This window comes from Mesocricetus auratus, unplaced genomic scaffold (assembly GCF_017639785.1).
Source record: "Mesocricetus auratus isolate SY011 unplaced genomic scaffold, BCM_Maur_2.0 Super-Scaffold_100676, whole genome shotgun sequence".
NCBI lineage: Eukaryota > Metazoa > Chordata > Mammalia > Rodentia > Cricetidae > Mesocricetus > Mesocricetus auratus.
The window spans coordinates 101,435,166-101,496,113 of NW_024429266.1; the positions used below are offsets into that span (position 1 = coordinate 101,435,166).

General features: G+C 40.4%; 3 protein-coding genes across 4 annotated transcripts; 1 reads left to right on the top strand and 2 right to left on the bottom strand.

Moving 5' to 3' along the window:
* Positions 1 to 9,171: 9,171 nt before the first annotated feature.
* On the top strand, positions 9,172 to 10,140 carry LOC101823146 (olfactory receptor 7A10-like). Its single transcript, XM_005083362.3, has one exon. It carries the CDS (start codon positions 9,181 to 9,183, stop codon positions 10,138 to 10,140), a length of 960 nt encoding a protein of 319 aa, XP_005083419.1. The 5' UTR covers positions 9,172 to 9,180.
* A 5,193-nt stretch (positions 10,141 to 15,333) lies between these two features.
* Positions 15,334 to 22,596, bottom strand: LOC101823682 (olfactory receptor 1073). Of its 2 annotated transcripts, XM_040738787.1 has the most exons (3): positions 21,008 to 22,596; positions 20,098 to 20,197; positions 15,334 to 18,737 (listed from the first exon to the last, which is right to left on the bottom strand). In XM_040738787.1, exons 2-3 carry the CDS (start codon positions 20,100 to 20,102, stop codon positions 17,783 to 17,785), a joined length of 960 nt encoding a protein of 319 aa, XP_040594721.1. In that variant the 5' UTR covers positions 20,103 to 20,197; positions 21,008 to 22,596; the 3' UTR covers positions 15,334 to 17,782. The 2 variants fall into 2 exon arrangements, with proteins under 2 accessions (XP_040594721.1, XP_005083489.2); XM_005083432.4 differs by having other exon boundaries at positions 20,098 to 22,595.
* Positions 22,597 to 37,389: 14,793 nt separating this feature from the next.
* Positions 37,390 to 59,886, bottom strand: LOC101822880 (zinc finger protein 883). Its single transcript, XM_013123070.3, has 6 exons — positions 59,677 to 59,886; positions 56,797 to 56,923; positions 55,463 to 55,555; positions 49,509 to 49,601; positions 41,154 to 41,248; positions 37,390 to 40,583 (listed from the first exon to the last, which is right to left on the bottom strand). The coding sequence occupies exons 1-6, from the start codon at positions 59,677 to 59,679 to the stop codon at positions 39,015 to 39,017; spliced, it is 1,980 nt and encodes a 659-aa protein (XP_012978524.1). The 5' UTR covers positions 59,680 to 59,886; the 3' UTR covers positions 37,390 to 39,014.
* Positions 59,887 to 60,948: the final 1,062 nt, after the last annotated feature.

The window sequence follows — 60,948 nt, forward strand, 5'->3', positions numbered from 1 at the left end:
ATCTTAAATCAAGATGAAGTAAGCTAGTTTGAGTTTAAAGCAAGAGTGTTCATGGGGAAGGATCAATGATTAGTCACCTGGGTTTTAACCTACTCTTTTGAGAACAGTCAGTCTTTAGGAACAATTTTCTTTCTGTGCAGAGCAATGTCCCATGGGAAATCATGTGCTTAGGGGCTGGAATAACAGGAGGAAAATATTCTCAAAGGAGAAGCTGCTGTCATCTTTGAGTGTCTCCCCAGTGTAGTCCTCCTGATCTGCAAACTTGAGCTACACATTAATTTTCTCATTTTGAAGTCCTACTTCTGGCTGGGGATTAATGCCTCTGTTTTTCTGCTTCACGTGCCAAGCACAGCTTCAGTTCTCCATCATCAGCCATTCAGAGGGGATTTGGGGCTTTGATGCACAGATCTGCCTTTCAGAGGTCGATCCAGGTGAGTCCTGGAGCTCTGCTGGTGTTGCAGCAAGAGTTCAGAAAACAAAAGAACAGAAAGTGTACTTGAGAGAAAAGTTAGCCTGGCCAAGACTGGGAGATGTAAGGGAGGCTTTCTGGGTTTGTCCTGGCATTCATTGATTCATGAAGCTGGAAAATAACCCACTGAACTTGGTAATTGGGGGAAGAGTTAACCCTTAAGTGATACTTTGAAGGGATAATCATAAAATGATGGTTTTATGAACTCATCAAAAAGTTCCATATAAATGAGGACTTATGTTCTGTACCCTGGAAACTATGGAATGTACAGACAGAGCATCACATGTTAAGTTACATACATCAAAACAATTGCATGTCTTTTCATTTTATGCTGAATATAATTTTGTATTGATCAGACTCAAATGAATGACATTTGCACAAATCCTACCATGCATTCACACACTTCTGTGCAAACAAAAGGTAATTGTAGCACCCTAAACCTCTGCTAATTTGTATCCAGAAGTAAGCATGGCATTAGTGCTTGCTTCCATGGTGTCTTCAGGGTTTAAGTAGACAAAGGATGTTTGTCAGTGTAATAGAACAGATTTGCCCTAGTGTTATCATGGAAAAATTTGTGCAGTAATACTGGAGATGCCTTGGTTAATGACTAAATTTGTTCCTTGACAATTTCATACATGTGTGTATTACACTCTTTACTCTCCCTCACCCTTTCCTGTCTGCCTCCTCTGATAACCTCTGACCTTCTTACTAAAAGTCACTTACACATACTTAAGTCATGTTGTTTTGTTCTGTTACTGAATGAGTATAATCATGGCTGTGTGCATGGTCATGATTTTGGAACTATCTGTTGTAGCCTGGTGACTTCATCAGAACTTATGCAACTAAATACAACCCTACCACAAAATCCACACACTTTGCTAAGAAGCAGTAGAGCTCTGTGACCCCTTTCTACTGGTGAATACTTTTGCATATTAATGATCACCGGAATAAAGACTTAAGAGTACACATGAAATTTATCTAAGAAGAGTAAAAAAACCCAAACCCTAGTATTAAGAAAGTAAAGCTAATACATTAGAAAATTGAGATATCAATTCATTGGTCCACCATATCAAACTGGTAGGTCACACAAACATGGTATAGACAAAGTGAAAATAAGTCTTTTGTTGTTTCATAGGTAAACACCATGATCCCATCATTCTTTGCATGTTTCTTTTATTTATGCAAATATTAATTGGTTTATTCATGTGAAAACCCAAGTGCCATCACAAGCGTGTGTGTGTTTGTGTGTGTGTGTGTATGTGTGTGTGTGTGTGTGTGTGTGTGTGTGTGTGTATTCAACTTGCAGGAATGGCATCTGTCCTTCCATCATGTCGCTCCCCGATAGTCAACCCAGCCTGTCTCGGTGGGAGGCACATTTATCCATTGAGGTATCTTGTTGACTCTGATCCTTCTTTTGAATTGTGATTTTATTCTCCTGGCAGTTTTTCTCTTTTAGAGTCTGCATTATTAAATGTCTCTACAATAGCAAATGTTACTTTTCATGTGGAGTAAATTCTTTTCCTCATTTACTGTGTTTGCTGGATGTCATGATACAGAATGGGAGGCAGAACACTCCCCATGACCAAGAAACTACTTTTCATCCTAGTCTCACGGGAATCATCTCATTTCATTGTTTTTGTCTCTCAGATGGACTTACTTCGGTTCCCTCTTTACTGAGCAGTTATTTAATTATCACACAGCTATCCCATCTACAGAAAGTCCATTTTTACTTTCTTTTATTTATTATGTATTTTGTACCTCATGTATCTTAAAACCATTCATTTCTTCATCTCTTGCCATCCACCCTCAACCCTTGCAGGCCCCCAAATAAAACAAAACTTAAGAGGAAAAAGAGAAAAAAATACAAATCTTGTCATGGAAGTTGTAGTGTGACACAGTGAGTGACACAGTAAAACATTTTCCCATGTGTCTTTACTTGCAAATGTTCACCGCAAAGTCATTGGTCTGATTTGAGGCCTCTGGCTTCTACTACACTATTGATGCTTGGCCCTTATGGGGACTCTTCTTGGATATCCAGTTGTTGCCCTGTGTTGTGGAGATCCTGCAGCTTTGGGTCTGCAGGTCACAGATAGAGTGGATGTTTGGGCTGGCCAAGTCATAGCCCTGTTTCTGGGCCTGGGCAGTTGTAGGGTTCGTCTGCCTGCCAGTTCTCCTCTGTCCTCGCCACCAGAGTGAGTTCTCCAGCATTGCCCTGGCCAATTCACCTCTTTTAGCAACAATCAAGGTTTGGGGCTAGTTCTCCTGCTTGGAAAGTCCAGTTTTAAAAGTCATGCAAATGGGACAGAAAGATGGCTTGGCGGGCAAAGGGGATTGCTGTCAAGCCTGATGACTTGAGTGGAGAACTGACTACTACAGGTTGTCTTTTGGCAACTCTCTCTCTCTCTCTCTCTCTCTGAACAGTATAATAAAAATGTTTAAATTTCCTGAAAGTAGAAGGAAGAATATTTAGAGGAAGGTTGCAACAAAAGAATAAGAGAAGAGATTGGGATATACTAAAATACGTTGCATACATGAATGCAGATATTACTATAGAACTAATGGTGTTGTATACTAAATGCACAACAAGAAAATGTTTCTTGGATCAGAAAATAGGCCTTAATGAAACAGAAAGATGATGTGGCAGTTACAATTTTCCTAGTGTAGCAGGTGTAGAAAGACAATGTTTTTATTCAAGTTTCATGTCTATTTCTGTGATAAAATACTCAGAAAACAAAGAAGGTTAAAGGATAAGCAGGTTGGTCTAGCTTAAAATTCCATGTTACAGTCCATTATAGTAGAGAAGTCACACTGACAGTAGTTCAAAAAAGTTTGCTACATCATATTCAATAGCAAAGACAAAGTGTAACAAATGGGTATAGGTTGCCTTTGATTTCTCCCCATTTACACAGTTCAGAACATCCCTTTCTAGGAAAGGTGTCACCCAAAATAGAAACATCTTTCCACATCAACTAATAATCAACGTCCCCGGGACATCCCACAGGCCAACCTGTTCTGGTTAATTCTTCAGTTAAGACATTCAACTCAGGTAATTCTAAGTGTGTCAAATGGATAGTTAAAAAATAAACATCGCAGTATTCACAAGACCTTCACTAGTGTGTGTGTGTGTGTGTGTGTGTGTGTGTGTGTGTGTATGTGTAGGTGATCTTCAAGGCAATCTATTTAAGACTTGAGCAAATTACATAGGCCAGAACCCAAGGCAGTTTGTGGAACAAAGATAGATGCACTTCCTTCAAGGAAGGTCCACAGAGTCACTTTGTTAATGTGCAAAAGTAGCAACCCATGCTTAGAAGTTTCTGCATCAATGAGATTCTTAGGTCTTTTTTTGTATGACACTTGTGGAACCCATCATTGTCACAACATTGTCAGACAGCTACATCAAACTTCTTTTCAAGTAAATTTAACATGGGAGTCTCACTATTTTATAGACTGGTGTCAAATCTCATGCTCATGACACATTCTGCCTCAGCCTGCTGGAGTAGTTGCAATTATAGGGGTGTACCACCACACCTGACTTATGCACCCTTGATTTCATGATGCCATTCAGAAATGTTCATCCTCCTATAATTCCTTTCATTGCTTTTACTTTCTTGCCCAAATTAAATAATTGCAAGAATATCTTACTTGAGACCTTGCATGTGTGTTATTCCTTATATGAACAGTCCCAGACACATTCTTGGGATCTACCCTGACTTCCTTGATGACTGTGTACGAATGTGACCTTGTCCAATGATCTCACAGCACCTATGGAAGGCAGTATGCCCATCACCATTGCCTGCTATTGTATTTCTTCTGCATTCCACTTGCTATCGTGTGCATCTTGAGTGCTTCCAAAATGCTTGTGTGTTATTGAAACATTAATTCCCAAGTGGTGCTATTAAGAGGTGGTAAAACTGTCAAGACAGGGGCCTAGTAGAAGTCTTAGGTCACTGGGTTATTAACTGAGTGGACAGTGCTGTACTGCAGTTTTTTCTTTCAATTTTGCTTCATAGCCACGGGGTAGAGGGGTATCTCTCTTTCCCTCTCTATTACCTCTCTTTCTCTACTTCCTCCTTCCCTCTCTCCCTCCCTCCTTCTTCTTCCTTTCTTTTACTTTATGATCAGTGTGTGTGTGTGTGTGTGTGTGTTTGTGTGTGTGTGTAAGCAGTTGCACTGTAAATGTGCAGTGGAGGAATTCAGGTACCCTGCTTAATCTCCATTCCCCCTTTTCTCTGTTATGGACTCTGTCACTGAACCTGGGGGTGTTGTGTCCACCTGGATGTCCTAGTGAACTTCCTGCCTCTTTCTCCTGTAGCACTGGGCTTATAGGCACAAGCATAGCCCTTTTTGTAAAACATGGGTCATAGCATCTGAACACAGGTCCTTGGGCAAGCATTCTTATCTGATAAGTTATCCCAAACCCTTGGATGGGTGCCTTTATTGGACTATGTGCTCTAACCATGTTAGGCTGCCTTTATGAAGACTCAAAGCCACAGGGCCAAGGAAAAGGGATATTACAAATAATGTTGCTATGAACATAGTTGAGCAAATGTCTGTGTGGTATGAATGTGCCTCCTTTGGGTATATGACCCAGAGTGGTATCCCAGGATCTTGAGATAGGTTAATTCCTAATTTTCTCAGAAATCGCCATTCTGATTTCCATAGTGGCTGTACAAGTTTGTACTCCCACCAGCAATGGAAGAGTGTTCCCCTTTCTCCACATCCCCTCCAGCATAAGTTGTCATTGATGTGTTTGATCTTCGTCGTTCTGATCAGTGTAAGATGCAATCTCAGGGTGGTTTGATTTGCATTTCCCTGATGACTAAGTATCTTGAGTATTTCCTTGAGTGTCTTTCCACCATTTGAGCTTGTTCTGTTGAGAATTTTCTCTTTAGATCTGTACCCCATTTTTAATTGTATTATTTGGTAGTTTAATATCTGGTTTCTTGAGTTCTTTGTATATTTTGGAGATCAGACCTCTGTCAGATGTGGGGCTGGTGAAGATCTTTTCCCAGTCTGTAGGGAGTCTTTCTGTCTTCTTGACTGTGTTTTTTTAACTTCTCAGTTTCAGGAGGTCCCATTTATTAATTGTTGCTCTCAGTGTCTGTTTACTGTTTTTTTTTTTATTTAGGAAGTGGTCTCCTGTGCCTATGCATTCAAATGTATTTCCCACTTTCTTTTCTATGAAGTTCAGTGTGGATGGATTTATTTATATTGAGGTCTTTGATCCACTTGGACTTGAGATTTGTGCATGGTGATAGATACAGATCTATTTGCATTCTTCTACATATTGACAATCAGTTATAACAACACCATTTGTTGATTATGCTTTTTGTTCTCTTTTATATTTTTAGCTTCTTTGTCAAAAACCAGGTGTTCATATGTGTGTGAGTTGCTATCAGGGTCTTCGATTCGATTCCATTGTTTCACCTGTCTGTTTTGTGCCAATAACAAACTGTTTTCGTTACTATAGCTCTGTAGTAGAGCTTGAAGTCACAGATGGTTATGTCCCCAGATCTTTATTGTACAGGATTGTTTTGTTTATCCTGGCTTTTCTGTTTTTCCATATGAAGTTGAGCATTGTTCTTTCAAGGTCTCTGAAGAATTGTTCTGGGATTGCTTTGATTACTTTTGGTAGGACTTCCATTTTTTTTACCATGTTTATTCTACCTATCCAAGAGCATGGGAGATCTTTCTGTTTTCTGATACCTCCTTTAATTTCTTTCTTCGAAGATTCAAAGTTCTTGTCATACTGGTCTTTCACTTGTTTGGTTAGAGTTACCCCAAGATATTTCATCTTATTTGTGGCTATTATAAATGATGATGTTTCTCTGATTTGTTCATAATCTATATATAGGAGGGCTAATGATTATTTTGAGTTAATCTTGTATCCTGTTACAGTACTGAAGGTGTTTATCAGTTGTAGGAGTTCTCTGGTAGAATTTTTGGGGTCACTTAAGTAAACTGTCATATCATCAACAAATAGTGAGTTTGGCTTCTTTTCCAATTTGTATCTCCTTTTGTCGACTTTTTGCTCTAGCTAGAACTTTGAGTACTATGTTGAATAGATAGTCAGAGAGTGGACATCCTTATCTGTTCCTGATCTCAGTGTGATTGCTTTGAGTTTCTCTCCATTTAATTTAATGTTGGCTGTTGGGTTACTGTATATTGCCTTTATTATGTTTAGGAATATTCCTTGTATCCCTGTTCTTTCCAAGACCTTCATCATGAAGGGGTGTTGAATTTTGTCAATGGTTTAATATATAATTATTATAGATAATATATTACACATAATACTATAGATAATACATAATATATGTTATATAATTATATATTGCTGTGATATCTAATATAAATACATAAATAGACACATATTAATATATTATATATTTTTCTTTTTAAAATTAATGTTTTAAGTCAAATACAGTCTTATTTTACATACCAAACTCAGTTCCCTCTCCCTTTTATTATTATTTTTATTTAAGTTAGAAACAAACTTGTTTCACATGTCAATCCAAGCTCCCTCTCCCTCCCCTCCTCCCCTGCCCTCCCCACCAGGCCCCCCCAGTTCCCCACCCAATCTCCACTCTGATACCCAGGGAGGGTGAAGCTGTCATTTCATCCAGGGCAGGGCCTAGGCCCTCCCACAGAGTCCAAGCTGAGAAAGCATCCCTCATTGTGGGATGGGCACTCAAAGTCTATTTGTACGCCAGGGATAAATACTACCCAAGGTCCCATAGATTACCTAAGCCTCCTCACTGACATCTACATTCAGGGGGTCTAGCTCAGTTTCATGTTTTCTACACAGCCATCAATCTGGGGTCCAAGAGCTCCCCCTTGTTCAGGTCAACTGTCTCTCTGAGTTAAACCAGCCCAGTCTTAACTCCTTTCATCAATTCTCTCTTTCTGACACTGGATTCCAGGAGTTCAGTCCAGTGTCTGTCTGTGGGTGTCTGCCTCTGCTTTCATCAGTTGCTGGATGAAGGTTCTGTTTCCTATATTCCCTGGCAGTGAGATTGCATGCTGGCACTCCCATGATTCACGTCTAAAATCCATATATGAGTGAGTACATACCATGTTTGTCTTTTTGTGACTAGGTTACCTCACTTAGGATGGTTTCTTCTAGTGTCATCCATTTGCCTGCAAATTTCATTGTTTTTTTCTGCTGAATAGTTCCCCATTGTGTAAATGTACCACATTTTCTCCATCCATTCTTCAGTTGAGGGGCATCTAGGTTGCTTCCAAGTTCTGGCTATTACAAATAATGCTATTATAAACATAGCGGAACAGACATCCTTGTTGTATGAATGTGCATCTTTTGGGTATATGCCTAAGAGTGGAATTGCTGTGTCTTCTAGTAGAATGATTGCCATTTTCCTGAGGAATCTCCATGCTGATTTCCAAAGTGGCTGTACGAGTTGGCACTACCACCAGCAGTGAAGGAGTGTTCCCTTTTCTCCACATCCTCTCCAGCATAGATTGTCATTGAAGTTTTTGATTTTAGTCATTCTGACAGGTGTAATATGGTATCTCAGAGTTGTTTTGACTTGCATTTCTTGGATGACTAGGGATGTTGAGCACTTTCTCAAGTGTCTCTCAGCCATTTTAGACTCCTCTACTGAGAATTCTCTATTTAGTTCTGTACCCCAGTTTTTGATTGGATCCTTTGGTGTTTTGGATACTTGCTTCTTGAGTTCTTTGTAGATGTGTGGGCTAAGGAGACTATGGTAGGGAGATGTCTATAATCAAGGGAGTCCAAATTTGAGGGAAGGAGCCAGTAGAATGTCACAATCGTAAAGTTCATTTAATACATGGTCTTTGGGCAAAGGTTGAGTGTGACACAGACATTACTAATCAGAAAAACAAGGAATAACCTCAGAATTCATACATAATTGAAAAATAAATTGTGCACCTCTGCAATTTGGGCTTGCAGGGTCACTTAATGGTTAGAGTTCTTGGTTAAGTTTCCTGGCCAAGAGCCTGTTGGCTGTGTAATTCATGGTTCTGGTAAGAACTTACTGCTAGTATTTTGCTAAATGAAAAATAAATTTTCGTAGAATATGTATACATATGTCAATAAATCAGTGAAGTTGTTAGTTTCTGTCAGAGAAACTTTTTCCAGTGGATAGAGGATATCATACAAAAACCACAATTAGTCAAAATGTAGAGAGTAAGTGTCTACAGAGTATTGAGCCCTAAATGAGACTTCTATAGTTTATGCCTCCCCACTAGTCTCAGGGAACACCATAGAAAAGGAAACAGATAGGAAGATGCTGAGAACAGGGAGGACTTTATGAAATAGTGGCTTCTGGACATGACAAAGCCAGTGAACTAATGACAAAGCCAGTGAACTCACAGTACCTATGGTAGCCTTTAAATGACCTTCACAATATCAAACCAATCAACATTCCTCCATGAAGAAGGAGGGGATAACAAGGTCTCATCCCTAGCCAAGGAGTCATTTACAGTGATGGCTGCTGAAGAGAATCAGTTTTAGTCAAGGGTGTGGCCCCTGGTAGGTTGACCATGCCCCAGCTTCAGTGTATAGTCACACACCCATGAATATATGGGCATCACAAATCGGGTCTACTGGTCCCTAATATAAATGAAAGGAAGGAAGGAAGGCGGGAGGGACAGAGGGAGCATTGATGTCAAGTAGTTGATGGATGACTGAGTCCTTTTCGAATTCTTCTTTTGGTAGGCAATCCAAACACATGGAACGAAGAAATAATACTCAACTTTCAGAATTCCTTCTTCTGGGATTTTCAGAGAACCAACCTCAAATCCAACCTTTTATATTTGGACTTTTTTTCTCCATGTACCTAGTGACTGTCCTTGGCAACCTACTCATCATCATGGCCATTATTGTGGACAGCCACCTGCACACGCCCATGTACATCTTCCTCTCCAACCTGTCCTTTGTGGACATCTGCTTCACCTCCACCACAGTCCCACAGATGCTGGTGAACATCCAGACACAGAGCAAGGCCATCACCTATGCAGGCTGCATCACCCAGATGTACTTCTTGCTGCTTTTTTCAGGGTTAGACATCTTTCTGCTGACTGTGATGGCCTATGACAGATATGTGGCCATCTGTCACCCCCTGCATTACATGGTCATCATGAACACAAGACACTGTGGACTACTGATTCTAGTATGCTGGATCACAGGTGTCCTGAATTCCCTGTTACACAGCTTTTTGGTTCTACGGCTATCTTTCTGCACAAACTTAGAAATCCCTCACTTTTTCTGTGAACTTAATCAGGTGGTACACCATGCCTGCTCTGACATTTTTATTAATGACATGGTAATTTACATTACAGCCATGTTACTGGCGGTGGGTCCCCTCTCTGGCATCCTTTACTCTTACTCCAAGATAGTGTCTTCCATATGTGCGATCTCCTCAGCTCAGGGGAAGTACAAAGCATTCTCCACTTGTGCCTCTCACCTTTCAGTTGTCTCTTTATTTTACTGCACCCTCCTGGGAGTGTACCTCAGTTCTGCTGTGACCCAAAACTCACATGGCACTGCAATGGCTTCTTTGATGTACACTGTGGTAACTCCCATGCTGAACCCCTTCATTTATAGTTTGAGGAACAATGACATGAAGACAGCACTAAAAATCCTGTTAGGGAGTATAACTAGAAGCAGACCAACGGATTCTCTATCATAACATGCCTGTTTTACAGTAGTCAGTGTTTTACATTATCCATTGCAGTTCACTGATTAGATTGAATAACAAAACTTTAATCTTTCACATCCTACCTTTTACCTCACTTTTATTATTTTATTATACAATTCAAGTTCTTCCTCCCATTCCTTCTGGTATCTGTAATCCAATGTCATTTCCTACTTTCTCCAACATATTCCCATCCTTGGGTCAGAATCCTATGTTAATGGCTGCTTCATTTAGAGAAAGACTGGTAATTCTGATGAACGGTTTATTTTGGAAAATATATATTGAGGAGTATTCTTAAGCTTGGTCCTCCCATGAAAATAATGCCATTTGGAAATTAATTTTATAGCATCAGAAAATGTGAAACACCCTCCACAGCCTATCAAACATAATTGAAGAGGGGACAGAAAGTCATAAAAAACAGAGGTTTCAGGGACTACTGAGAAACTTTGTCTTCTGGATGTAATATGACTGTTAACAATCAAGAACCCACAGTGACTATAGATGTCTATACAAGACCTCAGTAAGATTAAACCAGTCAAGAGTCCAGCGTGTTGTTGAAAAGGCTTGTTGGTTCCCATTCCTAGTTGAGGAGCTATCAGCAGTTAATGGCTCCAAGTGGAGAGAGGGTTACTCCTGTTTGCAGGCTTTATCCCTGGTCCTGTGCATGGTCCCTCATATATGTGCATATGGCCAACAATAATTAGACTCAGTCAGTTATTAAAAGAAATTATAGGAGACATTTATTTGGGAGGGGACATAGTAAGGGGAAACAGGAGGAGTTGGAGAGTAGGACATGGATGTAATAAAATATATACATATGCAAAAATCTCAAAGAATAAATACCTTTAAAATTACAGCAGCAGTTTTTTGTGCTTTTTTATCATTCTTTCATTTTTCTTTCTTTTTGAAATATAGACTACTGAGTGACCCATGCTGACCTTGTGAACCTCCTTTGTCTACTTTCTGAGTTCTAAAATTTGTCTTCGCCTTTCTTCCTAGACTCTCTCCCTTCATTTGTTTCTCTCTTTTCTTCTTTTCTTTCACCTTCCTCACTAGATGCTGAAAAAGCCTTTGACGACATCCAAAACCCTTTCATTATTAAAATACTGGAGACGTTATGTAAAGAAGGGACATGCATAAATATGATAAAGGCAATTTATAGCAAATAAACTTAAATGGAAAGAAACTTAAAGCAATTCTTCTAAAATCAGGAGTAAGGCAAGGTTTCCATTCTCCCAATATCTATTCAATATGGTACTTGAAGTATCAGCTAGAGCAATAAGTCAACTAAAGTAGATCAAAGACACAATTTAGAAAAGAAAAAAGTCAAAATGTCTTTATTTACAGATGATATAGTATTTCTCCATTTAGTTTTTGTTGGATGAGTTGTCTTTTGGTAGGAGTGCAGTACAGATGTCTCCCACTATAAATGTGAGGATCAACACATGACTTCAACTTTAGTAGTGTTTTTTTTTGTTTTGTTTTTTGTTTGTTTTTTACAAATGTGGGTTCCTTTGTTTTAAGGGCATAGATGTTAAGAACCAAAACATCTCAGTAGATTTTTCCTTTGATGACTATGAAGTGCCCTTCCCCTTCTATTTTGATTAATTTATTTTGTTAGATATTAGAATGCCTACACCAGCTTGCTTTTTAGGTTCATTTGCTTGGAAAAATCTTTTTCCAACCCTTTACTCTGACATAACATATATCTTTGATGTTGATGTTTGTTTCTTACATTCATCAGAAGGATGAATTCTGTTTTCAAATCCATTCTGTTAGTCTGTGTGTTTTTACTAAGGATTTGAGTCCCTTGATATAGTGAGAACTCAATGATCAATAATTGTTAATGCCTGTTACTTAGTCATTGTTAGTGGTGATGGTGAGTGTTTGTATGTGTTTGTGTTCATGTATGTGTTTGTGCATGCAAATGTGAGTGTATTTCCCTTCTGTTGGTTTTACTGGTGCGAGATTATTTTTCTTAGTATGTATAACTTTTTTGTGTTAGAAGTTTTCTTTCTAGTATCTTCTGTAGGACTGAGTTTGTAGACAGATATTGCTTAAAATTGACTTTATCATGAAATATCTTGTTTTCTTCATCTATGGTTATTGAAAATTTTGCTGTATATAAGTGCAATAGTCTCAGACGGCATCTGTGGTTTCTAAGAGTCTGCGGGACATCTGTCAAGACCCTTTTAGAGTCATTACTGAGAACTTGGGTATGATTATAATAAGTCTACCTTTGTTACTTTCTCCTTTTCCCTTGCAGCTTTTAATCTTTCTTTGTTCTGTATGTTTAGTGTCTTGATTTCTATGTGGCAACCAGATTTTCTTTAGTGGTTCAATCTATTTGATGTTGTGTATGCTTCTTGTATCTTTACAAGCATCTTCTTATTTTCAGGTTGGGAAAATTTTCTTCTGTGATTTTGTTAAAAATACCTTCTGTGGCTTTAAGCCAGAATTATTACCTTCCATTCCTATTATTCTTAGGTTTTCATGGTTCCTCAGATTTCCAGGATGTTTTGTGTCAAGAATTTTGTGTAATTGACAGTTTTTTAACCAATGCATATATTTATTCTATCATATCTTCAGTGCTTGATATTCTGTTTTCCACGTCTTGCATTCTGTGGGAGATGCTTGTGTCTGTATTTCCTGCTCACTTACCTAGATTTTCCCATTTCCAGAATTCCTTTAGTTTGTGTTTTCTTTATTGCTTCTAGTTCCATTTTGAGGTCTTGAACACTTGTATTAGTTTTCTTTTTTTCTTGCTTTCCTTAAGGGGCTTACTTATTACCTCCAATTTTTGTTTGTCCTTTCCTTGATTTCTTTAGGGGGATTTATTCACTTCTTTAAGGGCCTCTATTGTCTTAATAAATTGGTCTTAGGGTCTGTTACTTGTGCTTGAGCTATGTTGGAATATCCATGGTTTGCTATAGTAGAATATGTTGGTTCTAATGGTGACAGATTGCCCTGGTTGTTGTTGATTTTGTTCTTACACTGGGATTAAAATGATTATAGTTCTAAGTGATGATTTCTGAGTTTCTTTGTTGGATGGGTGAGTTGTTCCTTAGTTTCTGTTACCTCTCTGGTCTTCTGGCCTGTGTGGTCTGTAGTTGAGCAAGGAATCTTCACCGGATTTGGGAGCTGGACTTCTGGTAGTTGGCATGGTCTCTTGTTGAACAAGGGTTCTCTACCTGAGTTGGGGGCAGGAGTTCTGGTGGCCTGTGTGGCCTCTGATCCAGCAACGAGTCTCTGCCTTAATTGGTGGCTGGCACATGGTAAAGGGGAGGAGAAGGGGATTGAGGATAGTGTGGGGGGCACAGAGTGGTGGAGGTCTGTAGGTAGGTGGACTACCTGGAGTTGTGGTGATCAGTGTTGCCTCTGGTCCAGCAGGTACTCTCCATCTGAGCTATGGGCTGGGATATAGCATTGAGTAGGAGAGGGTGACTGGGCATAGTGTTGGAAGGTGTGCCCCCAAGAGAGTGGAGGAGGTTTTCAGGCAGGCAACCTACCTGCTCTTCTGGCAGCTGTGGTCTGTATTTTGGTAGGGGGTGTCTGCTGGAGTTGGGGACTGGAACACAGTGACAAATGGGGCAGGGACAACTGAAAATCAGGTCTGTTGGATCCTAAAAAGTGAGGAAGGTCTGGGGGTGGGCTTCCAACTGGTTTTCTAGTAGACATGGCCTATGGTTGGGATGAAGGAGTCTGCCTATGTGAACCACTAATGGAGAGAGTTCATGGGTGGCTGGCCTTTATGGCCTTCTGGCAAGTATGGCCTGTGTTTGGGGTGAGCTTTTACCCAATGGTGTCAAGTCTTTATCGTATATTTTATTATTACTATCCCTTAGAAATCTATATGTTTTCTAATAGGGCAGAAATGCAGTGAAGAACTAGGAGGAGTATAGGGAGGGGAATCATAATCAGGATACATTATATGAGACAAAAATCTATTTTCTACCCCCCACTCAACCTTCCTGTTTCCCCATGACCTACTCTCTCTAGGGTAGAACAGGATGAGAAATACCATAAAAGAGGGAGTCATAGGTTAGAAGACAGATCTTGCACCAGTGAGACCTCTAGTGATCTAAAGGGATGACACCAACTGGCAAGCTAAGCAATAGTGGAGAGACCACCTTAAATGCCCATTCCTGGTAATTAACTTGACATCTACACTATGTGACATCCTAGAACCTTCATCCAGTGCCTGATGGAAGCAGAGGCAAACACCCACAGTTATACACTGAACTGAACCCATGGAATCCAGTGACAGAGAGAGAGGAGCGATGAGCAAATTGGCAAAGAATGGGCTGGCAAAACCAGTGGAGACAGCTGAACAAGGGGAAGCTCTTGGACCCCAGACAGACAGCATGGGACTGATCCAGACCCCCTGAGTGTGAGAGTCAGTGAGGAGGCCTGGGCAACCTATGGGGCCCTGGGCAGTAAATCAGTGTTTATCCCTGGCATACAAATGGAATTCGTGTGTCCATAACACAAAGAGGGATGCTCTCTCAGCCTGGACTCTTAGGGGAGTGCCTGGACCCTGCCCTGAGTGAAATGACGGACTCTGGATAACCCCTATGGGAAGGAAGTGGGGATAAGATGGAAGGCTGGGGGGGGGGATGGTGAGGGGGGTTGCGGGAGGAGGGAAAGGAGAGGGAACTGGGATTGACATGTGAAGCAAGCTATTTAAAATTAAAGTAATAAGTAAGAAATAAAAATCTATTTTCAATAATGGAAAAAATAAAAGGAAAATAAGATAAAGAGGTTCTATCCTTATAGACCTTCTTAATTCAATCAAGGTAGTTAATTGATTGCCCCCATAAATATCCTTGTCCTTATTGTACTATCAGACACATCTTGTTTAGCAGGTTGGTATTCAAGTGCTTGATAAAGTCATTGATGTCTTCTTAATATTCCTTTAATAATAGAAAATGGTGATACTGATAGCAGGGTCAGTCAGTATTTCTACTGTGCTATGTTTGAATTGTGCCTCAACTACCTGGAAAAACATCTTTTACAATTATAAATAAAAAGAATTTGTGATGGATGGAAAGTTTCCACAGCCAAACTGTCCTAAATCATCTAGTGCTCAGATAAATCCCGAGTAATTAGAAGCCCATGGAAGATGTGAAGAAATTCACAGGCTGAATACTACGGACTAAAATATCAGGATCAGCATAGCCTAGAATATCTCCTATCATATTATTTTATTGAAAATATTGGCATTTCATCAAAATATTTGTTATTAGCAATTCTTGTTCTGCAGCAAAAGCAAACCCTTACCATAACCAATGGACATGAGGATAACTGTGTGACATTTTACATAGGATTCTTCTGTGAAAACAGAAGACAATATTCAGCATTCGTTTTGCAAGTATGACCAAGAGTCTATATTTAGACATTGCTACATGGAGATTTTTTCCCATAATAAAGAATTTTCATATTTGTATAGGAAAGCTAGTGAACCAAAATTGCATGTCTGGATGGGAAATTAAGCTCTCTTACAGATTGTGTTTTTATCATGATGACAAAAGTGATCTGTGAGCATAAAGAAGACACATAATAAATTACCCCTCTACTGACAACTTCAAAATTCAGAATTGTGAGAAAATTTTACTTATAACTTGAGAGCACTCAAGTTTCTGGAAAAATACAAGTTCTAGAGAAAAACCAAAATGTTAACTTTAATAACAATATAAACATGTCAGTCAGAGGCTGAGAGATGGCTCACCTGTTTAGGTCACTTGTCACTCTTCCAGAGGACCAGTACTGAATTCAAGAGATTCACAACTTCCCATAACCCTAGCTCCAGATCTGAAATCATCTCTTAGCTTTGGCCCATGCAGTCATGTACACAACCTCATACACAGACACACATAGATGCAGGCAAATACCTTTCAAAATATCAATCAGTATTCAGAGTAGTTATTTTAATATGGCAGAACTCTTATATTTCAATGGCTATATTTATTGTATAACAAAGAAATGTTTTCATGGAGACTTAATGTATGATGCATGTTATTTATATCACTTTGTATAATGTCCACTACCATTCAGAGGCCAAGGAAATCAATTTACTAAAAATTTATTTTTCTCATTATGTGTGTTTGATAATAACTGTGTCCCAATAACTGTGGTGAGGGTTGTGGATGCAGAACTGAAGAAGAGAACAAATTGCCATGCAAAGAAAAAAATCCTTGCTGAAACACAGAGCACAGAAGCCTGTTAGAAGATGCAGAGTCAGGAAGAGATGCAGGAAGGCAGGAGGGGCCTTCACAATCTCAGCTGCCATCTACGACTATGCAAATGGCCATCGGGGTCAGATGTGAGTTATCCTGCAGGGGAAGGGGCACAGAGGAGAAGCCCAGCAAAAGACCTTGTTTTAGTAATACCATGAGAAAAATGACTTTATTTTCCAAGATATTGATATAAATTACTCAGAAGTGAAAGGAGACCAGGAGATGGTAAAAACATTCTCTGAGGAAAGATGGGGACATCTTTCAAGGGCGTGTGTGACATGAAAGAGGGAGAGACTGAGGGAGGCTCCATGGTCTGTTAGAGATAACAGTGGGTGGGAGAAATGGGACAGGAAAGTTCTATTAAAACACACTTTGCTTGAGCATGCCGTAACGTATCTTTTATGCTAATTTAAAAAATGAAAATAAGTTTTGCCGGGAGTTGGTGGTGCACTCCTTTAATCTCAGCACTCGGGAGGCAGAGGCAGGCGGATCTCTGTGAGTTCGAGGCCAGGCTGGACTGACAGCCTCCAAAACAGAGAAACCCTGTCTCGTAAAACCAAAAAAAAAAAAAAAGAAAGAAAGAAAGAAAATAAGTTTTAAAAAGGAATTCATGTATGAAATAGATGGAGATCTTTTAAGATACATGTTATTTGCGACTGGGAACAAGGTTGAGAAAGTCTGGAAGTTGTAAACGGGGAACTTAGGTACTGGGAAAAGCAGCATGCTTACAGGAGAACTATCTACTTCATAGAAAATTTGAAATCAAATAAATGGAAACTGCAGAAAATACATAAAAGTAACAACCCCCGCTTCTGTCATTGCACCCAGAAATGGGATTTCTCTTCTATTTAATTCTTTGGGGGTCTCACATGTGCTTTGGCCATACGAGCCCCCTTCTTCAGCTCTTCACATCCACCTACCCATTCCATATCCATTCAGATCTGTGTTCCTTATTTTTAAATGCTCTGGGACTAATTTGTGCTGCTTCAATACTCTTACAGGTGTGGCCTTCCACTGGAGAGTGATCAAATCACCAGGGGAAACCATCTCTCCTTCTAGCAGCTAAAAACAACTGCACTCTGAGGGCTGGAATTGTGTGTCGCTTCCCCTTTACACTTGGGTTTGGTCTGGCTTGGATTTGGACAGATTTTGTGCATGACGTTGCAACTTCTTTGAGTTCATATATACGGATGTCTTGCTGGGCCTAGAAGATAATGTCCCCTTGTAGTCATCCACTGCCTCAGGCTTTTAATCTCTGCCTTCCCATTTTCCAAAAAAACGATCTCTCAGTCTTGGCAGTGGGATTGGTGTACCAGCCCAAGACTCAGAGAAGACATTTCAAACTTTTCAGCCCTTAAGTTGGGATTGCTTTTTTTGAAACTTAAGATCCAATACGATACTCACTTTTCTAATTTCTCTCTCACAAAGTTCTTCTTCAGTGCTCTCTTGATGTCATTGTTCCTCAGACTGTAGATGAAGGGGTTCAGCATGGGCGTGACTACTGTATACATCAGTGAAGCTATTGCAGTGGAGTGTGGGTTCTGGGTCACAGAAGAACTGAGGTACACTCCCAGGAGTGTGCAGTAAAATAAAGAGACCACTGAAAGGTGAGAAGCACAGGTGGAGAATGCTTTGTACTTCCCCTGAGCTGAGGAGATCGCACATATGGAGGACACTATCTTGGCATAAGAGTAAAGGATGCCAGTGAGACAACCACCACCCAAGAGTGTAGCTAAAACATTCATTACCACATCATTTAGGAAGGTGTCAGAACAGGCAAGGTGAACCAGCATGCTAAGTTCACAGAAAAAATGTGGAATTTCCACATTAGCACAGAAGGAAAGCTGCAGGACCATGAAGCCTTGTAATGAAGAATTCAGGGAACTTGTGATCCAAGACACTAGAACTAGTGACACACAGAGCTTGTGTGTCATAATGCTTGTATAGTGTAGGGGGTGACAGATGGCCACAAAGCGGTCATAAGCCATTACAGTCAGGAGGAAGTTATCAAGCCCTAAAAATAATATGAAAAAATATATTTGCAAGATGCAGCCTTCATAAGTTATGGTCCTGTGTTGTGTATAAACATTCACCAGCATCTTTGGGATGGTGGTAGAAGACAGGCAGATGTCCACAAAGGACAGGTTGGAGAGGAAGAAGTACATGGCTGTGTGCAGGTGGAAATCTGAGATTGTGGCCAGGATGATAAGAAGATTCCCCAAAATGGTCACAAGGTACACGGAGAAGAAGAGCCTGTATATAAGGGGCTGCAGCTCCGGGTCTTCTGAAAGTCCCAGAAGGAGAAACTGTGAGCCTTGAGTATCATTTTGTTGTTTCATGTGCTGTGAGTGACTTCTGGGAAAGACAGAGATAATATGACAGCTTTGGGCATGCACAATAATAACAAATATAAAAACTATAGCAGAATAAATACACGCAAAGATTAAAGCCCCCAAGGGTAAAACGTAAGAAAGAAAACAGTCACAATGGCTGGAGAATTCAGAGATTATTACATAATGAGATCTCATCATTTCCAGATACACAGAGCTAATATATTCAAAGTAATATTCCTAATGTATTATTGGATTAATTTGTCTGTAGTTAGGACTATAGGTTATTTGCGTAGCTCATAAGGACATACATATGTGTGTATGTACATATATGTGTGCATATGTATGTACATGTATAGAATACATACATATATGTGTGATGGGTTTCTTAATTCAAGTATTTATTTATTCTGATTATATTCAAGTTACTATCCTATGTTTCCCTTCCCACACCCAACTAGTCACCTTCCTTTTCCAAAACAGTTGTTAAGAATACTGGGCTGCGACTGCCCAGATATCCCAGCAGTTAAGATTACTTGCTCTAGCTGGTGGCCCAGGTGTGGTTCCCATAACCCACATGGTTGTTCACAACCATGCATAACACCAGTTCCAGAGATCCGAGCCCTCCTCTAACCTCTGTGGAACACATACATGCAAGCAGGTAAAATGCTCACACATAGATAACCCTGAACATGAAAAAGAACATGGGCCTGTGCTTCACTTTCTTGTTCCGTCCTTGCATACTCAAGTCATAGCCCTTTTAATGCAGCTGCCTGGGGGGTTAAACAAGACTGGAGTCATGGTCCACTATGATCCCAGATGCCCGTGTAGTCAAAATGCTGCATGGTTCCCCCCATGTACATGAGATAGTTGTGTCAGTCAGTCTCAGAAAGTCATGAGTAGGAAGGAGGCATACGTAGTGAGGAGGAAATGTGGGGCTTATCTGAATGGATGTAATCTCTCAGTTATATAAACAGAATAAATTACAGATACCTAGTCAAACAGCACCTGTGCAAAATGTGTCAATGTGCACTTTAAATTATGATGTGTGGACTGACCTTGGCCAGTATTTCTGCCATACAAAGTAACAATGAGAATCAGCCAAAATGGCTCAGCAGATAAACGTGCCATCATGCCTGACAAGCTGGGTTCCCTCCTGAGATCAATATAGTGGAAGAAAAAAGCACCATGACATGTGCACCCATATACATATACAGTCAAACACACACACACACACACACACACACACACACTCGCATGCATGCATGAGAAAGGAAAGACATTTAAAAGTAAATAAGTAATATCAGAGAACTAGGAATTGAGCTGTATCTGTAGCATGGGTCATAATGATGAGACTCAAGGGTCTGCAATATGCTTCAACTTACCCCATCTCATACGTTGCACAGAGACAGGTTTTAATGTTCCAATAGAGCGGCTTACAGCAGAAGCAAAAGAGGGAGCACAAACTTGAAGAATCCTCTGCACCTGGAAAATCTTAACATTTCAGCATCACGCAAAGTATTTCACCTTTCCCTTAAAATAACTTATTCCAATTGTACAAAATGGAACATCTATAAATACCATGAAAACTTGTAGGGCTATAAAATATGGGCCCAGGAACCAGATTGGTTGCACGTGCCTGTAATCCCTGTGCTAAGGAAATTAAGGCAAGAATATAGTGAGTCTGAAAGCAGTCTAGGCTACATGGTGGTTCCATGATTTAAAAAAATCATCCTGATGAACATATGTAGATGAACTTCAGTTGAGTGCAAAGGAATATGTTGTGAAAATGCCTTCTTGGGAGCCCTGCTTGCTCTCAGGAATTCTTTCTCACTTTTCCTTGATACAGCTAAGTTTTGTCTGCTCAAAAGAAAGGACTATGCTGCAGAAAATGGCAAGAGATGATTGCTATAGAGAGATTGAATCAACCACATAATGCAAAACTAGTTTTAAAAAGAGACTTGAAAAAACAAAAAGCATAAAAAGCAGTTATTACTAAGAACATAGCAGATATCCCCAGGTAAAGAAGCACTGGGCTGGCGAATGTTGCAATGAATTGCTGACAGAGTATATTACCCAAGATTTAGACATTCCATATATCTGCCTTATACACATACATATAGATGCAAACAAAAACTAGGTAGGATTCCTCAAACACTGAGAAAGAAAAACAAAGAACAAAACAAAACAAAAACAAACTGCCCACCCCTCAGCCCCACACTAGCGTGGCTAGATTCTTGGGGGCATCAGGTACATTTTATCTTCCAGTCTTCATACACTTACAGATGTACCTACTCAGAGTCAGCTGGATTGGTGCTCTTTGAAGTTCCCTCTGTAGAGGTCTTGATTCTTCCCTGGATGGATTTCTTTGACTCCAGAAAAGACTTTGAGAATGAAGGAAGAAGTGGTCCCTAATCCACAAATGAACTGTAAATGGAAATAGTTTAACCTGTCCATCTGAGAATTGCCTCCTATGAGGACAAGGGGTGATGCCTTATGCTCCCTGTATTCTCATTACACAATTCCAAGCCTTAAGCAACTAACTGATTTCCCTGGGGATCACTGGCATGAGCAGAAAAGAAATTCTCCTGTTCATGTTATAGTCCCATGAGACGTGGTGAGAAGCAGGCAATCTCAGTCCTTATTACTCCTTCACGAATCTGCCTTTCAGAAAGCAAACACCATTATCATGTTTGCACAACCTCCACTCTTAATTTTCTTTCATGCCTAACTTCCTGTGTTTGCTAGATTTTCTGGAATTCTCATGATTTGAAGTCTGGATGACACACATCCTTGTAGACTTGGAGGGTGATATCTGTCTTCATCAAGGGAGAAAAACATCGTTAATAAACTGTGAGAAGCTACTACAATGCTCAGATTCAAGAAGAGTTTTACAGGCATTTAGGATACTTACACTAGGATTATAAATTCAGGACTGTCATTTATTCCTTGATTTATGAAAATTTTGGTAAGTTTAAGAGCCTTGTTTAGAGAATCTTTTCTCTGTGGGCTGAGGTTAGAATGTCATGTCATTTAATTTAGGTACATATCCAGAATACAGATACAGAATACAATGGATATGCATCTAATAATAGTTATGAGCCAGTTTTCCCTTCAGAGTCCAGAGCCACACCATTCTGAATGCACATGATCTGGTCTGTTCACAGAAGCAAAGGCATATCACTTCTAGAACTGGGATGGGAGACAGCCTTGAAATACTAGATGCTGTAGAATTATTTTTAAAATGGTTTTCATAGACATAAAAATTGAAATTACTGAGAGGGCAAGTGATAAAATAGGCAATGTTTACTGAAAATGCTCTCAGTCATCAGTTTTAGGTTAGAATTTGTCCTCTAGAAGGGTTCAATCTTCCATGAGACATTTGGTCACTTGGAGTACATGCAGGGTTTTCAGGTGGGAAGACTGTGCTGGACCTAGTGGGTAGATGCTAAGATGCTGCCCAGACTCCTAGGTGACACAGAACCTTGAACCACAGAGCATAATTAGCACAGATGCCAGAGTGGGGGAGGTTCTTAGATTGCCAATTGGTGTCATCTTTGTAGATCTCTGGAAATCTCATTAGTACCAGATCTTTCCTCAAATCTATAATGACCACTTCTCTTATGGTATCTCTTATCCTGCTCTCCTTTACTCTTCCCCAGACACAACCTTCCTGAGCCCCCATGTCCTACTCTCTCCTTCTCTGCTCCCCTTTGCTTCATCCCAACTCCTTCTTCTCAATCCCATGATCCCAGTTCACCCAGAAGATGCTGTCCCATTCCACTTCTTTGGCAGTACCATGCATATCTCTCTTATGGTTCTTCCCTGTTTCCCAGACTCTCTGACGGTGGGATTGTAGGCTGACACTCCCTGGATTCATGCCTAAAATTCATATATGAGTGAGTACATACCACTCGTTTTTCTTCCGCCGAGTACTACTCCATTGTGTAAATGTAGCACATTTTCTGTATCCATTCTTCAGCTGAGGGGCATTCAGGTTGTTTCCAGGTTCTAGTTATTATAAATAATGCTCCTATAAACATAGCTGAACAGATGTCCTTGTATGAATATGCATCTTTTGGGTATGTGCCTAAGAGTGGAATTACTGGATCTTGTGGTAGACTGATTCCCATTTTCCTAAAAATCTCCACACTAATTTCCAAAGTGGCTGTACCAGTTGGCACTCCCAACAGCAGTGGAGAAGTGTTCCCATTCTCCATATGCTCTCCAACATAAACTGTCATTGGTGTTTTTGATTTTGGCTATTCTGACAGGAGGGAGATGGTATCTCAGAGTTGTTTTGAGTTGAATTTCCCTAGTGGCTAAGGATGTAGAGAAATTTCTTAAGTGTCTATCAGACATTTTATATGCCTCTATTGAGAATTCTCTATTTAGTTCTGTAGCCCACTTTTTAATAGGATCCTTTGGTGTTTTAGAGACTTGCTTCTTGTGTTCTTTATAAATTCTGGAGATTAGCCCTCTGTCGGATGTGAGGTTAGTGAATAACTTTTCTTGTTCTGTGGGCTGCCTTTATGTCTTGTTAATGTGTCCTTTGCCTTAAAGAAGCTTCTCAGTTTCAGGAAGTCCCAATTATTAATTGTTGATCTCAGTGTCTGTGCTACGGATGTTATGTTTAGGAAGTGTTCTCTTGTAACAATTCATTGAAGGGTACCTCCCACGTTCTCTTTGATCCATTTATACTTAAGTTTTGTGCATGTTGACAGACATGAATCTATCTGCAGTCTTCTGCATGCCAATATCCAGTTATGCCAGCACCATTTGTTGAAGATGCTTTCTTTTCTCCATTGTATAATTTTAGATTCTTTGTCAAAAATCAAGTGTTTGTAGGTGTGTGGGTTAATATCAGGGTTTTCAATTTGATTCCATTGGTCTACTTGTCCATTTTTGTGCCAATACCAAGCTGTTTTCAAGACTATAGCTCTATAATAGAGGTTGAAGTCAGGGATGGTGATGCCTCTGGAAGTTCCTTTATAGTACAGGGTTGTTTTGGCTATCTTGGGTCTTTTGTTTTTCCATATAAAGTTGATCATTGTTCTTTTAAGGTCTGGGAAGAATTATGCTGGTACTTTGATGGGCATTGCATTGAATCTGTAAATTGCTTTTGGCAAGGTTGCCATTTTTACTATGTTGATCCTACCTATCCAAGAGCAAGGGAGATCTTTCTATTTTATGGTATCTTCTTTAATTTCTTTCTTTAAGGACTCAAAGTTCTTGCTATACATGCCTTTCACATGTTTGGTTAGCATTATCCCAAGATATTTTATCTTGTTTGTGGCTATTGTAAAGAGTGATGTTTCTCTGATTTCTTTCTCAGCCCATTTATCAACTATATGTAATAGGGTTACTGATTGAGTTAATCATGTATACTGCCACATTGTTGATGGTGTTTATCAACTGTAGGAGTTCCTGTATCAAGTTTTTCAGGTCGCTTATGTAAACTACCATATCATCTGCAAATAGTAAATGTTTGAATTTTTCCTTTCCAATTTGTATCCCCTTGATCTCTGTTTGTTGTCTTATTGCTCTAGCTAGAACTTCAAGTACAATATTTAAGAGAGATAGAGTGGACATCCTTCTCTTATTCCTGATTTTAGAGGAATTGCTTTGAGCTTCTCTCCATTTACTTTGATGTTGAATGTTGGCTTATTGTATATATTGCTTTTATTATGTTCAGGTATGTTCCTTTTATCCCTGATGTCTCCTGGACCTTTATCATGAAGGGGTATTGGGTTTTGTCAAAGGCTTTTTCAGTATCAAGTGAGATGGTCATGTGTTTTTTCTTTTCAGTTTGCTTATATGATGGATTACATTAATAGAATTTTGTATGTTGAACCATCCCTGCTTCCGTGGGATGAAGCCTACTTGATTGTGGTGGATGATTTTTCTGATGTGTTCTTGGGTCTGATCTGATTTGCTAATATTTTATTGAGTATTTTTGCAGCAGTGTTCATGAGGGAGATTGGTCTGTAGTTCTCTTAGTTATGAATCTTTATGTGGCTTGGGGATTAAGGTAATTGTAGCCTCATAAAAAGAGTTTGGCAATGAACCTCCTACTTCTATTGTGTGGAACACTTTGAATTGAGTATTGGAATTATCTCTTCTTTAAATTTGTGCTAGAATTCTGCACTGAAGCCATCTGGGCCTGGCTTCTTTTGGTTGGGAGACTTTTGATGCCTGTATTTTGTTGAGTATTTTTGCATCAATGTTCATGAGGGATATTGGTCTGTAGTTCTCTTTCTTAGTTGTGTCTTTCTGTGGCTTGTGTACCAATGTAATTGTACACTCATAAAAAGAATTTTTGCCTCTTCTGCTTCTATTGTGTGGAAAAGTTTGAGCAGTAATGATATTAGCTCTTCTTTGAATTTCTGGTAGAAGTCTGGACTGAAACCATCTGGTCCTTTGGCTGTTTTTGTTTGGGAGATTTTGATGACTGCTTCTATTTTATTAGGGTTTGTAGGTCTATTTAAATTGCTTATCTGTTCTTGATTTAGTTTTAGTAACTGTTATCTATCCAAAAATTGTTAATTTCCTTTAGATTTTCGAATTTTGTGAAGTACAGGTTTTCAAAGTATGACCTGATGATTCTCTGGATCTCCTCAGTGTTTGAAGTCATGTCCCCCTTTTCATTTCTGATTTTGTTAATTAGCATGCTCTCTCTCTGTCTTTTGGTTAGTTTGGATAAAGGTTTGTCTATCATGTTGATTTTCTCAAAGAATCAACTCTTTGTTTTATTGATTCTTTGTTTTCCTTATTGATTTCAGCCCTCAATTTGATTAATTCCTGGTGTCTACTACTCCTGGGTGAGTTTGCTTCTTTTTGTTCTAGAGTTTTCAGTTGTGCTGTTAATTCTCTGTGTGACTATTCTCCAGTTTCTTCATGTGGGAACTTAGTGCTATGAGCTTTCTTCTTAGCACTGCTTTCAAAGTATCCCATAAGTTTGGGTATGTTGTGTCTTCATTCTCATTGTATTCCAGGAAGTCTTTAATTTCTTTCTTGACCCAGGAATGGTGCAATTGCACATTGTTCAATTTCCACAAGTTTGTAGGGTTTCTGTGATTTGTGTTATTGTTGAATTCTAACTTTAAAGCATGGTGGTCTGATAAGATACAGAGGGTAGGCTGGAGAGATGTCTCAGTGGTTAAAATACAGGGGGTTGTTCCATTTTTTTGTGTCTCTGGAGGTATGCTATGTTTTCGAGTGTGTGGTTTATTTTAGAGAAGGTTCTATGTAGAGCTACGAAGAAGGTATATTGTTCGTGTTTGGATGGAATGTTCTGTAGATGTCTGTTAAAACCAATTGGGTCACAACTTCTGTTATTTCTTCTTTTTTGAGTTTCTGTCTGGCAGTCATGTCTAGTGGTGAGAGTGGAGTGTTGAAGTCTCCTACTACTTGTGAGTTTTTATGTGTGATTTGAGTTTTAGTAATGTTTCTTTTACGAACATGGGTACCTTCGCATTTGGGGAATAGATGTTCACAATTGAGACTTAATCTGTGTGGACTTTTCCTATGATAAATATGAAATGCCTTTCTTCCATCTCTTTTGATTTTAATTTGAAATATAATTTGTTAGATATTATAATTGCTACCCCATCTTGTTCCTTGTGTCCTTTTAATTGGAAAATCTTTTCCCAACCCTTTACTCTCAGGTAACGTCTGTCTTTGACATTGAGATGTGTTTCTTGTATGCAGAAAAAGGATAGATTCTGTCTTGGTATCCATTGTTAGCCTGTGTCTTTTTATAGGCAAGTTGAGACCATTGACATTGAGGGATAATAATGACCATTGATTATTCTTGTTTGTTTTGGATTTATTGGTTGTGGTGTTATTGTGTGTGTATCTTTTGGTGTTTGGTAAAGTGGGATTACCTATTGCTTATATTTTTGTTATTGTAGTAATCTTTGTTGGGTTATAGTTTTCCTTCTAGTACTTTCTGTAGGGCTGAATTTGTGGATATGTATTGTTTAAATCTGGATTTGTCATGGAATATCTTGTTTTCTCCATCTATAGTAATTGAAAGCTTTGCTGGGTACAGCAGTCTACACTGGCATCTCTGTTCCCTTAGCATATGTAGGACATCTGTGTAGGCTTCTGGCTTTCAGTTTCCATTGAGAAGTAGGGTGTAATTCGGACAGGTCTGCCTTTATATGTTACTTGGCCTTTTTATTTAGCTGTTCTTAACATTTTCTCTTTATTCCATAAGTTTGGTGTTTTATTATGTGGTGATGGGATTTCTTTTTGTGGTCCAGTCTATTTGATGTTCTGTAAGCTTTTTGTACTTTCATAGACATATCCTTCTCTAGGTTGGGGAAAATTTCTTCTATGATTTTGTTGAATACGTTTCCTGTACCTTTGAGCTGTATTTCTTTACCTTCTTCTATACCTATTATTCTTAGGTTTGGTTTCTTCACAATGTCCTATATTTCCTTGATATTTTGTGTTAGGGATTTGTTGGACTTGAGATTTTCCTTGGTCAATGACTGCATATCCTTTAATGAGTCTTCAACACCTGAGATTATCTCTACCACCTCTTGTATTCTATTGATTATACTTACCTCTGTAGTTCCTGATCATTTACCCAGCTTATCTATTTCCAGCATTCTCTCATTCTGCTTTCTTTATTGTTTCTATTTCACCTTTCAAGCCTTGAACTGCTTGAGTTGTTTCCTTTGTTTGTTTTTTCTTGGCTCTTTTCAGATTCTTTAAAAGATTTATTTCTTGATTTTTTTGGTTCCTTTTTTCTTCTATTTCTTTAAGGTATTTTCTCATTTCCTCTTTGAGGGTTTCTATCATCTTCATAAAATAATTTTTAAGGTCTGTCTCTTCTGCTTTATCTGCATTGTGCTTTTCAGGTCTTGCTGGTGTGGAGTCTCTAGATTCTGGTGGAGTCATATTGGTCTTTCTATTGCTGAGTGTTATTTTTTGTGGAGTTAACCCTTTTTCTTTTGGCTTTTGGCAAAGTTGGATTATCAATTGCATACAATTTTATGAGCATAGTTACCTTCCTTAGGTTGAAGTTTTCCTTCCAGGACTTTCTGTAGGGCTGGATTAGTGCATGTGTATTGTTTAAATCTGGTTTTGTCATGGAATATCTTTTCTCCATCTATAGTGATTGAAAGCTTTGCTGGGTACAATAGTCTGGGCAGGTAACCATGGTCTCTTAGTGTTTGTAGAATATCTATCCAGGACCTTCTGGCATTCAGAGTTTCCATGGAGAAGTCAGGTGTGATTTTGATAGGTTTGCCTTTATATGTTATTTAGCCGTTTTCCTTTGCTGTTATTAATGTTCTTTCTTTATTCTGTATGTTTGGGTTTTGTGGTCCAGTTTTTGGTGTTCTGTAGGCTTCTTGTACTTTCATAGGCATGTTTTTCTTTAGGTTCGGAAAGTTTTCTTCTATGATTTTGTTGAATATGTTTTCTGCACCTTTGAGTTGGGTTTCACCTTCTTTTATCCCTATTACTCTTAGATTTGGCCTTTTCATGGTATCCCATATTTCCTGGATATTTTGTGTTAGGAATTTGTTGGACTTAAGATTTTCTTTGGTCTATGAATCTATTTCTCCTAGTGAATCTTCAACGCCTGAGATTCTCTCTTCTAACTCTTGTATTGTTAGTTACACTTGCACCTGTAGTTCTTCAACGTTTACTCACCTTTTCTCATTCCACAATTCCTTCAGACTGTGTTTTTTTATTGTCTCTATTTCAGTTTTTAATCGTTGCACTGTTTGAATTGTTTCTTGCAGCTTTTGGTTTGTCTTTTCTTCCATTTTTAAAAGGATTTTCTCTTTTAGGGTCTCTATCATCTTCATGAAGTTGTTTTTAAAGTTGTGCTCATCTGCTTCATCTGTGTTGGGATTTTCAGGTTTTACTGATGGAGAGGCCCTAGAATCTGGTGGCATCATATTGGTTTTTCTGTTGTTGAATGTGTTCTTATATTATCGTCTTCCCATCCCTTTTTCCAGTGGGTATATGTGGAGTCTCTTCCTCTCCTGGTGGGTACAGGTCCAAGGCATCTTCCGGTGGGTGCAAGCAGGTCCAATACTCTGATGGGTCTCAGGTTGGATGCTGGGAGGCCTAAGTCACTCCCTCTCCTGTTGGGAGGGAACTGGATTAGCACTGTGCTATCAGCAGACTTGAGGTTGCTTGGTGAGCTGGGGGTGAGTCTATCTGTCTGCAGTCACCTGGCCAGGAGATCCCAGAGAGGGCAAGCGGAAGGGAAGGACGTGGGAATCAATACTACTGCCTGAATGGGGGCAGTAGTATTCTGGCACTCTCAGCAGGCTTCTGGTTGCTTGGTTCTCTGGGGGTGAGTTGACCTGGCTGCAGTCTCCAGGCCAGCAGTGTGATGCTAATTTCATTCATTTGTATATAAATACTAAGTAGTCATTTTTGTATCACACATATCTTCATTACTGAATCCCAAAGCTGAAACTCATCTTCAATTTGCAGATATTTAAAACTACAGAATGAATCTTTCCAATTCCATCAGCTCTAATTTTACATGATCAGATGTTGGGATTAGTAGCTCAGTTTCTGCTTTTTCAAATTTAAACTTACCTTTTGTCGTATTTCCATGTGACAGGAAATCAAATGTATGTACCTTTGCTCCTTATATTTAAGGTAGAGAAAGTCCACATGCTTTGTAAGGTTTAAGTGAAAACTAAGTGATACATAAAGCCACTACCTAGCATGTAGCAGATGTCCAATAAATAGCAGCAAATATGGCTATTTCACTGTATCTTGTTTACTAAGTTGACTGTGACACCATAGAGTTTTTGAACAGAAAATGAATCGGTAATACACTGATCCTGGGAGATAGTAGCAGTGATGTGAGAAGCAGAATTTCCTCCAAATTACTGGCAGGCAGTGCAGTGCTTTGGAGTCCAATATTCTGTCCTCTGCTGAGCTAATAGAGACAAATTCTTACCAGTTATGGGATCATTAAATAGGCATTATTTAGACATATTAAGGGGTTTTTGATGTTCTGTACTTGAAGCTATCTACAAAGTTGATACTTCTTGCTGGATCAAATTAACTCCTTCATTCTTCTCATTCCCTTTCTTTCATGCCTACAAACATAATTCATGATATCTGGCTATCTACTGAAGTATGCTATGCCCTATACAATTTTCTGCCTTAAGTTGAATGTGGGTCACATTTCATTATTATTTGTAATCTCTCCAGGATTACATAATCCTATCTACAGATTGGTTGTTTGAAGTACCTTGTAACTCACATGCTAAGAGTTTTTGTCCCTCCTATGTAGTTTTTGACTTTCAGAAGTAGATGGTTAACTCGATGTCATTTGAGTGGGCTGAGAAATGCCCAGAGTCTCAGTAAATCATTACAGAAAAGTGTGTGTATGTGTGTGTGTGTGTGTGTGTGTGTGTGTGTGTGTGTGTGTTTCCAAAGAAGACTGGCAAGTGGTACAGTGAATAAAGTGAGATATTTATATAGCATTTTAGAAAGGAAAAATAAAATGTCAGACTAGTGATATATATTAATTACCTGAATCTCTAAGGTTTTATTCTGAATTACAGTCAATGAAACACTTAAAAAATTAAATTGATGTTAACTCCCACAGAATTTCCCTGGGAATCAACCAGCCATGCTAGCAAGGGAAGCAAGAAGGCAATCCCAATTCTTCCTTCTCTCACCAAATGTAATCTCCCAGTAGCAGAAAACCTGTTGTGACCTCTCATTCTCTGCCCCATTCCCAGGGGACTAAGCAGATCCTGGTGGCACACTATGCTTTTCTTCTTCCTGCGGGTTCACTTGATCCTCCTCTTCTAGCCCATACCCATTCCTAAGTGTCAGTTCCCAGTACCTAGAAACAGTCTACTCAGAAACCCTGGTAGCCACACCTAGTAGGATCCAATCATCAAAGTCCACCAAGAGGATATTGCAATCCTAAACATTTATGCACTAAACAAAATGACAGAACCTTGTAGAACTTTCTCCAAAACTTACTACATACTTGGGAAAAAAGCAAGACTCAAGAAATACAAGAAAATGGAAATAACACATCGAATACTATTTGTCTACCTCAGATAAAAGCTGAATATCATCAACAACTGGTGTTCTCTTGAGTTGTGGAGAGCATCTGAAGGGCAGAGACTGTATCTTCTGGAGCAGGAAGACCGCTGCAGTTATTTATCTGTGTAAGTGTTTCCCAAATAAATACCTCATTATTATTTATCTTGGGTCTGGTGGACTCATTTAAACCCCACCTTCAATTGGCGCCCACTTGGGTTGATTCCCATGATCACCCTGTACAATTGGCTGGCCATGGCATTCCACATCCCAGAGACAATCATGCTAGCCTCCCTGTGTTCACTCAGTCAGGCAAGCCCACCCCTCCTCTACTTTATAATGGGTCATGTCTGCACTTGAAAGCACTCCCAAAGGATGTGGCCACCACCAAAAGTTCACTGACAAGGCAAGATGCCACTACAGAAAATAATACAAACAACCAATGAAACAGAGTTGTTTGAGAAAATCAATAAGATAGACAAATTAGCTAATTGGCAGGAGGAGAATAGTCAAATTAACAAAATTCGAGATGAAAGGGTGGCATAACAACAAAAACTAAGGAAACCCAGAGAATCATAAAGACATACTTGAATATTTTCTCCTTTTTCTGTTTTATGTGGTGCTGGGATTTGAGCTCAGGGTTTTGTGCATGGTAGGTGAACACTATGCTGCTGAGCAACATTCCCAGCACTGAGGACATACTCTAAAAACCTCTGCTGCACCAAGTTGAAAAAAATCTAAAAGAAATTAATAATCTTGATATAAACCACCTACCAGAATCAAATTAAATCAGCAGTTTAAGCAGACCTACAACCCCTAATGAAATAGAAGCAGTAAATAAAATTTCTCCACAACAACAAAAATTGCCAGAACTAGATGGTTTAAGGGCAGAATTCTACCAGAATTTTAAAGAATGCCAATACACCTCAAATAATTCCACAAGTGTAAAAACAGAAAGAATATTGTCCAAATATCTTTATGAGGCTACAGTTACTCCCTTTGATACCTACAACACTTGAAGGCCCAACAAAGACAGAGAATTACAGAAAATTTCCCCTATGAAAATGAATGCTGAGAGAGACCTGGGGGCAGACCAAACCATCCACTATCTGCCGCCATTGGAGCCTTGGCACCATACCCACCAGAAGAGGTGAGTGCTGGGCCTTTTGCTCCCCTCTCCCCTCACTGGAGGCCCTTGACAGGGACCCCATCCTTCCCAGAGAATCCCCAGAGACCAGGGGGCAGAACAAACCATTCAGCATCTGCCCTGCACCCAAGAGAGAGGCCCCAATTGCACCCATTGGAAGAAATGATGGGAAGACAACAGTATAAGGCACATTCAACAACATAAGAGTAATATGACATCACCAGAGATTAGAGGGTCTACAACAGCAAGATCTTAACATTCCAACACAGATGAAACAAAAGAAAATGACCTTAAAAACAACTTTATAAAAATGATAGAGGCCCTTAAAGAGAAAATGAGAAAACCCCTTAAAGAAATGGAAGACAAACCAAAAAATGCAAGAAATCAACAAATTTTTTTTAAAGAAAGCAAGGAAAGACAAGAAAAAACAATCAAACAAGTGAAGGAAACAACTCAGATAGTTCAAGACTTGGAAAACTGAAACAGAGGCAATAAAGAAAACACAAACTGATTTCCTTGGAAATAGAAAATTGAGGTAAATGATCAGGAATTACAGATGAAATCATAACCAATAGAATACAACATAAAATATCTTGAGGTAACTATAACCAAACAAGTGAAATACCTATATGAAAAGAACTTTGCATCTTTAAAGAAATAAAATAAAGGAGATATTAGAAAATGGAAAGATCTCCCATGCACTTGGATAGGTAGGAGCAAAATAGTAAAAATGGCAATGTAATCCCCATCAAAATCCCAGCACAATTCTTCACATACCTCTAAAGAATAATACTCAACTTTATATGTAAAAAAAAAACCAGGATAGCCAAAACAACCCTGTACAATAAAGGACATTCTGGAGGTATCACCATCCCAGACTTTAAGCACTACTAGAGAGCAATAGTAATGAAGACAGCTTGGTATTGGCACAAAAACAAACAGGTGAACCAATAGAATCAAATTAATCCACACACCATGAACACCTGATTTTTGACAAAGAAGCTAAAATTATACAATGGAAAAAAGAAAGCATCTTCAACAAATGGTGCTGGCATAACTGGATGCTGACACATACAAGACTGCAAAGACCTCAACATAAATCCAGCCACACTGAACCTCTTAGGAGAGAAACTGGGAAGTACCCTTGAATGAATCACTGCAGGAGACCACTTCCTGAACATAACACCAGTAGCACAGACAGTGAGATCAACAATTAATAAATGGGACCTCCTGAAACTGAGAAGCTTCTGTAAGGCAAAGGACACAGTCAGCAAGACAAAAAGGCAGCCCACAGAATGGGAAAAGATATTCACCAACCCCACATCTGACAGAGGGTTGATCTCCAAAATTTACAAAGAACTCAAGAAGCAAGTCTCCAAAACACCAAAGGATCCAATTAAAAAGTGGACTGCAGAACTAAATAGAGAATTTTCAATAGAGGAGTCTAAAATGGCTGAGAGGCACTTGAGAAAGTGCTCAACATCTTTAGCCATCCGGGAAATGCAAATCAAAACAACTCTGAGATACCATCTCACTCCTGTCCTGTCAGAATGGCTAAAATCAAAAACACCAAAGACAATTTATGCTGGAGAGGATGTGGTAAAAGGGGAACACTCCTCCATTGCTGGTGGGAGTGCCAACTTGTTCAGCCACTTTGGAATTCAGGATGGAGATTCCTCAGAAAAATGGGAATAAATCTACCACAAGACCCAGCAACTCCACTCTTAGGCATATATCCAAAAGATGCTCGTTCAAACAACAAGGATGTCTGTTCCACTATGTTCATAGCAGCATTATTTGTAATAGCCAGAACTTGGAAGCAATCTAGATGCCCCTCAACTGAAGAGTGGATAGAGAAAATGTGGTACATTTACACAATGGAGTACTATTCAGCAGAAAAAAACTGGAATCCTGAGATTGGCAGGCAAATGGATGACACTAGAAGAAACCATCCTGAGTGAGGTAACACAGTCACAAAAAGAGAAACATGGCATGGACTCTCTCATATATGGATTTTAGACATAGATCTGGGGAGTGCCAGCCTACAATCCCATGGCAGGGAGTCTGGGAAACAGAACATTCATTCAGTGCCTGATGGAAACAGAGGCAGACTCCCATGGCTAAGCACTGAGCTGAACTCAAGAAATGCAGTGACAGTGAGGGAGGACTGATGACCAAAGGGGTTAAGACTGGGCTGGTTTAACTCCCAGAAACAGCTGACCTGACAAGGGTTAACTCTTGAATCCCAGGCATCAGCCTGGGAATCCAGCATGGGACTGATCAAGACCCCCTGAATCTGGGTGTCAGTGAAGAGGCCTAGGGAATCTATCGAGCCTTGGGCAGCAGATCAGTATTTATCCTGAGTATACACATGGGCTTTGGACTCCCATCCAACAATGTGAGATGCACTCTCACCCTGAACTCTTGGGGGAGGGTCTAGTCCCTGCCCTGGATGAAATGACAGACTATGGACACCCCCATGGAGGGCCTCACCCTCCCTGGGGAAATGAGGAGATATTGGGCGGCTGGGGGAGGGCACGGGAGGAGGGGAGAGAAACGGAGAGGGACCTGCAACTGACTTGTGAAGCAACCTTGTTTCTAATTTAAATTTAAAAATAAATAATAAAAAAGAAAAAAAAATAGAGGGAGCCATTATAGGTTTGAAGAGAAATCTGGCACTAGGGAAATGTCCAGAGATCTACAAGGATGACCCCAACTAACAATCTAAGCAATAGTGAAGAAGCTACCTTAAATGCCCTTCCCCTACAATGAGATCTATGGCTACCAGTAGCTGATGGAAGCAGTAGAGATTAACAGCTAAGCACTGAGCTGAACTTCTGGAATTCAATTGTAGAGAGAGAGGAGTAATGAGAAAAGGGGTCAAGACCATGCTGGTGAAACAAGAGAAACAGCTGAGCAAGTAGGAGGTCACAGAACCTAGTCTGATAGCTGGAGAACCGCTATAGGACTGAACCAGGTCCTCTCAATGTGGGTATCAGTTAAGAGACCTAGGCAGTCTATGCGGCCAGCATTTATCCCTAGTGCAGGAATGGACTTTGGGAGCCCATTTCCCAGGGAGGGATACTTTCTCAGCCTAGATACATGGAGAAGGGCCTAGGCCCTGCCCCAAACAATGTGACACTTGGATGATGGGCCTTGGAAGGCCTCATTCTCTCTGGGGAGTGGTTGGGAAGGAGAGGGAACCTGGATTGATATGTAAAATAAGACTGTCTCCTATTTAAATAAAATTTATAAAAAACATTAAAAGGAAACCACAAAAAATCTCTTGGGATTATTTTTCTCAAGAATATTTGAGTTATTTGAACATACTTAAAGTTTTTACTTTTGTAAAATTCATAATTTTAGGGGTGCTTGCCTTTTCATAGAAGATGTGCTTTTATATTGGGACTTGCAATCTGGTCTTTGGTTGAATTGTTTTCTTGTTTCTCTCAATTTCCTGTTATTCTGAGTCCCCAGGTATTCTGTTGTTTTCATGCAGGTGAAGGAACTAAAGCATCGCATCCTATTCATGCTGTATCACCATGACTGACCGCACAATTCTCACGAAAATGGTTTGTTCTGGACACTTCCAGGTATGCTATGCTTATCAGAGTAATGAGTAAAAGCCACTGCCGTCTTGGAATGTTGTGCTCATTGAGGTGATAGACAGGGCTGGGGCTTCCCAGATGTAGTTTTTGCTTTGGAAATAAGCCAAGAGATAGTCTCCCGAGCACCCTAGGCTTCCCACGATCACAAGCTGACTTGTAATCTCCCAGGTGTGAACTGTGGGTCCGAAGTCTCATGGACATACAGCCCTCACCTGGATGATGGATGGGTTTGGAGGCTTCTGGGTATAACATACAAACTGGATGGGACTGGAGCCTCCCAGGCATGCTGTGCTTATTGAGATGAGATGGGGCAAGAGCCAGTCAGGAATGCTTTCGTCACCAAGGCAACAGGTGGGACTGGAGCGTCTTAGATATGATAGGATGGAATTCATCAAGCATATTTCACTTACCTGGGCTGGAGGATCCCACTCATATACCTCTCAATGGGGCCACAGGACAGGATACAACTCCTGGCTATGCTGTGATTACTGGGATAATGTGAAGCTGGTGATTATCACAACACATGGGTGAGAAGAGGGGCTGAAATCTCCCAGGTACAATGTGCTCACAGGGGCTGGAGCTTCCTGGGTATACAGCCCTCATGTACGCAATGAACAAGCTTGAGTCTCCAAGATGTGTGGCCCTCACCTGGGTAACAAGGAATGGATACAACTGTGTATATGCTCAGCAAACGGACAGGTAGGGATGGAGATTCCCAGGCACAATATATTCAGTAGGAAAACAGAACTAGCTGGAACATTTTAATCATGCTGTGTTCACCCAGGTAGTGAGACTGGAGCCTCCAAGGGATACAGCCCTTCTAGGGAAATGGGGGGGGGCTCGTGTCTCCGAGACACATTGTGCTCACTTTACATTCAAGTTTCTTACCTGAACGTGTTCTCTGATGTCAAGTAAAGATTGGGTTCTTCTGGTAAGGGTTCTTGTTGCTCATCCATGAATTCTTTGATGCTTATTGAAATTCAAATTTTGGTAGAAAGATTCCCACCTTCTTTACTATAAAATGATTTCTCACCTCTGTGAATTCTGGGATATCAAAGTTTGAATTACATTCTTTAAAATTATTTATGTATGTATGTGCTTTGCCTGTGTGTGTGTGTGTGTGTGTGTGTGTGTGTGTGTGTGTACACACGCATGCGCAATATGTTGGTGCAGTGCCATAGAGGCCTTTGGAACTGGGTTTACAGACAGCTGTGAGCCATATTGGTGCAGAGAATCCAAAGCAGATCTTCTGGAAGAGGACTCAATGCTCTTCATGGCTGAGTTAACTCTCCAACCCCCAACTCCTACATGTTTAAACATTCATAGAGTGTGGTATTTACTTTTCCTGTAGTTTTTATAAAATATCCTGACACAGCAAATTAGGAAGGTTTTTTTGGTTTGGTTTGTTTTTGTTTGTTTGCTTTTTGGCTCATAGTTCAAAGGTAGCATCCGTCCAGACAAGCAGGTTATAGTGACAGGAGCTCGAGGCCACTGGTCCAGTGGTATCCACAGTCAAGAACAAGTACAATGAATGCTCAGTCTTAGCCATCTTTCTCTTTTTCATCCAGTCTCAACCCCAATTCATAGATGGGCACTACAAACATTTAAAGTAACTCTTCCCTTCCAAATTAACTTCAGACAAACTCTCTCAGACATTCCCAGAGATCCATCTACCAGGTGATTCCAGATCCTGTCAAGCTGACAATATTAGCATCACCTTGCAATCTGACATGGTTGTCACTGTTGAGCAATAACTTTTCCTCACTTGTCCCCATAAGCTGATGGCCATTTCATAATGCAAAGTTAGGTACAACACCAAATATCCCTAGACTTCAACAGTTCAAACACTGTTTTAATATCCAAAGTCCAAGTTTCATTTGAAACAATCTTTTAATTGTGATGTCCCTTAATACCGAAAAGCAAGTTACATGGTTCCAATACATAATAGCATAGAGTAAACATTCCCATTCCTGAAAAGAAAAATCAGGTCTGAAACCAAGCAGAGAAAACAGTAAATCTTGCTGTTCCATGTCCAGTATCTGAGATTTGTAATAGAGTCATCTGGAATCCAAAGTACTTGAGAAGTCCCAACCTTCCATCTCTGCTGCCCATGGCACAGACAACTCCTGTAAGGCCGGCCCCACTCCTTGCCTGTAGCTTTCCTTGGTGGATGACCCCATAGTCCTGGTATCACTTATATACTGGAGTCTGGAGTCTCCGTGACAACTTAGAGTTCATCTTCACAGGTTCAGGCAGCGGGCATTCAGAGCCTCCAGTCCTGACCTACAATACCTACCCTCAGCAGCTTTCTGAAACTCTGGAGTGAGTCTACCTGACCCCTCAATATTCATATGAAACTAGTAACATGTACACAAAACTTCTAAGAGCTCACTGGAAATGTGAAGGGCCCTCTTGGATCACAGCTGTCACCTACAGTGTGTTGACCCTACAGAAAGACCTCCCTAGCGCATTGTCTTCAAAGAGCAGAATATCCCTTCAGCAGCATTCTCAACCTAGGCTCTTTTCCTTTAAATAAGTCTGCATTCTCACAAGCTGAAGCCTTTGATACAAGCAATGGTGCACTCATTGTTCTGGGGCAGATCAAGGTGTTGCTCTTTTATCAGTTAGAGCCCCCTTTCCCATACCCGTCTTGCCTACAGGTGTTGCCTTGCTTTAGATTTCTTAATCCTTGAGAAGGTGCAAGTTTTAATCACTTTTGTATTTATCTTCTGCTCAATGGAAGTGTTTTCACTGTAAACTTTTGGAAGTACTGTTACCAGGAGCTGTGTCACAGCCTGAATGCACTCCTACTTGGAAATTTTCTTCACCCAACAAATCAGCATATTTCCTTTAAGTTCACCTTTACTCAAGTTCTCAGCACACAGGTAGCATGAAACTAGATTCTTAGCAAAGGATCGCGTAAATGGTCTCTAGCCCAGTTCCTGACACTGTCATTCCCCTCTGAAGCCTTGGGAGTGAGCCAGGCCTCCAGTCTGTACTTCCCTCTGCTTCCTGGTCTTATAAACTTCCACCAGAATGGACATTAAGCTCTGTAGCATAGCATTTAAAGGTTTTATTAGCCCCCAGTTCCAAAAATCTTCTACATTCCTCATGAAAACCATTGCCAATGGCCTAAGAAGCATATAGGCAAGTTTATCAGAGCAATGACCCCACTTCTCAGAACCAATTTCCTGTATTCTTTTTGCTGTGGCTCACAGTTTAAAGGTACAAGCCTTCATGGCAGGGGAGTCACTTGACAGGAGCTTAAGGTGGCTTATCAAGTGGCATCCACAAAGAAAGCAGCAAACAACAAATGGTGATGCTTGATCTACCTTTCTCCTGTTCATGTAGTCCAGAACCCAGGTGTATAGAATGGTGCTGGCCCTTCTCATGCAGTACAGAACCCCAGACCAGGGAACGATGCCACCATGTTTATGGTGGGTCTTCCCACTTCAACTAACCAAATCAAGATAATCAAACATCCCCGAAGGCTAACTTAATCTACATAATCTTTCACGGGCATGCCTAGAGGCCCGTCTCCCAGATGATTCCAGATCTTGTCAAGTTGACAATCAATATTAAACATCACATAGGGCTTCTCATCTGTATGACTTCTTTGATGCTCGGTGAGCTCTGTCTTAGAATAGAATGTTGTCCTACATTCTTTACACTCATAAGGTTTTTCATGGGTATGGGTTTTCCGGTGTTGATTGAGGTTTGACTTACAATAGAAGGCTTTGCTACAGTCTTTACATTCATAGGGTTTTTCACCTGTATGTGTTCTCTGATGCCGAGTGAGATCTGACTTTTGGAAGAAAGTTTTCCTACATTCTTCACATTCATATGGCTTCTCACCTGAATGAATTTTTTGATGTTTAACGAGGCTTGACTTGCAATAGAAAGCTTTACTGCAGTCTTTACAGGCAAAAGGTTTTTCACCTGTGTGAGTTCTTTGATGTTGATTGAGGTTCGACTTACAATAAAAAGCTTTGTTGCAGTCTTTACATTCGTATGGTTTTTCTCCTGTGTGAGTTCTCTGATGTTGATTGAGGTTTGACTTACAGTAGAAATTTTTCCTACACTCTTTACATTCATAGTATCTCTCCACTGTATGAGTCCTCTGATGATTAATGAGTTCTGACCTACAGTAGAAGGATTTCCAACACTCACTGCATTCATAGGGCTTCTCTCTGGTGTGAGTTCTTCTCTGATGCTCGGTGAGGTTTGACTTAGAATTGAAACTTTTCTTACATACATTACATTCATAGGGCTTCTCACCAGTATGAATCCTATGATGCTGATTGAGGCTTGACTTGGAGCAGAAAGTTTTCCTACATTCTTTACATTCATAGGGATTATCATCTGTGTGAGTTTTCTGATGATTAGCAAGGTCTGATTTATAGTAGAATGTTTTAGAGCACTCATTACATTCAAAAGGCTTTTCTCCACTATGAGTTGTTTGGTGGCGAGTAAGATCTGACTTACAGTAGAAAGTTTTAGTACATTCTGTACATTCATAGGGCTTCTCTCTACTATGAGTTCTACTCTGATGTCGAATGAGGTATGACTTACAGTAGAAGGTTTTACTACATTCTACGCATTCATAGGGCTTCTCTCTACTATGAGTTCTTCTCTGATGTCGAGTGACGTCTGACTTACAGTAGAAGGTTTTCCCACATTCTATACATTCATAGGGCTTCTCTCTGCTATGTGTTCTTCTCTGATGTCGAATAAGGTTTGCCTTTCGGTGGAAAGACTTTCTGCATTCCTCACACTCATAGCGTCTCTCACCTGCATGAACACTGACTTGGGACTTCCAGGGGAAAATTTCCCAGCACTGTGGAGACTCATAGAGTTTCTCGCCTATATAAAATCTTTGATGTTGAGTGAGGGTGGACTGATAATAGAAAGATTTTCTATATTCCTCCCCTCCAAAGGGGTTCTCATAGGACAAAGATGTCTGATTCATGGTGTGCTGTGTATTCTGATAAATTGCCTCCACATATTCTTTGTATTCATATGGTTTTGCCCCTTGATGCATTTTCTCTTGAATCTGTAGTTCTGCCTTGAGACAGAAAAATTTGTTACACTCTTACAACCCATGAGACTATTCACCATTATTTTTGAGGTCTGACTTCTTAATTAAAAATTTCTCACAAACTGACATTTGGAGAACTGCCCTTTGTGTATTTCATATTCTTTACTGAGATTAATCTTGCTACCAAATGTTATCCAAAATACATTAGACTTATAATTTTCCATTCTTATCTAAGTCATGACTAGGGCAGAAAATGTGACATCATTCAAAGGATTTCCGTACTCACCAAACTTAAATTAGAATTCTCCCATGAAATTTCTCATGTAACAATACATGTATCAATCTTTTAATGGAAGGGTTTGAATGGCTGCAAATAGTAAGTATATACTGCAAAGCTGGATCTAACAATGGAGACTAAGATGCTCGATAAGTGTCAGTTACATTAAAATTATCAGGTTCTTTTCCACCCTGAATCTTTTCTGGCTCATTGTGGAGAATCAGGGTAGTTTGCTGTGGACTAAGTTCCTGAGTAAGTAGAGCACTATTTAATGTTCAGACTTTAAATGTGGTTTAGCTTACACAAGAAATTGTACCTACTTCAACCATCTGTTCATATGATGTAATGCCATTGGTGACTTCCATTTGCCACAAGTGTGTCTCTTGATTTCCCAGGCCACTTACATTATGGACATCTACATTAAACAAACAAGAAAACAAAAACAATGTCTATTAATCATACGGAGACTTTTTAGGCAATTCAAATATAAGATATAAGTTTTAATACATTTACTTACGATAAATATATCTTAGTCTTCAATGAGTTAATATAACTACTACAAGACTAGGCATCCTTAAGACATAAGTTTTAATACATTCACTTACGATAAATATATCTTAGTCTTCAATGAGTTACTATAACTACTACAAGAATAGGCATTCCAGGGCTTAGTCAGTTTGCTTTGAGGCTTTGCTATGCTTCCTTCAAATAAGTAAGGTAAAGTGTCCATATAATTCTCAGCTGTAGCTTTCCACACATCAGTTTTGACTTGCCATTTGTCCTTTGTTTCATTTCTCTAATATATTATCTGGGCTTCTAGTGCTGTTCTACACTGAACCTCTTTTCTATGTGAACTAATGGTAGTCTGTATCAGTTTCTTTAAGGACGTAAGCACAGATGAATGAGCAAGAATAAAGATTAGGGAAAGGATTTCTATGCATGTGTAATTCAATTAATTTGCTTTGTTCTGAGACATAGCCAATTATTTACTTACGCAAATTTTTTGCCTAAAAAAAACAAGAAAGCATCTTTCTTCTAATTATTCATTTCATCTATCTTAAGTTTTGTATATTGTTTCCATTTTCTGGATTTACATGGGCTTCCTAAAATAATGATACTCTTGTTTGCATCACCTTCATGGAGACTATTTTAAAATAACTATATTTTTCTTCTTGAGTAAAAATATGTTAAAAGAAAGAAAGTAAACAAATTATAAGAGAAACATTTTTGTTCTCTACTATTGGGCTACAAGTTAAGTTTAATGCTTTTTTTTTTTCTCAGCTCACCCTTGGTACTATATGCTGGCTGAGAGCTGGGATGGTTGCTGTTCTGTGATCAACAGGGCTGTATTCAGTTAAGAAAAAAAACTTCACTATTTACAAAAAACGGAGCCACTTCCTACATCAACAAGCTCTACTTTATGGATAGAGCAGAGTCCTTTCCAAAGGCCCCATTTTTGTGCAATAAGGGAAGTCTGAGCCAAAGGTTTTGGACAATGGAAGACGAGAGGAAACTGGGACTTGACTGGTCTTGATGCTTTCAGAACCAATCAATAGTAAATCATACTACAGGAAGAAGACTAGATCTAGATCTGTTAGACCTCTCTCATTCTCTCAGAAATCCCACAGGCAAATGTGCTAGTAACTACATTAAAATGTTTAATCCCCAGTACTGTAATCCTGGTCAAAAAGTCCATGGCAGGGGAGGGCAAACTGCTGCCTTGGGGAGAAGCTGCTGTTGTTATTGGGCTAAATGGTACACTGTCAAACTGCCTTCCAAATAGTTCTGTTTATGCCCACAGAGATGGGTGCTCTCAACTTTGGCCAGAGAAGCCTCTGTCCTCAGTGGACAGCAGTGAGCAGGGAGATGGACAACTGGTCATGGAGCTGAGTAAGAGACTGAGTGATCAGCCCCAAACGGGAGATCTATATTAACCCCAGCACCACCAAGGCACAAAGGAATCTTAGGAACAGAAGCAGAAAGAACGTAAGAGCCAGAGGGTAGGGATGTGCGCTCTGATGCTGTCTTCTGAACACTCATGAACTCACAGCAGCCGTGTTTACTTCTATAGCACAAATGCTTTCTATAGCCCACCCTTTACTGAGAAGCTATTTACAGTGCACAGTTGTTAAGGAGGCAGCATCATTCTTTTATGAGGATACAGCCCTGGTAGGTTTTCCATGTTCCAGTGGATAGCTCCATATCCATGTGTGTATATACAGCACTAACTGCACTTAGTGTATTATAAAAACAAGCAAACAAAACCAAAAAAATATATGAAGTTAGTGGGGAAAAGACTGTTGTGGGACCATAGGGAGACCTGAAGGAGAAAATGGAACAGATCACATTCCACTGAATACACATATGATATTCCTGAGAATAAAGAGAAATTTAAAAACAAGCTGTTTGGGTTGCTGATTTTCAAATTTGTGTTCTAATCATGATCACTATCAAATGTGCCAAAAAAGGAAGATAATTACAGACCAATTTCCCTTATGAACATAGATGGGAATTTCTCAATAAAATACTTGCATATGTTCTAAAAACACATCAAAAAGTTCATCTACACTGATCAAGTAGGCTTCAACCCAGAGACACAGGGATGATTCAACATACTTAAGTCAATAAATGGAATCCACCATATAAACAAACTGAAAGAAAAAAGCACATGCCATAGGCAGAAAAGGCCTTTGACAAATCCAAAATCCATTTGTGATAAAGACTTGGAGAGATTAGGAATGCAAAGGACATACCTTAACATAATAAAGGCAGTTTACAGCAAGCTTTATGCAACATTAACTTAAATGTAAATAAACTCAAAACAATTCCACTAAAATCACGAATAAGACAAGGTTGCCCACACTCTACACACCAATTCAATATAGTACTTGAAGTCTTAGCTGGAGTAATAAGACAACTAAAGGAGATCAAGGAAAAAGAAATGTGAAAAGAAAACTCTGAATATCTTTATTTGCAGATGATATGATAGTATACATAAGTGACATTAAATATTGCAACAGAAGACTCCTGTAGCAAATGAACACTTTCTACAAAGTAGCTGGATACAAAATTAACTCACAAACCTCAGTAGCTCCCCTACATACAAATGACAAACTGAGAAAGAAATCAGGGAAACAACACCTTCCAGAACAGCCTCAAATAATATAAAGCATCTGGCAGTAACATAAATCAAGCGAGTGAAAGACATATAAAAAAACCTCAAGCCATTCAACAAAGAAATAGAAGAAGATAATCAGAAGACAGGAAGTTTTCCCAAGTTCATGGATAGGTAGGATTATCTTATTAAACATGGCCATCCTATAAAAAGCAATCTACAGATTCAATGCAACCCCTCCCCCTCAAAATTCCAACACAGTTCTTTAGAGATCTTGAAAGGACAATTTTCAGCTTCATATGGAATTATAAAAATACCCATGATAGCTAAAACAATCCTGACTAATGAAAGAACTGTAGGAAGTATCACCAATACCATTTCAAGCTGCACTACACAGATATAACAAAAAAAAAAAACCCTGCATTTTATTGGCACATAAACAAATGTTGATCAATGGAATCAAACTGAAGACCCAGAAAACCAAGTACTACTCTCCTTTAAAAAAAGGGGGGAGGGGCAATAAAATTACTCCTATTGGCATTCTCTATACTGAGATCAGTCTCTTTCTTACCCATCTTCAGAGGAGCTGCTTCCTGCAGCAGATGGAGCAAACACAGAGAGCCACTGCAAGAATTCTGCATCATGCAGAGATCGAGAGATCTGGGACACACAGCTCTAAATGGGATATCTCCATCAAGTCTCTTTCCTCAGAATTCAGGGAACCCCAAGGAAGAGTAAGGAGAAGAGTGTAAGAGCCAGAGGGGACAGAGGACACCAGAAGAACAAGGCCCTCTAAACCAACATGATCAAAATTCATGCACTGCGAGACTGAGGTAGCAGGCACAGAACCGCATGGGTCTGCACAGGTCTGGGAATATATTATGGCTTCCACTTTCGTGCTCTTATGGGATTCCAGAGTGTGTGAACAAGTGGTTCTCTGATTTGTATGCCTCTTCTTGAGGACCTTCCCTTCTGTTTCTTTGTCTTGTCCAAATCCGATGTGTTAGTTTTTGTTTTATTTTAACTATCCCTTAAACACCTGTTTGTTTTCTAATGAGAGACAAAAGGGAGTGGATCTGGATGGGAAGGGAGGTGGCCAGAAACTGGGAGGAGGAGAAGTAGAAGAAGGGGAAATTGTAATCAGGATATAGTGTGTGTGTGTGTGTCTGTGTGTGTGTGTGCGCACGCGCGGGGGGGGGGGGAATCAAGTTTCAATAAAAGAAAACTGTCATATCAAAGTTTAAATAAAGTCAATAAATAATTCCTTACACTTTAGGTAAATTTAGTATCTTCTCTACAATTAGAAAAACAAACAAACAAACAAAAGCATATGTTTTGTTCCCTTCCCCAGGTAAATATTTTTTGTAGTTCTTTTTTTTTTTTTTTTTTTTTTTTTTTGGTTTTTCGAGACAAGGTTTCTCTGTGGATTTGGAGGCTGTCCTGGAACTAGCTCTTATAGACCAGGCTGGCCTCAGACTCAAAGTGATCCGCCTGCCTCTGCCTCCCAAGTGCTGGGATTAAAGGCATAAAGACATGAGCCCGGCTCTTTGTAGTTCTTATCTTACCAAAATACATCATACCTGTCCTTCAGTTTTCTCTCACTGAAGTAAGTCCTTTAAAGAAAATGTTTGTTCATAATGAAGGCAATATGCAGCAAGCCAAGAGCCAACACCAAACTAAATGGAGAGAAACGCAATGCAATTCCTCTACAATCAGGAACGAGATAAGGCTGTGCACTCTTTGTATATCTATTCAATATCATACTCAAACTTCTAGCCAGAGCAGTGGAACAACAAAAGGAGATCAAGGGGACACAAATTGGAAAAGAAGAGGTCAAATTTTCACTATTTAGAAGATATGACCCCAAAAATTCTACCAGGGAACTCCTACAGCTGATAAACACCTTCAGTAAAGTGACAGGATACAAGATTAACTCAAAGAAAACAATCAGTAGCCCTCCTATATATAGATGATAAACTGGCTGAGAAAGAAATTGGAGAAACATCACCCATCACAATAGCCACAAACAACACAAAGTATCTTGAGGTAACTCTAAATAAACAAGTGACTGTATCACAAGAACTTCAAGTCTTTAAAAAAAAAAGAAATTAAAGAAGATATTAGAAAGTGGAAAGATCTCCCATGCTCTTGGATAGGTAGGAACAACATAGTAAAAATGGTAATCTTGCCAAAAGCAATCCACAGATTCAATGCAATCCCCATCAAAATCCCAGCACAATTCTTCACAGACCTTGAAAGAACAATACTAAACTTTATATGGAAAACCAAAAAACCCAGGATAGTCAAATGAACCCTGTACAATAAAGGAACTTCCGGAGGCATCACCATCCCTGACTTCGAGCTCTATTTTAGAGCTATAGTAATGATATATTGATACTGTCATAAAAACAGACAGGAGGACATATGGAATAGAATCGAAGACCCTGATATTAATCCACACACCTATGAACACCTGATTTTTGACAAAGAACCTAAAATTATACAATGAAAAAAGAAAGCATCTTCAACAAATGGTACTGGCATAACTAGATGCTGACATGTAGAAGATTGCAGATCCATATCTGTCACCATGCACAAAACTTAAATCCAAATCAAAATCAAAGACCTCAACATAAACCCAGCCACACTGAACCTCTTAGAAGAGAAAGTGGGAGGTCCCTTGAATGCATTGGTACAGGAGATCACTTCCTGAACATAACAGGAGTAACACAGACACTGAGAATGACAATTAATAATGGGACCTCCTGAAACTGAGAAGCTTCTGAAGGCAAAGGACACAGTCAACAAGACAAAAAGGCAGCCTACAGAATGGGAAAGGATTTTCACTAACCCCATATCTGACAGCGGACTGATCTCCAAAATATACAAAGAACTCAAGAAGCTAGTCAATAAAACACCAAATAATCCAATTTAAAAATGGGGTATATATCTAAAAAGAGAATTATCAATGGAGGAATCTCAAATGGCCAAATGGCCTTAAAGAATTGCTCAACATCCTTAGTTACCAGGAAAATGCAAATCAAAACAACTCTGAGATGCCATCTTATACCTGTCAGAATGGCTAAAATCAAAAACACTGATTACAGCTTATGCTGTAGAGGATGAGGAGAAAGGTGAACACTCCTCCACTACTGGTGGGAATGCAAATTAGTACAGTCATTTTGGAAATCGGTATGGTGGCTTCTCAGGAAAATGGGAATCAGTTTACCTCAAGACCCAGCAATTCCATTCCTAGGCATATACCCAAAGGATGCACATTCATACAACAAGTATATCTGCTCAACTATGTTCATAGCAGCATTATTTATGATAGCCAGAACCTGGAAGCAACCTAGATGTCCCTCAACCGAGGAATGGATAAAGAAAATGTGGTACATTTACACAATGGAGTACTACTCAGAGGGAAAAAAACAATGAAATTTTGAAATTTGCAGGCCAATGGATGGAACTAGAAGAAACCATCCTGAGTGATGTAACCCAGACACAGAAAGACAAACATGGTATGTACTCACTCATAAGTGGATATTAGACATAGAGCAAAGGACAACCAGCCTACAATCCACAACCCAGAAAAGCTGGGGAACAAGGAGGACCCTAAGAGAGACATACAAGGTCCCCTGAGAACAGGAAAGGGACAAGATCTCCTGAGTAAATTGGGAGTGTGGGGGGTAGAAGAAAGAGAAGCAGAGAAGGAGAAGGGGGAGGAGAATATGAGGAAGCAGGAAGGTCAAGTTGGGGGAAGAACAGAGGAGAACAAGGAAAGAGATATCTGGATAAAGGGAGTCACTATGGGCTTAAAAGAAACCTGGCACTAGGGAAATTCTCAGGAATCCAAAAGGATGACCCCAACTAACAATCTAAGCAATAGTTGAGAGGTACTGTAAATGCCCTCCCTCTATAATGAGATTGATGACTACCTTAAATAACATCATAGAGCCTTCATCCAGTAGCTGATGGAAGCAGAAGCAGAGATTCACAGCTAAGCACTGAGCCAAACTCCTGGAATCCAGTTGTAGACAGGGAGGGGTGATGAACAAACGGTCAAATCCATGCTGGAGAAACCCACAGAAACAGCTAAGCAGAGCAAGTGGGAGCTCACGGACTCCAGACTGACAGCTGGGGAACCTGCATAAGACTGAACCAGGGCCCCTGAATGGGGTTTCATTTGGGGAGCTTGGGCAGTCTATGGGGCCTCTGGCAGTGGAACCAGTATTTATCCCTAGTGAATGAATGGGCTTTTAGAGCCAATTTCCTATGGAGGGATACTCTCTCAGCCTAGATACAGCTGGGAGGGCCTAGGTCCTGTCCCAAATGATGTGACCGACTTTGATGATTTCCTCACGGGAGGCCTCACCCTCTCTGAGGAGTGGATGGGGGGTGAGATGGTGGGGAGAATGGGAGGATGGGAAGGAGAAGGAACTGGAATTGGTATGTAAAATCTAAATTTAAAAAAAGAAAATGTGTGTAATTGTTATTGGTTCCTCAATAACACAACAAGAACTGTCTACAAAGTAATCAAAGAGAAAATAGTAAAATAGTGTGTCAATAAAACCTAAACAACAAACAAATAAAAATCACTATTATTTAAAAAGAAAGAAAAACAAGTTAGGTAAGGTAGCTAACCAACAAAAAGGTCTTACAAGACCTATATATATATATATATATACTAGAAAAAAATCTATGAAAACACACCTCAAAAACAACAACAACAAAAATAGGGTGATGGATAAAACCATATCTAAGCAAATAAAGATACTTTGCTTCTTTCCCATTTGTATCCCCTTAATCTATTTCAGTTGTCATGTGTCTCCAGCTAAGACTTCAAGTACTACACTGAACAGGTATAGAAGAGACAGGAGACATCCTTTCTTGTTCCTGATTTTAGGGGAAACATCTTGAGTTTCTCTCCATTTAGACTGATTCTGGCTATAGGCTTGCTTTATAAATTATGTAAATTTATACATATAAATTTCCTTTATTGGGTTAAGCCCCGTGTATCCCTCATTTCTCTAGGACTTCTATCATGAAGGGATTTTGCATTTTGCCAAAGGCTCTTTCTGCATCTAATACGATGATTGTGTGTTTTCTGCCCTTTTTTCTGTTTCTGTGGATTACATTACTGATTCCCATATGTTGGCTCAGCTCTACATCTCCGGGTCTAGCAGACTTGACTGTGCTAGATAATCTTTCTGACGTGTTCTTGAGTTTGATTTGTAAAGTATTTTATTGAAAAATTTTGCATCTGTCTTCACAATGGTCATATTTATGACTTTTCTTTTTTGTTGGGTCTTTTGGTATCAATGTAATAGTGGCTTTGTGAAAGGAATTTGGAAATGTTCCACTGGTTTCGATTTTGCTGAATAACTTAGATGTTGGTGCCAGCTCTTCTTTGAAGCTCTGATGGGAAGGCATGGGAAGCTGTTTTGGACATTGCATAAAGTAAGTATCTGAGAGATCCATGAGACCAATGGTTTGGCGAAAGGGGGTGCAAAGAGATCAATCAACATAAGCAGTATCTGGGGAGCATGTAGCAGCTGACCTGGGAGGCTCCAGAGTGAGGCTTGTGAGGCACTCCATGGCTCAAATCCATGCTGCAACTTGATGTTCAACTCTGGTCTGGTCATGCAGTACCCTGTCAAGGGAGATGAGGTAGTTTATCCAAATGTGCCAAGTTAGGGCCAGCGAGGAAAGACAGCAAGTCCATTTCAAGAACTCTGCTAAGACGTGTGGTTTTAAAACACTTTGTGGATCAGATTTATACTCACACTTTTCACTGAGAGGAATATATCTTCAGATCACATTAAGTTGCATGATAGTCTAAAATAATGACTGTTTTTAAACTTAAGTAAACAGAATAGAAGAATAAATGATAACACAATGAAATTGAAAAGGCATATATATTTAAAGCAATTGAATAAGATGAGGGCATAAAAACAACAACAATAACAAGAATTAAGGAAACAAACACCCAGAAAATCTGCAGAGTGCAGAGGACTATGGAAATATACAGCAGTGACAACTAGTATTTAACAAGTTGACCCAACAGATGCTGTTGGGGAGCCCTACTTGGCAAGGCCTACTCACCAGAAGTTATTGGGTAGCGCTACTTGGCAAAGTCATAGGGTTATTGACTATGAATGACTGGTTGTTCCTGTCCACTATGTTCTTGAGTGCCTTTCCTTAGCTCCCTAATAAGAACAGCTGTGGGGCTCTTTCCACAGCCCTTTGGTGGTGTGTTTTATACTTGCTGGGCACACCTATAGCTGTGGATGGTCAGGAGGATAGTTTCTGCCTATATTTTACACTACTCAGGATTACTCATTACATAGGATTCTTAGTCATAAAGACAGCCTTTTGCAGAGACTGCTTTTCAGAGCAGGCTGGTTGCCCCTGGAGACAAATACAAGAGTTCATTTTCCCAGAGGTTGTTTTACTGATTCAAGGACAGAGCTTGAAGCAACTTTAGTCTACATGCACACCCTACCATTCAAGGTCCAGCTAACAGTTATTGTTAAGTCTTGAATTCCAATGTCATTTTCTGTCTTGGAACCCTCACCAACTTAGAGCTATGTGCATGGGTCAATATGATATTCCTAGCCTAAGAGAAACTGTGTCACTTATCCATGTGTTATGAGAATGGGTCAGGCTCTGAAAATGTAACTTATAGTTGTTCAGAGTTTGGCTGTGAGAGAAGCAGAGGCAGCAGAACAGAAGTGGCAGTGTTGAGGGAAGGTTGTTGTGGGAGAGAGAAGTGTGAGAGATGAAGAAGCGTGTGCGTGAGTGTGTGTGTGTATGAGTGTGTGTGAGTGTGTATGTATGTGTGTGAGTGTGTGAGTGTGTGTGAGAGTGTGTGAGTGTGTGCGTATGTGTGAGTGTGTGTGAATGTGTGTGTGAGTGTGAGAGTGTGTGAGTGTGTGTGAGTGTGTATGTGTGTGTGTGAGAGTGTGTGAGTGTATGTATGTGTGAGAGTTGTGTGAGTGTGTGTATATGTGTGAGAGTGTGTGAGTGTGTGTGAGTGTGTGAGTGTGTGCGTATGTGTGAGTGTGTGTGAGTGTGTGTGAGTGTGTATGTGTGTGTGTGAGAGTGTGTGAGTGTATGTATGTGTGAGAGTTGTGTGAGTGTGTGTATATGTGTGAGAGTATGTGAGTGTGTGTGAGTGTGTGTGAGTGTGAGAGTGTGTGAGTGTGTGTGAGTGTGTATGTGTGTGTGTGAGAGTGTGTGAGTGTATGTATGTGTGAGAGTGTGTGAGTGTATGTATGTGTGTGAGAGTGTGTGAGTGTGTGCGTATGTGTGAGTGTGTGTGAATGTGTGTGTGAGTGTGAGAGTGTGTGAGTGTGTGTGAGTGTGTATGTGTGTGTGTGAGAGTGTGTGAGTGTATGTATGTGTGAGAGTGTGTGAGTGTATGTATGTGTGTGAGAGTGTGTGAGTGTGTGCGTATGTGTGAGTGTGTGTGAATGTGTGTGTGAGTGTGAGAGTGTGTGAGTGTGTGTGAGTGTGTACGTGTGTGTGTGAGAGTGTGTGAGTGTATGTATGTGTGAGAGTTGTGTGAGTGTGTGTATATGTGTGAGAGTATGTGAGTGTGTGTGTGTGTGAGTGTGTGTGAATGTGTGTGTGAGTGTGAGTATGTGTGAGTGTGTGTATATGTGTGAGAGTATGTGAGTGTGTGTGTGTGTGAGTGTGGGATAGAGAGATGCTGCTACATAGACAAGCTGAACTGTGTAAAGTGCTGTGGTAAGAGAATATGTAGATGAGATGTACAGCTGTGGCTGTGTGGAGATTTGTAACTGTGTGGAGGTAAGGAAATGAAGCTGTATAAAAAAGAGACGTGCAAGGAAAATGTGTGTAAAAGAGAGATGTGTAGTCATGTGAAAAGACATGTAGCTGAATATAGAAATATGTAACTGAGCAGGAGAGAGGTGTATGTAGGTAAGGAGATTGTCAAGAAAGACAGATTATTTAAGATAAAGTAAAAGAGGTCACCATCAGGAAAGCATGCACTCGCTCCTTTTTCCTTAGGCCACAAGCAGAATGCTTGTGTTTACTTACTTTTCTCCTCAGACAGTAATGTCTAGGAACCCTCAGATAAGAATTTTTCCTAAGCCCTCGCTGGCTTCGTGGATATTTTTGCATGCTCTGGTACTGACTGGGGATGGTTCTCCCTAAGTCAACTCCAGCAGGGGAAGTAGCTCAACTAATGAAGTAGGTAAAATGCAAAAGGACTCCATAGGAAATGGACCAGGCAGAGGAAAAGTGTGCGCAGGGGGCGGGTGAGGGGGCTTTGTACAAAGACTGGCTATTTTAAAATAACCCAGGCACATTAAAAAATTGGGTGGGGGAGAGGAAACATGCCTGGTATATATATGTACATCCAAGCAAATACTCGTTCAAATAAAATAAATATAATCATGTTGTTCTTTTAAGTTGGAAAAAAAGAAATAAAGAATGCTTTACTTCATAACCACTGCCTCTAAGAAACCCTATCTGTGAACTCAAAGAGACTGTGACTATGCAAACTGGTCCAAGATCAAGACAGACAAAATCCCACTGCAGAGGGGAGGTGCTCATAAAGGTCCACCTCTAGCTGGGTGGTGACTGGCAATTAACCTTCTGGGAAAGGGACAGTCTGCTTTCTTTACAGATGAGGCCACTGAAAGACTGCCTATGGACCAGTAGACACCACTCCACAGGCATCTGCGGGCAGCATTAACTGGACTCACAAGCTCACAAAAGCTGGGCTTACCTACACAGGACCTGCACAAGACCAAGGGAGCTATAGTTGCTACATGAATGGAGAGAGACTCTCACATTCCCACTCCTAGCTGGGGAGCTTTGGCAGTTGAAGTCTGCTGGGGGAGGAAAGCCAGTGTTCTTCATTGAAGGAGCTCCTGGCTGGCGTTCATGCGCCAGTAGATGGCCCTACACCCATTCACAGAAGCATGGCACTGACTGGATTTGGTGGGCTATGAAAGGAGGACATTAAGTTGAAAGAGGGATCTGGAAGGGGGTCTGGGAGGAGCTGAATGTTATTATGATTAATACCTTGTATACAGGTATGGAATTCTTAAAAAAGAGATTAGAAAGCACACACACACACACACACACACACACACACACACACACACACACACACCACCACCACCACCCAAGTTCTTGGCTGTCACTTTATACACCAGTATTACAATGATTTTTTAAACTAGACACAGACACAACAAACTATAACAACCAGTATTTCTGATGAACATAGATTTTTAAATTCTCAATGAAAATAGGAAGGTAAAAGGGAACATAAAGTGATTACAATGACCATGAGTGAATCATCTCAGAACATGCAGTGGCATATTAAACAACGCAGAGAGAGTATTTTTAAGTATGTCAAAAACACAGTCAACACAAATGGAAGAACAACAAACAGGATTGCATTAAACTGAAAACTGTACAGAAAAGCAATCAACATATGAAGGCTTGACCTTAAGACTGAGAAAATACTGGCAAACTATCAAACAAAAGATTCAGAACATGTAAAACCCCAACACCTAAGCAGCAGAAAAGCAAGTGACCTGATGAAATCTTTGCAACTAGCCTATGAGACCCTTCCTTCTCCAGTATGTCCAAAAGAGCTCATAGATCAGTGAACAAATGTGGACTACCCCACCCATGAGGAAGATGCATATCAAAACCATAAGGAAAATCATTCCTGCATTACAGTGACTGACAAATGCTGAAAGTCTCATAACCTATTACAAAATATGCTGCTCAGAAAGCCAAGTGCAGAGTGAGCATATCATGTCACGATGTCACTGTTGGCTACATGGAGGTAAAGAAAATGAAGTCAGTCTTATGCCAAGAAAGTTGCATTCCTGTTCACTGCAGTGACTGTTTAAATGTCAGGAAAGTTGCATTCCTGTTCACTGCAGTGACTGTTTAAATGTCAGGAAAGTTGCATTCCTGTTCACTGCAGTGACTGTTTAAATGTCAAGACCATCATCACTGTAGATGTCGATCAGCACAGTTATAGACAAAAGGAAAGATGGCACATATCAACACTTTAATATTCGTCCATTAAAGCAAAACGAGTGTCACTTCTAGGGACACGGGCGGGAGTGAAGGGCATTATGTTAAGAGTGACATAGCTGTTTCTCTGTCTTTGAGATATGTGTCATCATCTCAAAAACAAAACAGCTTCATTCATGGCAATGAAATAAAGAAAAAATTATCGCAGATATCTAGGTCTATGGTAACAGTAATGTGGATTTTACATTCTCTCAAAAGGCTGACATACGCCCCTCAAGTGAGATTTTTAAAAATACAATATTTGTATTAATCTTTTGAGAATTTCATAATGTGATTCCTCCCTTTAATTCCTCTACATTCACCCCCTCACTCCTAACTTCATCTCCTCTCCTCCCCACCCCTTGAATAACCTACTGACTGTAATGTGTGCTGCCTACATACCCATGGGCGACTATGGGGTCATCTACTACAGCATGGTCATCCTCTCAGGAGCCACATTCCCAAAGAAAACTGACTGGACCTCTCAACTGTCAGTAGTTTCTTAGCAAGGAGTGGGGGCTCAGGTTCCTCCACAAACCCCATGCTAGAATGCTGACTGACTCCCCTTGTAAAGATTCCGTGTAGGCAATCATAGGCACCATGAATTTACCAGTGCGACAGTCAACTGAGATTTCACCTTGGACTCCTCTGCCCAACTTCATGTGACATAAAGAGGTAAGAACCGACTAGCGTTGAGATTTGGAGGTGATACAACTGTCTCAAAGCTGCCTCTGTATTTATTTACCAAACAGAATGAATGGAATCTTTGTGTGGGCTAGTGAGGTAAGGCTCATTTGGACGAATGCAGATGGCCCGCATAGGTTCATTTTGAACTTTTGGTCTAAATTTGGTATGACTATTTCAGAAGGATTAGGAGGTGTGGCTGTTTTGGAAGAGGTATGTCACTGGGGCAGTCCTGGAGGTTTCAAAAAACTGGTGCCATTTCCAGTGTGCCTCTCTGCCACCTATTGTAGTCTTAGACGGGGGTTCTTAGCTGTTCCTGCTGTCCTGTCATCATCATGTTCTCTAACTTTCTGTAACCATAAACTCAAACACTTCCTTTCAGAATTTGCCTTGGTCATGGTGTTTTATCATAGCAATAGAAACTCTAACTATGACGGAGCAAATATGTATTTATTTTCAACTCCCTAGGTATGTACTAAGGCATTGGAAAAAAAAAGTCAGGAAAAAACAACAACGTAAAATCGTGCATGTTGTCATTACATCTGCTAAACTTGACCTCAAAAAGAGACTAGATCTCTACAAAATATACTTGAGCAAGGAAATAGGGAGATGGGTTTAAGTGGAGAAATGTCTTCAGGCTCTGTCTAATTCACAAGGCCAACCATATTCAAGACTGTCTCTAGGTATAATTTTGCAAAACCACCTCATCAGGACAGGTATTTGATGACCTTTCCCCTTACCCAATATGGACTGACTGACCTGGAAGGTTCCAGACTGAGGTATCTGCTACCCTCCATGGCCCAAATTCACGTTCCAACATGAGGATCAACTCAGGCTTGATCATGCAGCAGCCTGTAAATGAGAAATCATATACAGTTCCTGCCAATAGCACCCAGGTTCCCTAATGACAGATACCCTTCTGTGGGAGGAACTGTGCGTGAATCAGAAATTTTTGCTAGAACATGTTTATACTCACCCCCTTCACAGACTAGACTATTACCCTTATATGGCATTAAACTACATGACATATAACCCCAAATAACATGAATATATAAATAAAGAGAAGAGAATAAGACAGCAATACGATGAAAGTGGAAAAACAATGCTTGATATGTTAGAATAAATTGAAAAAGAAGCAAGAAGTAATTGGAAAAGAAACAGCTAGAAACAAAATTGGCGAGAGGCGCACACAGGGGCTGGGGAGATGGAGATGGGGAGGGGCGAGCTATACCGTTCCCTGGACAAGGGGACTAGCTAGCAGGAACATTCATCACTTTATCAGGTGGAATATGTGACCTGCCACCTCAGGCTCCTGATGTCATGACTTTCCTGTTATAACGGACTGTACCCTGGAATTGTAAGCCAAAGTAATTACTCCCTTCCTTAAGCTCTTTGGCCAGGGTATTTTAGGACAGCAACAACAAAAATAACCAATATACGCGGGTTTGAAGAAGAAACTCAGGTCCTCACACTTACATGACAAGAAGTTTCTGGATAACCCATTTCCCCACCCCACTAAGTTCATTTCTTTGCAAAGCTGGAAGTTTGGTCCCTGATTCTCCCTGTATCTGGAGTGCCCAGATCTTCTGCATCTCCCTAAGAAAGCTGCAATACATAAGTGAGCTATGTCATAAAAAGAAAAATGCCATGTGTTTTAGTTACACATGAAAGCTAGAGGTAGTTTTAAAGAAATAATGGGGGAAATAAACAGTGGTTATTACAGTGTGAAAAGGGCATGGGGGTCAGGAGGAGAGGATGTATAATATTTACTGGGGTAGATGTGGGAAGGAATGAGTAACTTGTGGTCTCTAATATGAAAGTAAATATGTGGCGGGCAAAAACAATTGGGTATTTCAAAGTAGCTGAGAGATTTAAATTTTCCCTATTACAAATAGCAGTATATGCCTGAGTGGGGACTCATCATCTGATCATTACATGTTGTGTAAGATTATTGCAAAGCTACACTGTCCTCCAGAAATGTGTGCCATTAGCATGCATTAGCTAAAAGTTACAACACAGAGTTAAGGCTGACAGTTCCTATACACATCAACGGGAAACAACGGCGATTGAGCATTACGGGGAGTTACACTCACCCAGGGACACCAGGCTGCTGTAGTTCTCCAGCATCACGTCCCTGTACAGCAGCTTCTGAGCGACGTCCAGGTCCTGCCACTCCTGCCAGGTGAAGTACACAGCTATGTCCTCAAATGACAGCGACTCCTGGAATGACAACACTTCTCTTCAGCCCAAATCCTCAGACTTGGGAACAAAAACTGGGCTAATTCTTCTCTGTGTAGGAGTAACTTGACAGTGTCTTAAATAAGCTACAGCTTGGTGTGTCTTCTTTACCACGGTAGAAAGCAAAGCCAATTCAAATATCGTCCTTGTAAGGTAATGTGGTGTCACAAAAATGTGAGCAAAGAATTTTCCAAGGAATTGTAACAGAAACAATCAACAGTGTATCGATAACACATAAGGGGATGGAGACACAGACACCCTCTTGTACTCAGTTGACCACGAGAGAGAGCCCACATTTTAACTCTGCATTTCTTCCCCTGCATTGGCCTTCTGTCCCTAGCAGAGGGCTTCACTGTATATTTATGGAACAGCACAGAAGATATGGTGTGGGGAACAATGAAGAGAATTTTAACAGAGCTTTACAAGGGAAGATGTTATTTTACTGCTCCCAGCTGACCCAGAACAGCAAACTCAACCACAAACGGATGTTATCAAACCACATCCACATGTCACTTCCAACATTTTTGGTGAATATTTGTTGTCTAAAGTCACTTTCAACCTCTTGGATAGCTTCAGCAAGCGATTACCACAACAGACACATTACTCTGTGTCAGGGGCATGGAAGAGTTCATAACTTAAGGTTAAAACTATGTTTTTAGTGTAGGCAGTAAAAGCTGACTGCACTGGAAACCCAAGGCATAAGATTGCTCTCTTAAAGGCACATTAAACTCAAACAGGCTGAGCGAGGCTGCAACAGGATAGCAGATTAAGTACACGTCTTAAATTTTCTCAAAGTATACTATTAGCTTGACTGCCAAGTCCAACAAACATCCAGTCTTTTTGGAGCCAAGAAACACTGCAGAAAAATGAGTCGATACACATGAAATACATATGTATACAAGGTTTGTGTTAAAAGCAGGAGAAAAGCGTAAACTCAACCCTATAAAGGTAATCTGTAAAGAATCAACAAGCCAGGGAGAAGGCAGGCGTTGGAGCTGGTGGTGCAGCACAGTGGTATCCAGCAGGTCTGGATGGCGTAAGGGCAGGGGTCCAATTCCCAGAAGCCACAGAGTCGGCCTGTTTCTTGCAAAGTCACTGAATACCAGTCAGAAGAGAATGGGCAACAGTAATACCCAATGGTCTAAATTAATTCAAATTCAAACACATTATGCATCCAGGTGTTTCTGGCACCTTCCCTACTGCCTTCCTTCTGATCGCACATTCCATCACATCATGCCATTCCGACAGACTTGAGATTAGACCGGTTCTGACTCGAGACTAAAATGTTAGAAACCACAGCACTTTTACAATGGTTTTCTGCTCTTATAGAAGCACGGTGCTTAACTGTTAAAACAAAGGCTTTTACTACTTTCCTGCTGTCATTCCTCAACATGTAAGTGGAGAGGCCAATTCAAAGGACTCGGTTCTTCCCAGGGATTGAACTCCCATTGTCAGGCTTGATGGCACGTGCCATCTCCCCAGCCAGAAAAGTCTTAAAGAGTGGAAACTCAAGTCTTTGATTCCCTCTGAAAATAATTCCAAGTGTGTTTCAAAGACTTTACCAGGCTTCTTGAGTGGTTAGAACTTCATGATTCTGGGGAGCTGGAACACGGCAAGTGCAGTCAGAATTCTTTGTCGTGGTTAGTTGCCTCAATAGCCACTGATCTCCTCTATGTGGCCTAACATCAGGTATCAGCTTAAAACCTGGGAATGTGCCCACAGAGCCAATCACTGGCTTCCACCAGGGCAAGAGCTAAGGCTGCCATTAGATGACATGTCACGTCTTTAGCAGTTTCCACTGCTTGGCTGGAACCTACCTAACCTACCCAGCAAGTGTCTTTGGTAAAGCCCTGGATTTACGACTTTCTTTTGTTCTGCACTATTAAAGCTCATGTAACCACATCCATGTTGGAACATGTCATTTAGGGCAACTTAAATATGCACTTCTGAACAGAGTGACTCATATTTGCCCCAGAATAAACTCTCTCCTAATCCTTTTGAGTTGAGAGCTGGGTTTTCTACAGACAAGAGAAATGAGTAAACCAACCATTAACCATAGTTTTTAAATTTTACCTAACTCTTAAAAGTTGCGTAAGCACCGTATTTTGATGTAAAGGACATCCATTTACAGGGAACCTTCACTAAGAAATCCACAAGATGACACAGACAGGACATCCTACTCTCTCTAAAAGTACCGGCTTCAATCTATTCTTGTTTAATACAGGAATTTTGTTTCTTTCAGACTGAAGAAATTCTCTTGGCCAATTGCTGTCAAAGCTTTACGTGAGTGGGACATCCCCAAGGGCTCTCCTTTGCTACCTAGCTGCCTGCAGCTGGGCTGTGACTCCCTGACAGATCTCTCTCACACACACAAACAGACACAGACACACAGACACAGACACACAGACACAGACATACACACACAGACACACAGACACAGACATACAGAAACTGACACACATACAGAGATACATACATACAGACACAGACACACAGACACACAGACACACAGACACAGACACACAGACACACAGACACACAGACACACACACACACACACACACACACACACACACACACACACACACACACACACACACACACACACACACACACACACACACACAGCCCCCAGGCCCGGGATGGCGGCGCAGGCGCAGGAGGGGCGGGCCCAGGACCGCCCGCGGCGGAGGGTGCAGAGACAGCTTTCACTGCGGCGGGACGCCCGCACTCACCATGGCGGGCTGTGACACCCCGCGTCCTCCGCGGGCCTCCCCGCAGCGACTGTCACGGCTGACAGAGGCCGCAGCAGTCTCCGGTCCTCCCGATCGCCTCCCGGACGAGGCCACAGATCTAAGATGGCCGGGGACAGACAAAGGCCACAGCGGAGCGGCGAAGGCCTGCCCTCTGCGATCAGTCTCTGTGTTTGATTGGTCAGTTCTCAGCCTGGTGCATCCGATTGGACAGGACTTCGGGCTTGGCTCTGAGTGACGGTAGACAGCACCAGTTAGTGTGTGAGTCAAGCAAAAGGGAAAAATAAATAAATAAAAAGCAAGTTCTTGCTCACAGGTGATGCCAGGGAGGGCTCCTCCCCCATCCCCCACCCCGTGGGAGATCAGAGCCTGGTACTGGACTACTGCACTCGACCTGGAGCGGAAGGGTTTAGAATTTACGGCTGAAACACACGTATTTATCATATCCACAAGTGGAAATCTCATCGCGGCAGTTTTCACCTGTGTTTTCCAACTCTGAGCTTTGAAATGGGAAGCAGTCCTGTAAGGCAGCAATGCCCGATACAAGCAACATGGCAGGCAGATTTTTAAGAATTCTTTAATAATTGTTTAGGATAGCATGCATCGTGACGTCTCCCGAAGGGTGTCGTTATCCTTTGTTCCCATCATTCCCTGTTCTGTATTCTCTCCCGTCTAGCTCATGAGTATTCTGAGAAGTGTCAGGCTTTTTTTTTTTAATCTTAACAGGTAAAATTGTAATAGCAACAATATCAAAGACTAATGTCATAATCTATGTCTCGTTATAGGAAAACATTTTTAAACATGTATAATGAACCCCCACATACGTGCAAATTATTTCCATCCCTTTTTTGTGTGCTATTTATTTATTATTTTTCATTTCATTTTTATATAATATTTTATTTAAATTAGAAACAATCTTATTTTACATATGCATCCCAGTTCCCTCTCCCTCCCATCCTCATATGCCCCCCACTGACCCCCCCATCCCTCCCCATTTCCCAGAGAGAGTGGGCTTCTATGGGGGGTCATCAAAGTCTGTCACATCATTTGGGGCAGGGTCTAGGCCCTCCCCTGTGTATTTAGGCTGAGAGAGTGTCCCTCCATAGGAAATGGGCTCCCAAAGTCCATCCGTACACTAGGGATAAATACGGATCCACTACCAGAGGCCCAATACACTGCCCAGGTCTCCCAGCTGTCACCACGTTCAGGGGGCCTGGTTCAGTTTTATGCAGGTTCCCCAGCTGTCAGACTGGG

Bases quoted from the DNA above. Each gene is read 5' to 3' on its own strand.
- LOC101822880 (XM_013123070.3), bottom strand. The intron at 49,602-55,462 runs GTCAGTCAGTCC...CTCCCTTGACAG, and splicing joins CTCAGTCTGGAACCTTCCAG to GGTACTGCATGACCAGACCA. The intron at 41,249-49,508 runs GTCAGCTGCTAC...TGTTTAATGTAG, and splicing joins CTCACTCTGGAGCCTCCCAG to ATGTCCATAATGTAAGTGGC.
- LOC101823146 (XM_005083362.3), top strand. From the start codon at position 9,181: ATGGAACGAAGAAATAATACTCAACTTTCAGAATTCCTTCTTCTGGGA.